The 70,477-nt window shown below is 54.2% G+C and overlaps 2 protein-coding genes across 2 annotated transcripts; both read right to left on the bottom strand.

Moving 5' to 3' along the window:
* Positions 1 to 20,485: 20,485 nt before the first annotated feature.
* Positions 20,486 to 28,294, bottom strand: MATN1 (matrilin 1; the record flags this gene model as incomplete). The annotated part of the gene is made up of 8 exons (XM_081224953.1): positions 20,486 to 20,540; positions 21,178 to 21,253; positions 22,128 to 22,280; positions 22,847 to 23,263; positions 23,723 to 23,848; positions 24,806 to 25,028; positions 26,137 to 26,483; positions 28,204 to 28,294. 8 exons carry the CDS (start codon positions 28,292 to 28,294, stop codon positions 20,486 to 20,488), a joined length of 1,488 nt encoding a protein of 495 aa, XP_081081079.1.
* An 11,052-nt stretch (positions 28,295 to 39,346) lies between these two features.
* Positions 39,347 to 66,499, bottom strand: LAPTM5 (lysosomal protein transmembrane 5). Its single transcript, XM_081218535.1, has 8 exons — positions 66,328 to 66,499; positions 51,018 to 51,111; positions 50,260 to 50,336; positions 48,532 to 48,663; positions 47,343 to 47,465; positions 46,064 to 46,159; positions 42,045 to 42,137; positions 39,347 to 40,754 (listed from the first exon to the last, which is right to left on the bottom strand). The coding sequence occupies exons 1-8, from the start codon at positions 66,412 to 66,414 to the stop codon at positions 40,665 to 40,667; spliced, it is 792 nt and encodes a 263-aa protein (XP_081074661.1). The 5' UTR covers positions 66,415 to 66,499; the 3' UTR covers positions 39,347 to 40,664.
* Between the last annotated feature and the right edge of the window lie 3,978 nt (positions 66,500 to 70,477).

Here is a 70,477-nt window from a genome sequence, read left to right as displayed (position 1 = left end):
AGAACAGAATTTCCCTCCACCTTCCTCTGCTGAGTCTCTTTCATTCCCTCCCTGGGGACGAACCACCTTAAATTCATTGTCATGTTGACACAGACACCCCAAAGGCCCCCAAACCCATGCCCCCTCCCTGGACTTCCCCTCCCCCTTTTCCCTCTCTACTCCCTCCCCAAGGGAAAGGCAGCCCCTGGGGTCCCAGAACAAGACCTGCTGTGTGTCCCTGGGGAAGTCACTTGCCCTTTCTGAGCTTCAGTTTCCCCATCGGTGAAGTGAGGGGCTTGGACAGGGGAAGAGAATTCACCTTGATGAGCCCTCATGTGCGCTGGGCTCTGACCTTCCACCTTCCCCAGAGCCCTGGGCACCAGGACAGCTGGTGCACTGTCATGAGCCCTGATGCAGAGACTCCACTTTCGCTCCTCCCCTCCCCCTGCCTGACATCAGGAGTCACTGAGCAGAACAACCATCCTCCACATCACCTGCATGGCTGCTCTAGGACCTGCTGTGGCTCCCGCTGTCGGCTGCCTCAGGCCAACATGCCTCCGTACTCTTTACCACCCACCATCCCTCCCATCTTTCCCCCGCCAAGAAACTCCAAGCAAAGCAGGTCTTCACGGTGCACCCAACACCCTAACGTCATCCCCGCCCTACCAAGGCTTTTCTCCAGCTGTATCCGCATTCCTCTCCTCCCTCTGAGAAACTCCTATGCATTCTTCAAAGCCCAGACTTCATCTCTTTGGTGAAGCCCTTCTCAGGCAGACTAATCGCTCCTTCAACTCTGCCCCAGAGCAGCTGGTAGAGAAAATAACACGTGCTCACCCGTCACCTGTGTCATCTCGCTTAATCCTCACCCCCACCCTGTGAGGCAGGATCATTATTATCGCTGCTGTACAGATGAGGAAACTGAGCTCAGAGAGGTGTGCAACTTGCCTGAGGCCACACAGCCAAGAAGGAGTGGCGTCCCCACCTCTCCGCTTTGGGTGATTAACGGTATCCCAGGTTGTCTCCCCAACTAGGTGGTGAGCGACTCAAGCGAGAATCATCCTGAGTCCTCCCTCTGTCCCCAGAACCTGAGAACGCAGGGCCTGGCTGGGTCGATGAAGGTTTGCTCAGTGAACACATCTGCCCCTGGATTCCCGCCTCCCAGCTGTGCCCTGTGGCGCCCCTCCCCCAACGCCCTTCCCAGTCCGTATGCAGCCAGTGCTCTGCGGTCCCCAGAGCCGGCTCTTCAGGGAGGCCTGGGGTTCCCCAAGAAACCCCTGAGCCTCTCTCCCCAGCTGCTTCTTTGGAGGTTGGCCCCCGATGAGGTTCACGTTCCCAGGGGCCCAGGACCTGCCTCTCTCGGACCCTCCTCAGAGCCCAGGCATCACAGGAAATGCTCAACACTCAGCTGGACGGAACATGGGTCAGTGACAAGTCCCACCACTCATGTCTGGGTCCCAGTTCCCCCAGTGCACACGTCACCGTGTCCCTCCTCCACGGGGCCAGGGAAAGAGCCGGGACCCCGGGGTCATCCAGGCCTGGGCTCTCACCCCCTCCTGCCACTGGTGAGCCGCGTGACCTGGGACCAGTCAGCTCACCCCTCAGAGCCCAGACTCCCCTGCAGAAAAGTGGGAGCAGCAGTGCCCCCGGTGGACAGTGCGAGGGCTAATGGGGTTCAGCATGTGCCCCGCCCCGCACACAGTAGGCCCCACCCCCGTCCCCTGCAAAGGCAGCAAACTGTAAGTTGCATCCAGTTCAGAGCTTCAGAATGAATCCTTTATCCAGCAGCCTCTGAACTCCCCCAGCCCCGCCCCTCCCTCCCAGGTCCCAGCCCAGCTTCCAGCCCACCTCAGCCCTGCTGCTCTGAACATAATTTGTGTGTTATTTGTTCCATCCATTACATAGAATAAATCTTTCAGGATGTTTAAATTCCAATCTTTAAAAAAAAAATTCTTCCCACACCCAAAGAGGAATGGCTGTGTTTGGCAAAGGTCACACATAAAACCCATGATACAGGACAGGAAGAGGAAGCCAGGACTCGATCAGGGAGCAGGTGCCATTCATTAGGGAAATCGCAGCTCTCCTTCCAAGGAGCACGCGCTCTTCTAGGGCTGCAAACCCAGAGAGAAGGCATTTTTCTCCCCGAAGCCTCAGAAATGAGCGATGTGGGAGCTCCAAGCTGGGCGGCTGCTACAGCAATACCGTGAGCTCTGGGTGTTGAGCGCCTGCTTCCCTGGGCCCCGAGCCCCGCACAGCCCGGAGTGTTATCCCCGCTGCACGGTGGGGGCCACGGACACTGAGAGGAAGGGACTCGCCCAGGATGGCGCAGGGCACTAAGAGTGGGGCTGGGATTGGAACCCAGGTCTGCTGGCTCTCGGGTCCCTGCTCCTCTCTGGATTCTCTGCTCCCTGGGAACGCGGGAGGATCGCGATGGGAAGGTGAGCAGAGAAGTCAGCCCAGTCCAGGCGGACGCCCACCAGGCTTTGGATTCAACCCACTCCTCTGGTCATTTGAATATACTGGCATGCAGGGCTCAGAGGGCTCAAATGTGGGCAATAAAATCGATTAGTGCAACCAACCAGTGGGCACTTAGCTGAAGGATACCCTTAACCAAGGTAAAAAGTGGAATTGGTTTTGGAAATGATCCATCTCTTCGCCTCCTGGGTCAACAGAGCCGACCCTGAACTGGGCTCTGCCCCCAACCATCAGCCTCCAAGTCTGGGAGGGGGACACTCGAGGGAAAAGGACTCTAGTTTTCTGCAATAAAGAGTCTGCTAGGTTGTGTTCTTACACCAAAATGCACCTCAACAAAACGAGTAACAGGATGGATGACAGGCCGCGGTTCTCTGCAAACACATTACAGGCAGAACTGTCTCCTGGCCTAGAGCTTGTGGGTGCTCAGACAACCCTCACCAGTGGTGAAGGGACTCCTGGGACAGAGGGGTGACAGGTGGTCTGGTCCACATCACACAGAAGCCCTCCAGATAGGCTGCTCTGACCAACCCTCCAGGGTCTGCCATTAATGGATCACTCTATCCCCAAGTGACAGGATGGAGGAGGAAACAGGGTGGGGATCTGAGGCTATGAGAACCAGATGGAGTCATGCCCTAGGTCCTTACAAGTCTCAGCACCTTTAAGTGACATGGAAGTGATCACAGGTTTTCTACCAGCCCCAAGGCCAGAGTCCCTTCTTGGGCCCCAACAGTCCACCCACCAGCTGGAGAAAGGCTGGACAGCAGGATTCAGCATGCCAGGATGCACGAATGAATCAATGCACTGAGAAGACGAACAAGTGAACTGAAGCCTGAATGAATGGATGAATGGGGTGAGTGGGTGAGAGACAGAATGAACGCCTGCATTGAACATACGAGTGTGGGTTACTGGATGGCAGGAAGTAAGCCTGCCTGAGTGACCCAGGCTAGGATCCTACTGGATATATTCCCATTATTCTTTCCTCAGAGGACAGAAAGCTGAGGCACAGAGAGGTTAGGAGCTTGCCCCAGGTCACACAGCTAGTGTGGGGCAGAGCTGGGGCTCCAACTAGGCAGTCTAGCCACACTTCCAGCTCTGCTTTGGGCCCGTATCATGGCCAAGGCTCATCAGCAGGACTGGACCTTCCCATCACACCCCACCCCACCCCACCCCCAGTCAACACTCAAAACAAACTAATGATATCCAGCTCCCACACTCAGAATGATGTTTGGTTTTACCATCAAATCACTCTTCTTGCTGTTGCCTGGGATTTGGCGGGGAGCAGGTCTTGTCTTTTCGATGATAGTTTCCAGTGGCTTTTAGCTTGCTCAACTTTCCGCCTCTGCAGAGCTGGAGGGCTAGGATGAGGACTTGCAGGTGGGGATGGCTTGCTCTCACCCGGGCAGGACACCAAAGGAAGGGGTGAGTGTCATTGCCAGTTGTCATGGCCTACACCTTCCAGAGCCCCAGTGCCCTCAAAAGTCATTATTTTTAGCCAGGAGATAGTTCCGTTTGTGTCTTAGTGTCTATGTTACTGGTTCAGCCCATTCAGTGTTTTGAGGTGAATGGAGGAAGGCCAGGAGTAGGGCCATGGAGAGAGAGCTGAGTGACTCACATGGGGACAGATTTAGGCTCAGCATCAGCAGCCAAATCTGCTCAACAGTGAGACAATTTGCCCAGTCAGGTGATGAGCTCCCCATCCCTAGAACTGTTCAAGTTATTACAGCAAAGAGAGAGCTTCCTATACTGCAAGAGGGAGTTGGACTAAAGTTATTTCCTGTGCTAATATCCTGGTTCCAAAATTTCTATTTCAACCCTGTTTCTCTGAATGCTTTTATGTTATTCCAAGTCTTTTGTAGAGATTCCTAAATCCTCAGATTCTGCGGGCCTATGAGTCTGTGAATGCATCTGTGCTCCTATAATTCTAGGATTCTATACAAAGACAAGATGCTCAGATCTTGCAGTTTAAAGATTCCATAAAATGCATCTTTGTGAAAGACGTTCTAATCCCAAGATTCTGTGCATCTCAGATGCTCTGAATGGTACAAGCATATTCCAGAATGCTCCAGCTACATGAGGGAAGTGAAGGTTCGAAGACCCTGGGCTTCTCACATTTCAGTGTCTTTAGGAGATTATTCAGTGGTTTCTCTCCAGGGACCTCTCAGCATTGAAAAGTGGAGTCACTGGGTGTTCCCATTCCATTCGCTTCCTTCTCTCATCCTCACCTGGCTCACCCCATTCTTCTCTTCAAGTATCCAGAGCCCTCAGAGTGGAATGAAACATTCCAGAAGTCCTCACCCTCACGTCCTCCCCACCTCCACCTGAGCCTGGGTAACCTGCCAGCAGAGACAGACCTCTCCCTTGGTCCTTGACACTAATCCATAAACTGCTTCTTTGTTTGTTTGTTTGTTCGTTTAAAGGCCCACACATATGTAGGAGTAGTTTGGGTTTTTTTTAATGTGGACCATTTTAAAGTCTTTATTGAATTCGCTACAATGTTGCTTCTGCTTTACATTTTGGTTTTTGGACCTGGAGGCATGTGGGATCTTAGCTCCCCGACCGGGAATCGAACCCACACGCCCTGCATTGGAAGGCACCAGGAATCGAACCCGCACCCCCTGCACTGGAAGGCGAAGTCTTAACCACTGGACCACCAGGGAAGTCCCATCACAAACTGCTTCTTTGGATTCTCCCACATACACTTCCCCTGGGGACCACCCCCCAGCTTGGAGCACCAGGGCTGGGATACCCCTCGCCCCACCCCAGCTCCCAGACCTGGGCGCAAGTGTGTGCTGCACCCCTGCTGCCCTGTGGTTGGGACCTTCTCGGTGAGGGTTGTCACCTGTGATAACCCAGGTAAGGTCACCACAGGGATCCTGCACACACCCCCACATCTTGGGTGGGTTTAATAGATAACAAAAACCATTAGAAAAATCTTTGGGCAGATGTGGTCCCAGACGAACACCTCAGAGATTTTTTTCCTCTAGTGATAATTATGACAATAGTAAGGAAGCAGCCTTTGGAGGCCAAGCAGAATTTTTCCGGTGAGTTTCACTCAAAATAAACACCTTAGGGAGCAAGAAGCCAGGAGCCCACTTTCATTTCTGCTCTGTTTGTGTTTCCTGGTCCTCTCGGCCTGCTCCACGGAGCTCATCTCCTGTGTTCAGTTTAACCTGGGAGCTCTCAGTGGGCTCTGGGCACCGGCTGTCCTGCCGGGTTCACTCTGGCTTGTCTGGAAGGAACTGGATCCCAGGGAGGGAGACATGGGAGACAGGCAAGGAGGGGCCGGAATTCTGGAGGTTGGGTCCACAGTCGGTCCTCCAGGATGTCCCAGGGCGGCCCCCTCCCACCCACCCCAACCTCAGCAGGCAGGTGGGTGTCCTGGGCACCTGCATCAGAGAGGGAACCTGGAGCCCAGAGCCCAGCAGACTTGGCCGTGGAAGAGAGAATCGTGGAAGAGGTGGCTGGGGTCAAATCTACCGCAGCCTGAGCGCAGAGGCCTGCACGTGAGGGAGGGGGAGTCCCTCGGGGCCAGGCGGCGAGGGCACCCACCAGCCTGCTCTCTGTAGTCCAGACGGCAGGAGCATCTGTGGCAGCTGCTGCCCGGGTCCCTCTGGTCAGATGTGAAGAGAGGGGAGTCTGCACCCACCCCAGGCCAAGGCAGGACAGGCCTTTGGCTCAAGGACAAGAGACCGGGCTGCCTCCATGTGGAGAGATGCTGTGAGGCCAGAGCATCAGGGTACAGATCAGAACCGCGCAGCCTCATTACCCTCTGGCCTGTTTCCCACCTCACAGGGCTGAGGTGGCGGCCACAGTAACCACACAGACAGCTGGGGTGACACAGGCAGCTGGGGACTGGGACGAGGGGAGAGAACCCAGGGCCTGGGGGCCTGAGGGAGGGGCTGGCCTGGGAGAGAAGGGGGGGCAGAGGGGGGTTGTGTTCGTGACCCCCACCCCTCACCTGTGACGGGCATTTCACTCTATCTGTCTTCTGTAATCACTCACAACAGCCCTGGGAGCCTCTGTTATTAGCTCCATTTATCAGATGAGAAAACTGAGTGTCCATGATGATATGACATGCCCAAGTCACCAGCCATTCAGTGACAGGGCCAGAATTCCCACCCAGGCCTGTCTGGCTCCAAAGCAGGTGGTTTCCCTTGTGCCCCAATCAATGCAGACATGAAATAACCAACACTGACAGGTTCCATCAGGCACAGGCATCAGGCCCGCAGGTGTAAGCTCCAGGAAGGGACCTGGACTGAGAGTGGGGAAACTGAAGCTCAAACCGTGGCCCGTTCACTTCTTAGATGAGGGTGTGTTTGCTTTTGGCCTCTCTCAGCCTAAGTTTCCTCATCTGTAAAATGGGAGTGACAACCCTACCTATGGTGATAGCAGGAGGATTAGAATGAGACCTGTGTGCCTGGCACACAGTGGGCCATCAATAAACATGAGCTGAAGCAAGATCTGAGGCTGGGCTCTGAGCTGTCTGCTGGCTCCTTTCCTGGAGCTCTCTGGCTCCTAACTCTTTGTGAATCCATCCATCTGTCTGTCCATTCATTCATCCATCCATCCACCCATCCACCCATCCATCCATCCACCCATCCACCCATCCATCCATCCACCCATCCATCTATCCACCCATCCATCCACCCATCCACCCATCCATCCATCCACCCATCCACCCATCCATCCACCCATCCACCCATCCATCCATCCACCCATCCACCCATCCACCCATCCACTCATCCATCCACCCATCCACCCACCCATCCATCCACCCATCCACCCACCCATCCATCTATCCACTCATCCATCCACCCATCCACCCATCCATCCAACCAGTTGTTCTCTTGCTGATTTACAGCATGAACCTAGAACTGCTTTGTGCAGGAGGGAGACACTATGAGGGATAAGACTGTCACTGATGCCTGAAGGCCCTTCCAGCCCAGTGAGAATGACCATAGGTAGAGGTCTGGTGGAGTCCCGAGGGAGCACTGGGGAGGGAGCACTCTCCCTGGGGGAGCCAGGGAGGATTGCAGGAGGGAGGGGCGAAGTCATCACCAGCCTCAGCAGAGGAGGAAGGGCATTCTGGGCAGAGGCACGGCATGCGCAGAGGAAAGGAGGAACAGAAGAGCCTGGCTTATGTGAGGAAGAGCTCACGGCGGCTAGATCCCAGGTCCAGCACCCGGGGGGTGTGTCATGGGGGAGCAGGGAGAAGACACAGCCTTCAAGGAGGCAGGGCCAGACTCAGAGAAGACTTGAATTCCAGGCCAAGAAGGTTGAACTTGAGCCCACAAGCAGTCAGGAGCCACTGAAGGTTCTTGAGCTGGGGCATGGCAGGAAAATTCACATATTAGAAAGCACCTTCCAGCAGCAGGACAGGAGTGAGGGGACCAGGTGGGAGGCTGGTGCATCTCCTGGGCCCAGTACTTTAGGGCCCTCCTCTCGCAGAGGGTTTCCTGGCACACAGGGACCACAGGTTGGATGACTCGGGTGCAAATAGCAGGGCAGATGGGCTGAGCAGTGGTTCAGGGTCAGTTCAACCCAGAGCCCAGCGCATGACCCAATCCACAAACGCACAGCTCACACAGCCCCACAAGGTCCAAGGGACTCCTGGAGTCAGCGCAGCACCTCCCCCAGTTCCCACCCCCCACAAGGGCCTCATCACCAAGGGGACTGTCTCAGCCCCTCCCCCTCTCCTGTCCTTCTCAGCAAGTGAGCTCACTCCTCTGCCCAGAGAAACCCTGAGCCTCAAAACAGAAACTCCCTGGCTTTCCTGACACCAAACATACAAAGCCCCCGGCACCCACACAGCCCTCCTCTTCCTCCTCCTGGAGATGGAGATTGTCCCCTCCCTCTGTCTGGGCTCAGACGTGCTCTGTCAGGCCCCTCCCACCCACCTCCTCAATCTGTCCAGGGGAAGAGGGAGGGGCAGCTTTAATCTCTTTGTCTATCTGTCTGTCTGTCTGTCTATCTATCTATATTTATTTCTCTCTAGCTCTATCGTCCCCTTCCCTCACACCTGATTCATATTCGGTTATATCCAGGTCTCTCTCTCCTTATAACAAACAGCAAACCAACCTGAACCCCATGTCCCTGCCAGCTGTGTCCCTCTTTCCCCTCACAACCTAAATTCCTGAACCAGTCGTCCACACTGGTTGTCTCCCCCCCACACTCCTGTGCCCACCACAGACCCCATGAGGCCCCTGTGACACTGCTCTGTTGAGGCCACTTTGACCTCCATGCTGGTTCAGCCAGTAGCCACCTCCAGCCTGCAGCCACCACCACGTGACTGGCTTCTTCCCACCCTCAGCCCTGTCCATAACCACACAGTGGCCAGAGGGACCTTCGGACTCAAATCTGCTTGGGTCCCTCCCCTGCTCACACCCTACATAGCAAGTGCCATGCTCAGGATAACATCCCAACTCCCTGGCATAGCTCTGCTGCCCCTACCACCATTTACTGGATGGATGGATGGGTGGATGGGTGGACAGATGGATGGATGGATGGATGGATGAGTGTGGTGGACAGATGACTGGATGGCTGGATGGATAGATGGATGGGAATGGCTGGATAGGTGGATGGTAGATGAATGGATGGATAGAGGATACATGGATGGAGGATGGATAGAGGCTGGATGGATGATGGATGGTGGATACATGAGCGTGTCAAGGACAACACATCTAATACTCAGAGCTGGTTCAGAACCCCCCAGATTGCACCAAACTGTCCTTGAGTGACCAGCAGATCTTCACCCAGTGAGAAGACAAAATCTCACACAGGATGAAGCCATACTGTTCCGGGAACTTCACCTGCCTTTTTTGTTGCTCCTCGCAGCCACACCCCTATGAGGTGGGTCTCTTGATCTCAGTCTACAATCAAGGATATGGTGGCTCCAAGTGGCTGCATCTGGTGGGTGGCCAAACTACCCAGCCGGCCCGGCCCCGAGCTGTGAATGTGAGGAGGGCGCCCCTGGGGCTGCTCGCATGAGGCTGTGCTGAAGATTGGATGACAGCTCTTGTCCTGGCTGAGAGCCACCGGGTCACCTCACCCAGAAAGAGCTCCTGATGCTAACGGTGACACTAATACTACTAATAATACCACCATCCGTTGCCGCCGCATCTCCGGGCCAGCCCTCCCCCCGCTTCATCTGCTTCAACCCCCGCCACTGACCCGCGAGCTGCTACTGCTCATCCCACGTTGCAGAGGAGGAAACTGAGGCTCACAAGGTGCAGTGAGCTGCCCAGGGTCCCCCGTCCCACCACCGGCAGAGCCAGGCTGGACCCCAGGGATCTCGCTCAGGCTCGTGGGCCTCCTCAGTGCCTCCCGAGCTCCAGGAGCTTCTCTGACCCTCCCGTGCATTCGCCGCCTCCCCCCTCCACCTGCCTGATATTGATTTGGATTCAAGTCAATTTAAATTGACTTGAAATGACCTCCCTTCTTCAATTCGCCTCACCCTGAGCAATAACATCCATGAAGTCAAGGGTTTAATGCATTAATTGCGTGTGAGTATTTTTTCTGATTCCCATTAAAATAAATACATGACTGGTAAAATATAAAATACTAATGTTTGTCCATGCAGCACCCGCAGTCACCGCTCAGACCCCCACTCCCTGGGAGACCCCGGGGCTGCTGCTGGAGAGGCCGGGAGGAGGGGGAGAAGGTGGCATCTGGGCAGTGGATGTGGCCTGGCCACTCCCAGCCCAGCCCGGCCCAGGGCAGCAGCCATTTCTTTCTCCTGGGGAGGCCCCACCCTCATCTGCCGCCCCAGGCTGGGTCTTGGAAAGGGAAACACCGTGGCAGCTGGACGGGGCCCACTGACCACAGGCCCCATGAGAGAGGATCCTGGGGAAAGGGACCAAAAGGCCATGATGGCTCCAATGGGATGTCTATGCGGGTGCTCACCACATCCGCTCCCCCCAGGCTCGGGACAGAATTCCTGGCTCTGCACCAAACACAGGAGGCAGGCTGGGAGGGATTGCTGTCCGTGGGCCAAGGGCTCCTGCCAGGAATGAAAGCAGGAAACTGCAAGGGAAAATTTGATACCAATCCTTCCCCAGTGTGGCCACATGCCCAAGCAGCAGCTGTGCCAACCAGGGGGCGGCGGGAGAAGGAAGGCGGCAGGCAGAGAGGCCTCCAGGTGGGAGTGGAGGCTGCGAGACCAGGCAAGGAGTCTGTTCCAGTCCAAACTGAAGAGGGGACGTGGCCAAAATGGTTGGGGTCCAGAGGCGGAAACACTGGGGCCAGGACCCCAAACTATGCAGGGGTTTTCTCCTGGAGGAAGGAAGCTTCAGGGACCATGGCGGGCAGACAGGCCTGGGTTCAAGTCCCAGAGCCTCTACTTGCCTCTGCAAGTCCCTTCTGCTCTCTGAGCCTCATTTACCCAACCTGTACAATGGCGATAATCTTGTCGCCCAAAGCGGTTGTGAGGAATAAACGAGCTTAGCACTCTTAGGACAAGGCTTAGCCCATAGTAAGGACAGATATATGTTAGCTATTCATAGAGTTATATTTCTAATTACTATTTACAGTTATACTGTAAGTGTATTATTGTATAATAATATATGTACTTATATGTTATATCTATATTACTTGCATGGTCATATTATTTATTTTAATTTAAATGTCATCATGTGTTATATATAAGTATTAAGTATATGTAAGTATCATATAAGTATAGAGATATACTCTATACACTGTAATATACCGTAAATCGCTGTTTATAAATTATTTTTTATTACCACTACAAGGCTAGGGGGACCAAGGGAGCAGATATGTTCTGAGTGGCTCGGATGCCTTCATTGCTTCCCACATTCATTCAATACGCACACTTATCAAGGCCCTGGGAAGCAGAGTTGAGCTCATTCTGGGGCTTGACTGAGCAGAGTCACACCTGCTCCGGTGGGTACCTTGGAAGCCGTTAGGGTGCTGGGGTTCTAAGTTCAGGTCCCAGGGATGATGTCCCTCCTGCGGGCCTGGTGCGGCCCCAGGTGTCATCCATGAAATGAGACTCAGGGCCGTGGAGGACGTGCCACAGTCACGCAGAGCCTAAGTGTGGAGCCTCACACCCAGGTCCGGGCACAGGCAGGGTGGCCACCCTCTAGGCCGTCCCCTGCAGACCCCACGGGCCCCGTCACTGAGTAGGGCAGCCGCTCACACTTTACAAGGAGGGGGGCAGACAGAAAGGAGCCACTTCAGGCCCCGGGACCTGAGGGGGACATGAGAGGGGACGTGTCCTGACCTGTTAGCAGGTTTTCTATGAGGGAGGAAAGGACCGTTCTTGATGTGAGGAGGTGCAGCTCCTCCGTGAAGCCCTGGGGGAGACCTGTGACTGAGACGGGGCTCCTGGACCCAAACCCTGATGAAGATGCAGCTTCTGTCTTGAGCCCCTCAGGCCCCTCGCCCCGTGTTTAGCACTCACACACTGTCTCCTTTCGGTCTCCATGCCCCAGCTAGGTGGGAATTGTTCTCCCCATTTCCTAGATGAGCAAACTGAGACCCAGGGGGGCAGTCCCGTGCCCGAAGCAACACAGCACGTCGGGGACAGCTCTGGGACTCACACCAGCTCCTTGGATTGTGAGGTGTCTTGGGGCCCCCAGTCACCTCTACTCCAGGGTCTCTAATACGCACCCCCTTGCCCCCAGGCTGCAGTTATTTTTGGCTTGAAGACACTTAGATCCTGATTTTGGGACAGAAGACTTGACCGTTGCCCAAAGGAACAAGAGAGGGTAGGGGAACAGGAAGATGCCTGCTGGGGGCGCTCCTACTTAGCTCCTACCCTTCCCCAGCAATCAGGTCTGAGCTGCCACCCCTAGTCCAGCAAAGGCCCTGGACAGGTCCTGGGAGACCAGAGGTGCCTCCAGCCCAGACCCTTCTCAGGGCAAGTGATAGGAGTGGGAAGATAACAACCACCTATGAGCAGACTTACACCCACAGTCTGCCCTGGAGAGTGGCCGCTAACCTCCTTGGGAGTCTCTGTGTACAGGAGAGAGGGGCAGTTTAAAGGGATTAGATTAGGTGCTACTGAGTGTGGCAAGTGATGGAACTAGCCCAGCTCACAGTAAGGATTGCTGAACCCCCTACCCCAGCCAGTCTGGCTACCCCATTCCTGGGCTGATGGTGCCATCTTGTGGCCAGATACTGCCATAGCAGCCCCAGGTCTGCGATTTCAGCCCCACTACAATCACTTAACTCCAAGGTCCCAGACAATTCTTGAGATCTTGAGATCTTCTTGCCCAGTGTCAGGGGTCCATTTCACAAGTGGGGAAACTAGGTCACCCACGTAGCAGCAAAGGCTGAGTAGGAATAGTAGGAAATTTGTTGTCCAACAAGTCTGAGCAACGAGCAGACCATACAGCAGCTAGAACTGAGTTTTATCTTGGAGAAAATAGGGAGCCAGAGAAGGTTCTTGAGTGGGAGTGTAACCTGATTAGATGTGCACTGTAGGACCATCACTCTGGTATCAGGATGCAGAATGGACCGAAGACAAGGCAGGAAAGCCAGTTAACCTGCAGTGTGGAGAAAGGACTAGAACCCCCTTTCATACTAGTGAGCCTGAACCTCAGAGAGGGAAGGTCCTGGAAAAAGCCCTAACTTTGGAGCTGGAGATTCCAGAGTTCAAATCCCAGCCCTGCCACTTACCGTCTGGGTAATGCTTTATATCTAGCAACCTTGATTTCCCCCTTCGTGAAAAAAAAAAAGAAGTATTGATATTAAAAAGATCACTAAGAAGTTTGAATTAGAAATTGTGTGTATGTTATCATACCAAGCACCCAGTGGATGATCCGAAAAAGGTAACTCAGTGGGTGAACTAAATCTGATGTTGACCCCAAACATGCAAAGGCTGCCATGCCCCCGTGGGCGGAGCTGTGCCCTCCCCAGGTCAACATACCCTGAGGGTGGCCAAGCCCCCTCCCCTCCCCCTCTCCCCCCACCCCACCACGCAGCAGCTCTGAGAGGAGGGAGCCTCACTCCAGTAGCAGGAGGCCTCTGAGCATCTCCTGCCTCCTCCTGTATTAACTGCAATTGCATCTGGAACAGATGGGGTGCTGGGACTTCCCCACCCCCTGCCATATTTCACAGTGCATTGGTTCAGGAGAAAATCATGTAATTAAAAGAGGAGAAATGCAAAACAAACCCCTTAGCGGACTTTGCCATCTTCCCTCCGTTGTAAATCCGTTAATAAACTGCAATTACAAAGACAAACCCCTTTATTGAAACCTGGTAACCAATTCACTTAGGGGCCAAGAGACTCCCATTATCCTTCAAGACCTGAGGAAAGAAAGAAAGAAAAAAAATCCTAATTAGTTTAGTCCTGTTTATCTATACAAAAATTAAAAAAACAAAAATATCGGTTACAAAGTAACTTGCCGTCTGCCAAAAGACTGCAGCTGCCCTGGGGAGATGCAGTTTTCCTTCTTTCAGGGACTTGTTTATAACCTTCTGTTAATCAAACTTAAAGCAGAGAGAGACGGGGAAATCACATGGAAAGGGGGACCGGCACGGGGACGTGGAGTAGCTGTGGGCAGAATTGAGATAAGCTAGCAGTAGGAGTTTGGGTTTGAAAGATCCCAGGATGCCAGCCCCTGCCTTCCTTGGAGACTGACGCGTGGTCCCTTAAGAGCTCATCTAACAACCCCTCCCCCTAAAGAGCCACTGATCAGTCTTCTCAGACCTAGAGAATCCCCATCACCCAGTGATAGGCAGAGCCCCCAAGCCTGGCCAGTCACAGCCTTTCATCCCCCTGGCCACAGTGATTGTTCAAGGATGAGCACAGGACCCAATCAGAGCCAAGGGGACTGAATTACGGGGATGTCCACACCCTTAGAGTTGACAGGGTGTCAGCGTGGAGCTGTGGGGCCTTCTGGAGGAGAGGACCAGCCTGGGTCTGAGGCCGTCATGGTGGAACCAGAGATAAGAGTGGAGAGAGACGGAGGCCTGAGCCCAGCGCCGTCCCCCAGCACCTTCCGTCACCAGATCCCATTAACTCCCTTCTCAGGCTTAAGCTGCTTGGTGTGGAGTTTCTGTCACTTGCAACCGGGAGCCCTAACTCACCCCATTCTGACCCACGGTGCCTGTGGTCCGGTCTTCGGGTGGTTGATCACGCTGTTTCTCCCACCAGCTGTGTCTTATTCTCCCTCCTGGCATGGAATCCCTCAGGCAGGAGTGCTAGAAACAGGAAGCAGCCCTCCCCACCCACCACCCCCTGCAGAAATGCCTGTGTCCTGGGCCCACACACCGCTCGGTTTGTTGCTTTCATGGAAAACCCTAAGATTCAGCCCCAGAGACCCCGGATCACCAACCCACCTCAGCTCAGCCTGGACTGGGGCCTGACCAGGCAGGAGGCCCAACTGCAGCCTCAGGCCCACCTGTTCTAGCCTCTGAGCTGTGGCCTCCCCCAGCCTTCACTCTGTGGCCCTTCCCTGGCACTGGGCTCTGTGCAGTCTCCGTGGTCACCACCTTCTCCAACCCCAGCCTGCCTGGGGGAGGCCCTTACTCCCTACCTGACCCCCACCAGTCCCCACCTTTGGGGTCCAACTCTGCCCCCTCTGCTCTCCGAGGTCCAGCCTCAGGCTCTTCCAAGACCAGGTCCACCCTCTGCCAGAATGAGAGCCTGCAGAGTGCCTGGGGGTGGGGGAGGGGAGAGAGAGGCCACTAGGGTCTGCTGAGCACCTACTGCGTGCCCTCGGCTTGACATCCATAATCACAGCAGCAGAGCTAAGTACGGGCTGTTATTGAGAAAGCCCTCAGCATCAGATAACTGAGGAATCAGCTCTTCCACTGACTCGGACAAGTCCCATCACATGGAACATGCATCACACTAATGCTGCCTCCTAGGGTCATTGGATGGCTTCATCGGGGCCCTCAGTGCCACCCTCAGGAGTAGTTTCTCAACTCTCCTTGCAGGTAAGGGTTTGAACCAGCCCGGGTCTCACTGCCTCACCCTGACAGGCGGGTCAGCTGCCTGCACCTGACCCAGCAGGGTCAGCCTCAAGGTCACAGCCCCTGCTCGGGGGTGTGACATGGATGTCTGGTCCCTGCCTATCCCAGCTGAGGCCTCTTCACAGCCTGCCTTACACTCCATCCAAGGGTTTATGGAAGAAACATGCGTCTTATCGCTAATTGGGAAATCTGGTCCTTTCACCTCCTTACTTAAAACCCTCCCACAGCTTCACACCACACCGCAGATGAAGCCCCTGCCCAATCTGGTCTTGGACCTCCTTGCTGCTCCTGGCTGCTCCCTGCCACATAGAGCTGCATGCAGACCCTCGGAGGACCGCGTGCATTCCTGCCTCAGGGCCTTTGCACGTGCTGCCTCCTCCACTTGACGTGCTCTTCTCCACCACCCCCTCCCTTCACCTTCCTCTTAAACCAGCTTCAGATCCATGCTTAGGTCCACCTTCCAGGATGCCTCCCTACCTCTGCATGGCTTGATTACTGTCTGTTACAAGCCCCTGCGGCACACCCTTGATCAAACAAACTTTCGCATATTGGGATTTGGGGAAGTCGTTCCGGCTTATCAAATATTGTACATCTGCTTTAATTATTAAAGAAAGGGGCACGTTGACCAGAAGTAAAGGATGTCCATATGAAAAGTAAAGATCAAATGCCCCTCTTCCTGGGACCCCAGTGCCAGTCCTCCTTCGACGTTAAGACTCCTTTCCCAGATGCCAAGGCCACGCTGACTCGCTGTGGACGTGCAGGTCTGTTTTTTTGAAACCTTGAAGGAATGTATCTCCGACTTGTTGAATGTCCTTTGTTCTAATAAGACATAAAACTGTGCTGAAAATCATGCTTCTCCAGAGCAGTTCCACAGAGTAATCTGAGAGGCTGTCTTCTGGGCTATAGTCCTCAGTTTGGCTCAAATAAAACTCTTTTCTACTCTTATTATGGATTGTTTATGGATTTTTTTTGTCGACACCCAAATTCCTCCGTCCTGTTATCACAGCCGAGCCGTCACTGCAACTTTCTATCCAATGTCTGTCTGCCCCACCAGGCCGTAAGCATTTTGTCCCTGGTGCCTGGTGTATGTTTTGGCCTTTGGTGATGCTTAATAAACGTGGAAGGAAGGAAAGAAGATAGGGAAGGAGGGAGGAATCAGAGCAGAACTGTCCCTGGAGCCTCACAGCCTGACTCACGGCTCCCTTCCCCGCCCCCAGCCACGTGCCCCTTTCAAGCTCCCTCCCTCCAGCTCCCTGCAGATCCCCCTCTGCTGTCTCCCCCAGGGAGCCCCGTGGGGCTGGCCACACTCGTGCCAAGCCCTCTGTCTGTCTAGGTGATGACCACTGCGAGGAGGGTGCCGTTGCCCTTTTACTGCTGAGGAAGCTGAGGTCAGAGGGTGAAGGAGTTTGTTCAAGGCAGGGGGGGCCGTAAGGGGCTCAGACCAGGGCTGTGCGGCTCCGAAGACAAGGCTGCTCACCTCTCTGCCATCACCTCCCTGTGGGAGATTCCCCGGAAACTCGAGGCCCGGTGCTCGGTCTCTGCCAGGCCAGACAGGTGCCCCCGGGCACTTGGCTACCTTTGTTTCTTTGACTTCATCAAAGACGTGTCGACAGCTTTTGACCTTTGAGGGCACACCACACTGTTTTGGAGATTTCTCCTCATGTACTCCTTGTTTCTGGATCGTCTCTCCATCTAACAGATGAAGAACTAAGGCCAGCAGGGAGGTGGGATGACGTTCCCAGGCTCACACAGAAAGAAATACGTGAGGCTGGAATGTGAGCCCATGAACACAGGGACCTCGGTCTATTTGGTTCTCTCCTCTATCTCTAGTGCCCAGAAGAGGGCCTGGCATTGGTGCGGTACAAACGTTTGCCATGTGACCATGTGATGGAGCTGGCTACTGTCCCCTGAAGTCTGCAGGCTTGTATACCCTTCCCGCCTTGCCTCCTGAGCCCTGGCACTCGGGCTGGCGCTGCTCGAAGCACAGGGAAGGCTGTCCTCATCTTGGCCTCCTGGAGGGGCCAGGGGATGGGCACCTGTTACCAGGACACAGGGCGGCTGAGCTCCCTGCTGAGGAGCAGAAGGCTTACAGGGGGCTGTGGTACACCCTCTGGGGTGGCCTCCCAGCAGGTAACGGGTGCCCCAGGTGGTACAGCCACTGGACGCCAGGTGGCTGCAGTATCTCGAGGGACACCAGTACCAGACGGGAGCGAAGGAGGTGTTGAGGAACTGACAGGTGTGGGTGTCTCCCTGAGGCCAGGAAACCATCCCCCAGATGGCAGCGGTGATGCCAGCTCCACTCTGGACACAAAGTGTGGGTGAGCGCCGTGCTGAGTGCTTCCCATTCGCTCCTCGGTCACCCCCTGCAGCCCCCGCCTTGGGGCAGGGCCAGTAGTTCTTTTCCAGGCATGCAGCCTGCGGGACTCAGGTGAAAGGCCCTGCCAAGTTACCAGGCAGCTGAGGAGCTAGAAGCCAGGATGATCCAGCCACTTCCCAGAATTGAAAGCTGAGAACCAGGACACCAAGCCCACACATGGGTGGGGGAAAATACAGGTGAGGGGACAGCCAAGTCAGTGCTTTGCATTGCCTGAAACAGAAACTGACTTGACCGTGTTTAACGCTGTTGAGGTTTCCTGGGTGTCTCATGCATGGCCAGGCAGGCAGTGTAGCCAAGCCCAGGGGGACCAGAGAATGACCCCAGGTGGTAGATTAAAAATGGCCACAAATTCCTTGTCACTCTCCCCTCATGGAGGAGAGGTGAAGTTTATCTCCCACCCCTTGAATCTGAGCTGGGCTATAACTGCTTTGACCAACAAAATATGGTGAAAGATATGCAGTGCCAATGTGGGGCCTCAGAAGCTTCCGGAAGCCCTGAGCTGCCATGTAAGAAGTCCAGTTCCCCTGCTGGAGACCCCCGCATGGAGATAGTAAGGCCCTGAGACTACACGGAGAGAGAGACAGAGACGGAGACAAAGTCAGTCTGGCTAGTGTCTTCACCAAGGCAGCAATCATGTGAGCAGGACACACTCCAGCCTGGTTGGGACCCAGACCACTGCAGCCCCAGCCAACACCAGGCAGAGCAGAAGAACCACCTGACTGAGCCTGGTCAACCACAGAATCGCACAATAACAGGTGGTTGTTTCAAGCCACTAAGTTTTGGGGTGGTTTGTTACACAGCAATGTCACTGAAACAGCCTTGGACTAGAAAGCCATCAGCACATCGGGAAGGTGAGAGAGACCTCCGAGCTCCAGCACCATCAGCCAGGTACCTAGGGTCCTCAGGTCCAAATTCCCAGAAGAGAGACACTGATTGGCCCAACTTGGGTCATGTGACCCCCTTTAACCAATCAGCTGAGTCCAGGAGGCAGGGTTACCCTGCATCCACATGGCCCTGATACCCCTCTCCCATGGAGGGGTAGGGTGGGGTAGGGGGCCAGTAGTGGGGATAATCTCAGAAGACAGGAAGTGTGGGCTGAGCAATTGCCACAGGGGCTGTGACAAGGTGCCTCTTTGGACAGCAGAAAAACCCCTCATCCAGGGCCTGGCACAGAGAAAGGGCTGGGTGAAAGCTGTGCATGGTTGTGTGACTTTTCCGCTGCTCTTATGAGGTTGTGCTGTTTTACCGACTCCCAGGTTGGCTCCTGGGTGTTGCTGGTGGTGTTATTCTAACTCCTTGAACTGCCTCTAAGGAAGATCTTTCAGGAGGGTTTGAGCTTCTTATAAAAGCCTTTTACGTGCTCTCAAGTGGGAATCTAGTTCTTACGCTAAAAATGCTCCATTAAACCAGAATGGGTTCCAAAAATCAGCCAAGCTCCCCCTCTGGGAGGCGCGGGATTGAGACTCCAGAGGGGCCTGGGACAGGGTCAGGGGGACATGGGGGTCAAAGACTTTCTTTGCGCTGTCCCTGAGGCAGAGGCTGCAGCTGTCTGTGTTGGGGGTGGGACCGAGGCTGCTGACGCACCAGGACGCAATGGAGGAGACTCCAAGGGGGTGAGGGGCGGGGCAGGGGGCAATGGGCCAGCCCAGGCTCCTCACCAACCCCACCGTGCATGCACACACGCACTCACCCCAGGGGTCCTGGTACAATCCAAACCGTCTCTCTTTTCCTCCAGCTGGGTTGAGGGTGACAGGGCACCCTGCTCAACTGAAGTCCCTTAAGAAATGGGAGAGTATCTGTCCCATAGGCCACCATCTCCCCACCACCTGACACAGGGCACGCGCTCTGTGTTTGCTCTTTGCATGAATAAATGAATGAATGAATGGTGGATGGCCCTATCGGGCGCCTTTTTCTTTTGATGTCTCACAGTCCTGGCTTCAAGCCCTGTCTCTCCAACTGACTCACTGCCAAGCAAGTCATCTTATCACTCAGGAACTCAGCTTTCCCATCTGTAAAATGGGGACGACTCAAAGTCTGTTCTGGGTAAGGTTGCTGGGAGGATGAAATGAGACCTCATCAAGGAATTTGGAACTGAAAAGGCAGAACAAACGTGAGCCAGGTTGGGAGCAGTGGCCCTCATCCCTGTTACCACCACTGTTGCCATCCTGCGACCATCCCCGTCACCCACCACCCTCACGGTCCTTCTTCCTGCTCCCCAAATAACCACACTGCCACTGGCCCCATTCAGTGCTTAAGTTAAGTCACATTTAATGGTGTTTTGAAGGGGAATAGAGAAATCAGAAAAGAGATTACAGCACTCTCAGTCAAGAAAGGGTGAACTAAAAAATATGGGAATATATTAAGCTTTTGATTAAAAAAATGCAAACGCAGTTCCTCCCACACTCACCCCTGTGTTCTCACTCATGCTCTCAGATACACACCCAGCCTCAGGCGCGCGCGCACACACACACACACACACTCACACACACTCCCAAACATGCACACGCTCCCTGCACACACACTCAAACACGCACTCCCCCCAGGCTCGCAGGGTGGGAGAGGGAGAGACCCGGTGCCGCCCCAGGGCCCCACCCTTCCCAAGCCCCCCTCACTGAAATGGCAAAGCTAGACTAAACTCAGGCTCTAGGGGACACACACTGGGCTCTGTGAGCTGCACTGGGGGCAGGGAGATGGAGAGGTCATGGGGGACAGGTAGCCTTAGACGATTCTGTTCTCCAGGATGGCCAGCCGCTTACTCACAGCTTCCAGTGGACTGGGAGTTAAGGAGATGTGCAGGTTGGCCAGAGCAGGGCAGTGACGGGGTGGCACCTGCACGCAGGGGCCCCCTTCCAGGACTTTCTCTCACTTACCCCTCATAGCGTGTGTTCCCCCCAATGTCAAAACTTATCCATTCACAGCCCTCAGAATGGTGCTTTCCAAAATCAAGCAAGCAGTTACAGTGAGCCCGGAAAGCCCAGCCCTGTCCAGTTGCAGGTTTAGGCCTGCTGGGTCTCCACCTAGTCCTGCCTGAGCCAGGGGAGCTGTGAGGGGTCCAGCCCCATCTGAGTATAGTCTGGTGGGTAGTCATGTCACCGAGAGCTTGAGCAATGGAAGTCCGTGGGCACCATGTTTTCCTGAGCGTGTCCAGGACTCTGTGTGTGTCCAATCTAGAGCTTGGTTCCTGCCTTTGCTATGGCAGGGTCAGTATCAAAGCCGGGGCCAGCCTACCTGGCCAGGATCCAGCCCGTCTTCAGCAGGAGGCAGGCAAGAAGGAGCCTGCCCCGATCACACCACAAAAGGGGCACGGCTTTCTCCTCTCCCCACAGGGCCCTCCCCTCCCCTCCCCTCCCCTCCCCACCGCCCCTCCCCCTCCCCCTCCCTGCAGCAGCCTCTGCGAAAGGATATGCTTCCTGGTCAGGGCCTGCAGCAGCCCCTCCACTTTGGTCTGGAATTTCACGATGGACTCGCAGGCACACAGGTCTTCCTCTGGGGTGGACAGAAAGTAGGGAAAGAGAAAGAGGATGGTGAGCGGTTGCCTGCCAGAAAGGCAGGTGGTCACTGCCCAGGGCCAGGACTAGGGTGTCTTGGGGGAGTGTGGGGCCTAGGAGATGCGAGAAGGCAGAGAGACACGTGAAATTCTTAAGACAGAGCTCCTAGGAATGATGGAGGGGGCGACCCCTGAATGTCTTCCTGCTCCCTCAAAGCCCTGATAAAGAACTCCAATATTAGCACGCCCACGCTGGTCAGCTACTATGCATAGGACACTGTCATCAGGGGCCTCTAGGTCATCTTGGTGACCCCTCACCCCGATTCTTTGGGGTTGAAGTCATTAATCCCATTTTACAAATGAAGAACTTGAGAAGGAAAACAACTTGCCCCGTGGCCAACAGCTAGTTAGTGTGAGAACAAACATGCAAACCCAGGCGTGTCTGGCTCTGGAATCCATACTCTTTACCACTGGGAACTAGCTGGCAAGGTCACCAGGGAGGATCACGGGAGGAAGCATGGTTCAAATCCTGGCTCCTCCAGTTATTAAGTGGTTCCACCCCTCTGACCTTGGTTTTCCTATCTGTAAAATGGAGATAACAATATTCCTACCAAATAGGATTAAATGATTCATATTTGGAGAGCACTGAGAAGAGTGCCACATGTGTAAGAGCATTCAATATACAGTTGCTGGTTGTTAAAGTCTGACTGACCAGGCTTCCTCCTGATTCTGCCAACTCATGGTGCCACCCCAGCTCCCATTTTCCCCACCCACATCCAGTCCAGGATGGTTACACACACACACACACACACACACACCCCTCCCAGAGCCCCACCTGCTCCTCCCATCAACACAACTTCTGGCCTCACTCACCCACGCAGATCTTCTTCTGCAACTTCTTGCCAATCTGGTTGATGGTCTTGAAGTCAGCCGTGTAGAAATAGTGTTCTGCCACGGGCTCCGAGGCAATTTCCCTCAGCTCATCCTCCACAGCGTTGCCCACACCCACAGCAAACATCTTAAAGCCTGCCAAGAGGAACAAGATGAGCAGCAGTGGCCATGTGGACAGGCAGCCATAGCTGAGCCTCCCAGGGAATCCCCAGGCAATCAACAGCAGACACCTCCTGGTGGCAGATGCTGGAATTGCAGGTATAATAATTGAGGAAATCAACATTTGCTGAGCTTTTACCATATATCAGACTTGTATTGACTGTACTGGGAACTTTGCAATCTCATGTAATCCTCATAACCATCCATCTGGTGGTTATTATTATTCTCATTTAATAGATGATAAAACTCAGGCTTGTCCCAAAGTGGGGTTGCCTGCCAACAGTTGGTATGTTCTTGGGAACATACCAAGAAAAGTTCTAAGCCCCACCTACCAAAGGACCATCAAGCTAGCCACTTACTTTTCTGGGACCTCAGTTTTCTCATTAGTATAAAAAAGAGCTGGACAAACACCAATCCCTCCTCATTCACACTGAATCTGGGTTTAGGGCACTCATAAGAACAAACATAAGATAAACTATAGTTGAGCTGTTCCATGTGTACCCCTGGCCACTGGTGGTGTTCAGGGTCCAGACAGCACCTACCAAGGTCCTTGGCTTTCTTGGCAGCATCATTAATGTAGTCCTGGCTCCGACCATCAGTGAAGACAATGCCCACCTTCTGGGCACCAGGCCTGGCCCCACTGGACACACTGAAGGAATTGTCGATGAGGTACTTGAGGGCAGCCCCGGTCATGGTTCCCTTCTCCATGTAGGACATGTTTCTCACGGCTGCCTTGATGTCCTTCTTGGTGTGGAAGCGGCCCAGCGGGAACTCCTGGCGCACAGAGCTTGAGTACTGCACCAGCCCCACTTGGGCCAGCTTGTCTGACACATCCAGCGTGTCCACAATCTGGTTGATGAACTTCTTCACCAGCTCAAAGTTCTCTGGCCGCACGCTCTTGGATCCATCAATGAGGAAAACCAGGTCAGTAGCCGAACTGCCACCTCCACCGCTGCAGACTGGGGAGGGTAGGAAGGCAAGGGAGTGATGCCTAAGTTCATATTCATCACAGCCACTGGCTGGGCATGCACCACACCCAAGATCTGTACGGAGGATCATCCCGTTTGGTCCTCAAAACTTCCTCTGTGGAGCCTAAGTTCCTGGCCCCCATTTTACAGCATTGAAACCCGAAGCTATAAAAGCTCTTAAATCACACAGCTCAGAAGTAGTGGCACCAAGATGTGAACTCAAGACTATGTAACTCCTCCCACCATATTAAACCTACCACCCACTGTGACAGAAAGAGGGACAGCAGTGAGAAGAGAACTTCTGCCGACACCAAACTCTAGAAGGCATCTATTGCAGATTGGTTCAGAGGCCAAGTACAGAGAGGCTCAAGTGGGCTTCCTGGGGAGGGGCCGAGGCCTGGTCCCCTGCCCGCCTCCTTCCCCAGGCCTGCCTGTGTCCGGCCCACTGACCATTGCACGTCTTGCCATCACTGTTCAAGGTGAAGCCCTCGCGGCAGGCGCAGGTGTAGGAGCCCGGGGAGCTGAGGCACACCTGCTCGCAGTCATGGTCGCCTGTGGCGCACAGGTCTGACACCACTGTGGGGACAAGAGGAGACTCAGAGTCCCATCGTCACAGGGCCTCGGACATCTCGGCAAGGATGGCCCCTCAACACGCTCAGGGAAACTGAGGCCCCCCACTGGATGGGGTCCCAGACCCTCAGCCTAGGGCCAGAATCACTGCAGCAGTGCTGACATCCCCGGAGAAGGTGATATTGCTGATAATAAACTAAAACTTCCCGCTAAAAATGTATAGGCCAAAGAGGCAGGGCCTTTAATCCCCTTTGTTCACTCTTGTATTCCAAGTGTCTAGAACAACACATGCAGCAGTGAACACAGCACATAGAAGATGCTCAACAAATATTTGTTAGATACCACGTATTGAGCATTGTACTGTGCATGGAATTCTCACAGTCAGATTCATGCTCTTCCTAGGCCCGCCCCGTGCCAAAGACCCACCTCTCGTCTGCAAAAGACTCTGAACTTTCTCCTGCCCAATGCCCAGGCCCCTCAGACCCTTCCACATCGCAGAAGACTCTGGCACCCCAATACCCCACACCCCCCACACCCCCACACCCCCACACCCCCTCTACCCCCGCCCCCACACACACACACGCTCCCCACCCCCGGACCCCCGTCCAAATAGCACAGGTTTTTTAGGCCCTCCCCTTACTGGCTTCTGGCCCCTCCTTGGTCCCTGCCAGTATTCCACCACGAAAAGGACTTCTTTTTGGTATCGCCTTTCCCCAACTCCCTTAACCCCAGGCAAGGGCCAGCCCCCAGATCAGGCGGCTCTGAGCCCTGGCCCCGCCCCCGATGTTGGCTCTGTCTCAGTCCCTGCCCCGGTATAGGGCACCTCCAGACCAGGCCCCGCCCCCACGCTGCCGCTCTCAGCCGCGCCCCTTTTCTGGCCCCACCCAGACACCTGTACCCGCCCCCCCCCACCTCACTCCCCCAGCACCACTCCCAGCCTGGTCTATCCCCCGCCCCGCGCACAGCAGAAGGCCTCCTGGAACTTCTTGGACAGCTTCTCGATGACGCTGTAGCTCTCCACGTAGTCGACGTGCTCGTCCTGCGGCTCGCTGGCGATCTGCTGCAGCGTGGCCTTGTCCACGCGGCCTACGCCGATGGCGAACAGCTCGATGCCACTGGCCCGGGCCCGCGCAGACACGTCCCGCACGCTGTCCTGGGGCCTCCCGTCCGTCACCACGATGACCACCTGCGGTACACACGCGGGGCGTGTGTGAGGACCCGGCCTCCCTCCCCGCGCTGGGTGGGCCGCTTGGCCCTCCAGTAAGCCCTCAGGATGGGTGACATAAGAGGAGGTTGACCCAGAAGGGCGGAGTGGCTAGCCCAGGTCACACAGCTCGTGGGCAGCAGGTGGATCTGGCCCCTCACCAACACCAGGGTTTGGGCCTAGGGAAGAGAACCTGGATAGCGGAGGAGGCAACAGGTTTCCTCTGACTGAGAGACGAGGCTGAGCTGTTCTCTCATCATGGCCTCTGGGTGTCTCCTCCCTCGGGCATGACCGCCGGAGGGTAGAGCCTCCTCTCCCCTGTCAAACGAGGGCCTCTGACAGCCGGGCCAAACCTGCGCTCAACACTGTACAGTTCTACCCTTTGGCCACCAGAGGGAGGCAGAGGCTACGGAATGGCAGTTTTTCCTCCGGTCTGGACATTTTCTCCCGTATGCCCTGGGAAGGAGGCTGTTCCCACATTGATGCCTAAGGAATGAAGGAAGATGCTGCCTTTTCTCCCTCCATTCCCCAAGATACTACCTGCCCTTTCCTAAGAGGAAAACACTCTTCCCCTCCCCCAAGGCTCCTGTGTGCTGTACCCCAGAAAGGGCAACAGGAGGGGACCCTGGTGCTGAGCCTGGCCCTCATCACCCCCTGCCTGAGCCTGCCCTGAAGTTGGGGCCTCACAGCTCTGCTGGAGTCTGAGACTCGGCATCCAGCCCCCTTAGCTGCTTTTCTCCTTCTGACCTAGGTCTGCTTCTGATTCCTGAGTCCCCACCCCTGGCCCAGATGCCCAATCCCTTGGGTTGGGTCTTGGTGATCTGACAGGCCTGGGTTAGAAATGCAGCTCCATGAGTCACAGCTCACCTTCCTGAGCCCCTGTTCTTTCATCTGGATAAAGGGGGTGTGGTGAGGCCCCCATGAGACGATTCATGGTAAGAAGCCCGGAAGGGGCAGCGTTATTTTTAATATCATTACTCTGGGGCCCCTGGGGAGCAGCCTTGCACAGTCTCTTCCCCTTCAGAGGCCTAGGCTCCTGGCATTGAAAACCTTCACTGTCACCTGCTGCCACGTTCCCGTGAGTCCCCACCTTGCTGATGTCCGGCGAGCTGGGGCGACCGCCCTCAGCATCGCTTAAGGCCTTGGTGATGGCAAACTGGATGGCCAGGCCCGTCATGGTGCCCGTGGACAGCGGCTGGATGCGGCGCACGGCCTGCAGCAGCATGGCCTTGGAACCGTGGGCCCGCAGCGGGAACTCCTGCTTCACGGAGCTGGCGTAGTTGACCACGCCCACGCGGGTGGCATTGGGCCCCACGTCCAGTGACTCGATGACCTGGGACAGGAACACCTTCACCTTCTCAAACTCCACTGGCCGCACGCTGCGTGAGCTGTCGATGACGAACACCAGGTCTATGGGCCGGGTCCGGCAGAGGTGCCCTGGGAGGCGGTAAAGGTCAGGAGGATGGACCAGAGACACTCAAGACAAAGGATCGGAGCACCAACAGCTACTTAGGTCTGGACCTGAGGCCTCAGGCAGAGTAGACCAGACGTGAACCAGGCTGGCTGGGTCCTATCATCAGCCTGGGGACACTGGAGCAAGCAACTTGCCAGAGGTTGCTCAGCCCATGGGAAAGACAGAGGCTCAAATGGCACCCTCACCTCTCTGAGCCTCAGTTTCCTTTCTGTACAATGAGCAGGTGGTCCCTTCCTTACAGGATCCTTTGAGGACAAGCAAAAGGGCACGTAGGGTGCCAGCACAGGGCTGGGCACGCAGGGTGTTCAGGGGGCAGCAAAGGAGAAGACAGCCTTCATGTCTCAGGTTTCAGCCTAGAGTGGCTACCGCCAACAAGGGGCAGCTCTTTCCCCTGGCTGGGCAGGAGGGCCCTGAGGGTGGGCCCTTGGGTGGGCACAGCCTTGAAGGCCAACGCAGCACCTGTCAACATGGCCTCTTTCATCTGAGCATTAAAGCAAATCAGCAAAGTGGACCCAGTTTGTGTCAATCTGCCAGCTGGTGTCCAAGAGCAGGAAAAAAGGCCGGAGTTCCTAGTGGCCACCTTGGCAGCCTGACCAAGTGGGCCCCCAAGACACACCCCCAAGGAGCGATGTCTTCCCAGACAGCCTGGGTGGCAGCGCCATGTGCTGGGTGGTACACAGAGCCCGAGGGAGGTAGACAGGCTTCCGAAGCCCAGCTCAGCCACTCTGCGGCCCTGGGCAGATCATTGCACCTTTGAAGCTTCACTTTTCTCATCTGTCTGGAGGGAGGAATAGGCCTAATGCCTGATGTTATCACTGGCCTGGACCTGCAGCCTGGTGGGACTTAGTACAAAGGCCAGCCCCCTCCATCCCACACTGAGTCTGAGCCGCTCCCAAACAGGGATGCAGGAAGAAGAATCAGGAAAGGCAAGGTGTGCGGGACTGTCCCAGCCCCCAGCCACAGTTCCCTAGGCCCGGGCATCAGAGGTCCTCAAGGGACCTCAGAAATCACCTTGCAGCTGGCTCCCCAGTCTCCACTAGCTGAGGCTACAAATGGGTAAACTGAGGCCCAGAGAGGGTGAGGGAACTGGCAGTGGATCAGGAGCCCAGAGGCTGAGGCTTTGTCGCTCTGTGGTCTTAGACGGGTCCTCTCCTCTCTGGCCTCTTTTTCCCCATCTGTACAGGAGGAGTTGGGCATTCTAGGATTCTGTGTCCAAGGCTGAAACTCAGAGGGGTACAGCTCATGGGGAGGCCAATCAGGAATCTGCTGGAAGGGCTGGTGGAAGGGGGAACCCCTTCTTGGCCACCCCCAACGTCTGCACTCATTGGAGAGCTGTGAGCTCAGCCCTGGGCCTGGTGCAGCCCCAGATGTCAGCAGGCTCTCTGGGTAGCGTCTGCCCTCGGTGACCCAGAAGACCGAGGGCCCTGCAGTTTGCGTGGTCCCTGAGGAGAGCCTGGGAGCTGCAAAGCCCAGAGAGAGGCTCAGAGAACCCCACTCATGTCCCTGGAAAGAACAGACAGGGTCACCTTGCCCTAGCCCTTGTGACTTGTCACCATCTCTGTCTGCTCCTGGGTCAGCCCGCAAGCCACCCCTGCCTCCCTTCCCCTGTCCCCATCCTGGATCCCACTTAGCCTCTGTCTGTCTCGGTGCCCGGTGTCCCCCACCTCACATGGACCCCCTCACCTCTGGACGGGGGCGCAAGGCCAGGTACGCATGGGACCTGCAGCAGCAGCAGGCCGCAGAGCACGAGGCAGGGGCCACAGAGTACCCTCATGGTTCTGGCAGCGCAGGCAGTATCGGCACGGTGGTGGGGACCAGTGGGGGCCAGGTCTTATCAAGCTCGCTGCCTGCCCAGACGGCCCCCCACTGACGTGGGGCGGCCCACTTCGGGGGGGCGGGGCCGGGCTGAATGGAGGTGTGTGTGCCAGGGAGGGAAGGAGCCGCCCGGCCTGGGCTCCAGAGGCCCCTCTGACCACAAGGGCTCCTTTGCCTGCAGGAGCTGCAGCTGGAATCCAGGAAATCTCAGGTGGGTGGAGGGTGGCTCCTCCAGGGCCCAGAGCCTGCGCTGGCCCGAAGTTGCCACTCCAAGCCCAGGGAGACCTGAGTCCAACGGCCTCGCTCCCCAGCACTGCCCGCGCCCTCATCCCGCAGCGACGCTTTTCTTGCCCCTACCGTTCCAACCCCAGTCTCCCCATCGCCATGCGCTGCCTCTCCACACACGCCCTGCTCTCCAGCCGCGCCTGGATTCTGAGCTCTCCTCAAGCCTCTGTATACGCAGGACCATCTACCCATAATGCCCTTTCCTCCCGATCACTCTCTGCCTAACCATCTTGCAAGGTCCTATCGGGGCGAACATGTACCCGAGCCCCTAGTATGTGAGGGGCAGTAGGGAAGATGATTGAAAGCTCAGACTTAGGAGCCAGGTGACCTGGCTTGGCTTTGTACTGCCTGTGTGACTATAGGCAGGTTACTTCACCTCTCTGTGCCTCAGATTCCTCATCTGGAAACTGGGTTCATATAAGTCTGCTCTTCCAATCAACGCTGGAGGGGTTGATTGGAAGAGCAGACTTATAAGAACCATCTCACTGAATTCTCTTGACAACACTGTGAGGCAACCGATATTATTACTGCCACTTCCCAGGTGAGGAACTGAGAAACAGTTTTGAGGTAACTTGTCTAAAGTGCAGCTCAGTGTCAGTGCCAGGAAAGGGCCCCAAAGCGGTATTCTCAGCCACCCTGCTTGCACGGGCAAAGCTTAGTGGAGGGGCCTTCTCCATGCCCACCTCTCCCCTAGCTCCCCTGGGGTTAGGACCCCCTCCCTGTGCTTCTGTGCCTTGACCATTTCATCCATGAGTGGGTAAGTGTCTGATTGATTCAGCTCTGTGTCTGGGACTAGCCCAGGGTCTGCACAGAGGAGGCAAAAATAAGGCTTGTAAGTAAAGGAGTATAATCAGGAAGGGTCCCCACCATTGCATCTGGGTCCAGTAGTTGATGGGATAGAGCAGAGAGAGCATGGGCTTGGCCATCTGAGAGAACCACGTTCAAATTCATTTCTGCTGCTCACCAGCTGGGTGACCTGGAGCTGGTGACTTAGCCTCTCTGAGCCTCAGCTTGTTGCCATACAAGATGATAAGGGAATGGTAGCTCTTGGCTTGCCTGCCTCACTGGAACCATGTGAGGAGTCGATGAGGGATGGAAGTGGAGATTGGGAGCTGAAAGATTATCATCTTTTGGGGGGTATAATCGCTAATACTTAAGGCCTGTGACTTCACTCTGTATAAATTATACCTCAATAAAAGGAAGGGTACAGTTGCTTTTTAAAAAGTGATTGCCGGGCACAGCTGATCCAACAAATATTGTCACAATCTTCAGAGGTGATGATGATAACAATCCCTTCCACGTGTGACACGGCACAGTCACTCGCTCTATCACTCTGTCTCCTTTGTTCCCCCAACAAACCGGTGAGGTCAGCAGATCCAACTATATTGGCCCATTTGTCAGATGAGGAAACTGAGGCCCAGAGGGGTTCGTGACTTGCCTGAAGCCACCCAGCCTGTTTAGGGGCAGAGCCAAGCTTAGAAATCAGGTCTCATTCCCCTTTGCCCCTATTTAGAGAACAAGGAAGTTAAAAGCATTTCCCTCTGACTTTTCCCATTTTCGTTTCATTTTTTCACAATTCACAGCCCTCCCCAGTTCCAAAAATCAGTTGACATGGATTTCTTTTCTCCTCTGCAACTTGAAAGTCTAATTCTCTTCTCCAGAGATGCCTCAGGGTGTGGTCATTGTGACCCTTATCACTTCCCCAAATTGTGTTATGAATGTGGTGTCTGGCCCCCACCCCCACCCTTGCCCCAGAGGATGTCAGCTCCCTCCCAGCAGGGGGCTTGTCTGTCTCATCACCAGTAAACCCCCCAGACCCAGCTTGGTGCCTATCACAGGGTATCTGGTGAGCAAATAAAGAAATGAATTAAAAGAAGGAAGTAATGATGAACTGGGTCCGTTTCCATGTTAACCATCAAAGGTCAGGCTGGGGTAGGTGATGGTGACCAATGATGAGAGAGGCACAGTGCCCGCCCCCCACTCCCCTGCTGAAGGTGGACGAGCAGAACGTGAGCTGGAGTCTCCTAGCCCACCACCCTTCTCCCCAGTGGACAGAGCTGTGTCCGGAGCTCAGGGTACAAAGCCCTCTTGGCCGGGGCAGCAGCTGGGCCCGTGAAACAGCTCTTTCAGCTCTGTCTCTGAATGGCAGGTCTATGGGCTCCTCAGAGGAACAGAAGCGCCTTTTCTGTGTCACTTCGCTCATTAACAGAGCCACAGAAACATGCTACAGGTAAGTTTTCAGGAACAGAGATGGGTTCCCTCCAAAGGGGCAGCTTTAACATTCCATAGTGGGAGTGGGGGCTTGGTGGGGAGGAGACCTGGAAGTTGAGTATATACATTGAGGAAAGAAAATAAATATTTGTGTTTTTAGAATGTGAAACATTTTACCCCAGGAATCAAGATCAGGAACAGTGTGTCCGGTATTAGCCAAGGAGAAAAACCGCGTTGAGGGGCCTTCACCAAGGCTGCTCCCGAGACAGACAGGCAGCCGTGAAGGGCTCCCCCTGTTCCCTCTCCTTGTTTTCACACACCTCGGGTTTCCAGAAACTTAAAGACTTTAGTGTTTTATCCAAGAGAGAGCGTTTGTGATCCATTGAGAGGCCCCTGGGCACAGTGTGGGTCAGGAGAAAGCACACAGGACTCCCCCTCCTATGCCCCAAGCTCAGTTCATTTCCTGAAGAGCAAACCTGGGTACCTCTCGATGCAGCGCAGTCCAGGCCTGCCTGTCCCCTCATCCTTCCAAACCATCATCACCGTTTGCTGGATCCACATATACCTTTACTATTTTTTAAATTAATCTTTCTAACATTAAACCAACTCACTTTTGGACAAAAATTTCTCCTCTCTCTTATTTGAAACAACAGCCATGAAATCACTGGTTTGATGTACCGATTACATACTTATTCCAATATGCCTTTGAATAAATTGAAAACTAATTAAACTTAACTTTTTCTTCCACATATCACCGAAATTATCTTGCTTTCTGTCAGTGGTGCTCATGCCAGACATGGAGGAATCCTATGAAGTGAAAAAGTTTTGGAATCAGACAGAGCTGGGTTTGAGCCCTTGTTCCGTCACCTGCCAGCTGTGTTGACATCAGGTGAATCCCCTCACTATTGTGCTCTTCAGTTCTATGTCTATAAAGTGGGGATCTCAATGCCCATGTCAGAGGATGGTGGAGGACGAAAGGTATGGAGTGCCGCATCCATGCTTACTGCTTTCACAATGCCTTCTTGTATTAATCAGCAGAGAATAGGCCAAGTTACAGCAACAAGCAAGCCCTCGGATCACAATGGCTCGACACGAGGGTCTGTTTCTCTCCCGTGACACAGCCCAGCGCTAGACAGGCCCTCGCCAAAGCTGCCTCTACCTTGGTAGCCCATCATTTCCATATATTTTGTCTCCAGACACACAGACAAGAGACAGAAAAAAGGAGCACACATCACCTGACTCCACCTGGGGATGGAATGACTCCAGGGGTGGGATGTGGGTGTTTAGGGAGCAGGACATGCTCTATCACGCTTCCCAAGGAAAAACAGTTTCTGTTGGCCTTATATCACCTCTAGATAAAAATTCAAATTTAGCTGGACATTTAAGGTCCTACAAAATCTGTTTCTTGACACCTTTTCCAGGCCGTTGCCAGTCTCTCTCCCTCCCCCCACCATCCCCCTCTCTCCTCTGGCACAGAATGAGTCACTCCCTCCTCAGTCTTCTCTCACTGCACATTTTCATTGGCTTTTATCCCTTCTCTGCCTCACTTCCCCTCCCACTGTACTTCCTGGGACCACCTCCCAAATAAACAATCTGTACCCAAGTCCACGTCTCAGGATCTGCTTTGGGGAGAACTTAAGCTAAGTGAAGGTAAAGCTTTGGGGTCCAAGATGAGGATGCCTTTGGGGCCGTCCTGGGGGTTGGGAAGAACAGGACCCCAACAGGTGGGGAAGGGGAGGACCAGGAAGGGAGGCACCCCTACAGGACCCCCAAGGGCAGCTAGGATCTGCAGGGCACTAAGCAGAATCCTCACTCAAATGCATCTGCAAGTCACTCTCTGTTTTATACTTCCTTCAGTTACCCGCAAACAGTCGATAGTTTGGTTAAGGTGGTTCAAAAGAAAATGCAGATTCCCAGGATCCTTCCCAGACCCAGTGAATCTGTATTTCTAAGGTGCTTCTGATGTAACTAAACCACCGATCTCACCCAACCTCCCATATGAAACATAAAGTCTCTCTCTGGAAAGCTATTGTCCAGCCTATGGTGTTCGGCCCCTTGGACAGGGAGCTTGGTGTTCCCCAAAGTATTTTCCATCCGGCTCTGAGAGTGAGCCAGTCTCCCGGTATACCATGCTCAGCGACCTGAAGATCATGGCCACACCCCCACTAAGTTGATTCTTCCCTAATGAAAACGTCCTCACATCCTACAACCATCCTTTACAACACATGGATTTCAGCCCATTACCAGTGTGGTGCCAGCTCCCAGTGGCATTTCAATTTGTCTCTCCCCCTCCTAAAAATGTGAGCTCTGAATTTAATATAATGCTCTGGCTCGCAGAACAGAATATATTTTCTCTCCCAATTTCTAAGGTACCTAACTTCCCTTTGTGTTGCCTGAAATCCCTGCTGTTGTCCCCTCAGCCTCAAAACAGAGCCTCTGGAGACCTGAGAAGACCACTTGAGGTTGTGTAAACAATGGTTGGCTTACCTGTTTCATCTTTCAAAACTCTGGGTCTACACTGACCAAGACTTCAGACGTGCAGGATTGTCGGTGCTGCCGTCACTTAGACGTTGAAGGACGAAAAATAAAACTTCCTCCAAATCGGGAAGGGGTGCTACATTCTTTTTCCATTGCTACGTAACAAATGACCACAAACTTAGCAGCTTAAACACAGCACAAATATAGCCCCTCATGGTTCCTGAAGGTCAGAAGTCTGGGTTCTCTGCTCAGTGCCTCGCAAGGCTGAAATCAAGCTGTAATCGAGGCTGGGCCTTGTTCTTTTCTGGAGCTGAGGATCCTCTTTCAAGCTCACATGGTGGTTGGAAGAATTCATTTCCTTGCGGTTGTCAGACTGAACTCCCTCCCCACCTCCGCTCGCAGGCCGTTACCCAGGGACCACTCAGCAGCCAGGGGTCACCCGACAGTCCTCGTCATGTGCTCTCCCCCAAGACCTCTCACGTGTCACATCTCTCCCATGCCAAACCTCCTCTTCCTGAAGAGCCCAGTCCCTTTCAAGGGATCAACTGATCAGGTCCGTTTCACCCAGAATAATCTCCCTTTCTCAAAGTCAAGTTACCAGCTAACATAACCCAATCCCAGGAGTGACTGTCCCATCAGAGTCCCAGGCTCTGTCCACACTCGAGGGGAGAGAACTAGACAAGGTCATAGGTCGTTGGAGGCTTCTTAGAATTCTGCCCACCTGGTGGTATATATGGGCATAGAACAAGGGGAGGGAGGGAAGAGGACAGGGGATTGACAAGGAAATACAACATTTTTATAATACAAGTGAATCTACAAGACAGAAACAGACTCACAATCATAGAAAACAAACTTATAAGAAAGCATAAGAAAACAAACTTATGACCAAAGAGGAAAGGGAGGGGGCGGGGGGAGGGATTAGGAGTCTGAGATTAAAAGATACACACGACTATATATAAAATAGATAAACAACAATGATTTACCGTGTAACACAGGGAATATTAACACAATATTGTAAATCAACTCTACTTAAAAAAAAAATCTGATTCAAAAATGGACAGAGGAAGTAAATACACATTTTTTCTAAGAAGACATCCAAATGGCCCACAGATACATGAAAAGATGCTCAACATCACTATCAGAGAAATGCAAATCAAACCACAAGACATCTCCTCACACTTGTTAAAAGGGCCATCATTAAAAAGACAAGGTAGGGCTTCCCTGGTGGCGCAGTGGTTGAGAGTCCACCTGCCGACGCAGGGGACAAGGCTTCGTGCCCTGGTCCGGGAAGATCCCACATGCCACGGAGCGGCTGGGCCCGTGAGCCATGGCCACTGAGCCTGCACGTCCGGAGTCTGTGCTCCGCAACGGGAGAGGCCACAACAGTGAGAGGCCCGCGTACCGCAAAAAAAAAAAAAAAAAAACTGGATCTCAAAAAGAAAGAAAGAAATACGGCATTTTTCAGTTCAGGAAAAGTTGCTTCAGGGTCAGTGTGGGGAGGACTAGGCGCTAATTACACCGAAACTACGCCTGGTGCTTACTGAGTCTGCAGGTCCTTCCCCCTGCGGTGCCTTCAGCGATGGACGGTGCTGGGGCAGCACCCTGTGGAGTCTGACCACCTGAGAGAAAGGTCTGGCCCTGTTCTCACTCGCAGAGTGACCATGGGCCACCGAGGGATGTTACAGTGTCAAGGCTGTTCCACCCACAGCCCCCATAAGGACGCCCAAAGCCAGGAACATCTAGATCTTTCCTTCCCACACTCCCCCTACGACAACTGCCGTCACCTCTCATGGCAGAGGGGCTGGGAAGGTGCACGGTGATGTCCCTGGCAGGTCCCTGTTCCTCCCACTGTCCCACCTGAAGCCCCTTAGAACACCTTGGCTTTTCCCCAAACCCTCTGACAGGAACTCAGCTCCACCTACGTGTAAAATTTCAGCAACTTGGCCCTGGCAAGGTCAAGGCTGAAAGAACTGTGGGGTTATAAGCTGTGAGTTATCAGAGGGGAGGCTCCCAGGCTGGAGTCACCCTCTGACCTGTGGTCGCGTCTCCAGGCCTTTGCCAAGGTTGCCTCCCTGCCTGGACTGTCCCCCCAGCACGGGGAGCAGAGGAAGCTGCAAGGTCAGTGTCCTGCTTAACCACCTGGGCCGGGGAGACAGCAGCAAAACTGTTTACCAGATGGACTCTGTTTGTTTAAGGCTGCGGCTCCCTTATGCTGGCCACTCCCTGCCAAGCCCACTGCCTACTGAAACGCCCCTGTGGCTAATGAGGCCCGCTTCCTCCGGGAGTCCCAGGGGAGAGGTTGGAATGTGAGCGCCAGCTCCCAGACAGCCCAGCCAGGTGGGCAGTGGGAGCCCATCCAGGTGGGCAGTGGGAGGGGCCTGTGGCCACAGAGACCCACAGGAGCAGCTTCTCACACCCAGCGCAGGTGTTCTCACACCCCCCGGGCCCAGCTTCCTTTAACCTAGAACTTAAAACTTGAGTCTTTAAGAATTAAAACTATTTCATTGCAAATTGGAGATTTCATTGCCTGATTGGACATGAATCCCTGGTCTCCCCAAAGTCAGCAGAGACCTCACAAAATGGAGAACTTGTCCGTAAATCCAGGACAAGGCTTCTTCATCCGCCATGTGGGTATACTCATCCCCACTACCCGTGGGCTGTTGCAGTGTAGCTGCGCTGTCCTTCAGATTTATGGCCCCTTCAGGCCACAGCCTCTGTGTATGTGAACCATTCTCTCTCATGGGCCGTCAGACCTCACACATGCTGTCTTGGTCTCAGTCCCTACAAGCAGTCAGGCGGGCTGGAAGACAGAGGCTGGACAGGGCAAGGAGACGTGCACTTTCACGTGAGGGCACGTCCTGGGAGGCCATGGGCCAGTATCACGTCCTGCTGATGGGTTAACGCCTCCGTGAACCCAACCACTTGGTGACCCTCCATCCACATGACATCCCACCCATGTGTCCACAGACGGCACTCACATCTCAACCTCCCTCCTTCCTCACTCTCCTGACTCCAGACCTACAGACACAGCTGCCTCCTGAGTAACTCCAATCATGTGGTCCCCAGGGTAGCTCAAATGCAAGCTCAGTGCATCTTCTTTTGTCCCCCGTCCTATATCCTCAGCTCAGAGCTGGGACCACCATCCCAAAGACTCTCCAAACCTGGGCACCAGTCTCGTGAACCTCCTCTTCCTCACTTCTGCCCTGCAGACCCTGCTTCCCAAATTCCTTGTGAATCTACCCAGCCCCATGGCCACTGCCTGAGTTTGTGCCCCCAACATACCTCACCTGGACCACTTCCCCCGTCACCTTCTGTCCGGGTCCTGCACCCACAACGGATGCCTCCTCTACCGCAAGCAACGTAGGGCTCTAGAGCCAGGGCTGTGCTCGGTGCCGGGACATTCCATGATGATTATGCCTCAGTCCCCATCTTCAAGGGGCTCTTCAAGTTTTGGAATCATGTCATCACTCTGCTCACCCTGCAAGGTGCCTGAGGTGGGCCAGGAAGGAGCAGAGGGAGAAGCTCGGGCTCCGTCAGACCTGTCGGAGTCAAAGCCCAGCTCTGCCCCTTAACCAATGGGGACACTGAGCAAGTGGCTTGCCCGCCCTGAGCCCCAGGAATCATCCTTGCATGGCACCTGCGTGTGGGGCAGGTGGGAGAGTCACAGAGATGACACACTGAAGTGCCCACTCAGTGACTGTTCCTGCTACCATCACAGCCTTGAGAAACTGGGGTGCACCCTCCCGCTCAGCTACAAGGGCTTGATTTTGTCGACTCTCCTTCCCTCCAAGAGACAGCCTGTCCGGGCGGCGCTCACCTGCCTGGCCTGCACGAATTCCCTCTTTCCTAGGGCCAGCTCCTTTCCAGGCGTCTGGTTCAAACAGGCCCTCTCAGTGGGTCCAACCAGCCCAGTCAAAGGACCCCTACATGGGGCTTCCCTGGTGGCGCAGTGGTTGAGAGTCCGCCTGCCGATGCAGGGGATGTGGGTTCGTGCCCCGGTCCGGGAGGATCCCACATGCCGCGGAGCGGCTGGGCCCGTGAGCCATGGCCGCTGAGCCTGCGCGTCCGGAGCCTGTGCTCCGCGGCGGGAGGGGCCGCAGCGGTGAGAGGCCCGTGTACCACAAAAAAAATAAAAATTAAAAAAAAAGGACCCCTGCATGAGCCTCAAATGGGGCATTGATAGGGCCGCAGTGAGGGCTGCCCAGCGATGGTGGGCTGCCTTGGCTTGGCCCGGGCCACGTGACTTCCCCAAACACAGCTATTTCCTGTTCCTCGGGCCAGCCCCCACCCAGCCGCCTGGCCACAGGGCACAATTCCACTATACACCTCAGCCCGTTCTTTGGCTTCGAGCCAGGGTTGGGGTGGGAATGAGGATGGGGGTATCACCTCAGCTGGTCTTCAGGACACACGGCCATGGCCCCTTGGCATCCATGGCCCCTTGGCATCTTCTTGATGAGGATGCAAGGCTGGAGGAAAGGCTAGTCCCCTCTTCCTGTGACCTCTGCCCCCAATCCCCATTTGATGGGGGCTTCTGGGGGGGGCCTCTTCATATGGATCTTCACAAGAAGCAAGAACTCACACAGACTGTGGCCCCAGCCCTTTTAGCCTCCACTTAAAGTAGAATGAAAAGGCACTTAGTCTAACCCCTGACTGCTGTGTGGCCTCAGGAAAATCACTTGATGTCTCTGGGCCTCAATTACCTCATGTGTGAAAGGGAGGTCGCCGTCCATCTCTATTAGAGCCTCACTTTATCAGTTGTTTGGGGATCTGATAAAGAGCAGATAAAACCCATGAAGAAATCTGCTGTCCCCAAGAAAAGCTGACAACTCCAGAAGGTTGACAATTCCTCTCAAATCCGCTTCTCTCCTTCTCCACAGGAGGACTTCACCAGCCTTCTTATGGGTCCCTGACTTTGGTCTCTTCCTTTCTAAAGCCCAAGCCCGATCCTGTAACTCCCCTGCCCAAAAACCCTCAAAGACTCCCCCTGTCCCAGGATGAGCCCACGCTCCTGGACACAGCATTCAAGGCTCTGTTAGGTCTCATTTGGTACTGGGGATGGAGCCCAACTCAGACTGCCTCATGCTCTCTGCCAGCTTCACTCTCAGGCAGCTCAGCCCGGGAGGAAGAAGGCAAGAGGTGGAGAAAGAGAGAAAGAGATGACTGAAGAATTTGATTCCTGGGTCCAACCACGCCTGACCAGATTCCCTGGATTTTTCATTTATGTGAGCCAAGAAACATCACGACCACCCTTTTGTTGTTGTCGTCATTGTTTTCAATAAACTTGGTTCACTAAGGTTCCTGTTACTTGCAAGCATCTCCTTCCTGTAAATGCCCTTCTTGGTTGAAGTTAGCCAGGGTGGGCTTGCAGCCAAAGAACCCTGATGTACACAAAGGCTCTTTGTGATCCAGGCCCCCAGACCCTGGCAGCCTCCTCTCCCTCCACTCCCCACTTGCAGCCACACTAGGCTACCTCTCCAGCTCTTCTCCCCACCTCCACAAGGCTTCCCACATCCTGCCACTTCAGCCCAAAGCATCCTCCCCCAGTTTGCTCACTGCCGCCCCTTCATCCTTCAAACTCACCTCGGTGAAACCTCCTCCAAGAAGCCTCCTCTGGCTGTCCTAGGTCCCTCAGACTTTCCCCATGACGGTGTTATAATCATTACAGGCTATCATAATCATTTACATATCTGTCTTCCCCTTCCCCAGATGGGGGGTAACTGGAGGCTAGTCTGACCTATTGTGGTCACCCCAGTGCCCAGTGTAGGACCTGGCTCCAGGTGGGTGCTGTCCAGGTGAATGGAGTCCATGCCTTATCAGGGAGACATCAGGGTGCTTAGAGGGTCCATGATTTGTGATCAGAAACAGTGCCAGGTCATGACACTCTCTAGCTGGACATGGCCTCTGAGAGTTTCTGGACTGAATGAACTGTCACATGTGTGTGTGTGTGTGTGTGTGTGTGTGCGTGTGTGTTGGGATGATGGAGGTTGTGTTCCCAGCCCTGGCCATACACCATATTTTAGGAACCACATCAGCCAGAGAGAAGCGTGTTGCTGCTTTATTGAAACTTCTTCCCCGTCACACAAAGCAATGACACAGTGGTGTGGTGGGGAACCCCTTGCACAGCCCTCTCCCTCTGCACCCCCCTTGCAGACCCCAGAGAACCCGCCTCTGTGGCCTTATCTCCGCCTTTGCGTCAGCGACCTCGGGAATCCCAACCCCCAGGGAAGCAGGCAAAAGAGGGGGTGCAGGGACCAAAACCTTCCCTGTGGCCCCACCAACATGAACCCCCCAGGCGGGGACTGTGCCCACAAAGGGTTTGCCTGTTTTGACTGAACTAACCTGCGGATTTAGTCCAACAAATGGGTTTGCCTGATTTCAGCACTGAATTTCTGCTTGACCACAAGCGTCGGGCAGAACTGGGTGGCCTACAACCTAGCTGGCAACGGATGGGCTGTGGGACAGCCTGACAGCTTATTACTAGAAATGACCGCGGATGAGGAGACCCGTTTCCCAGGACCCACTGCCATGTGACCAGACTGGCTGCGTGTGACTGGTTGTTGAGGATGACAACTCTTTAGCAAAACTATTGTGCGTTTGTAGAGACTGATGATTGAAACAACAGTTATTTCTGGGACTAGCCCTTGAATGACAGTTTGGCAACTGTCTGACTGAATTTTCGTGTGAATTAACAATTATTCAGGACGCACAAGTACTGAATTGACCGCAGGGGGCAGCCGGTTATTGGACTAGATTGAACTGAATGGTTTGGGGGGCTAATGTGATTTTTTTATTATTGGATTTTATCACTATTCTAAGTTAACTGAGGGTTGGCTGACTTAATAATTGTTTAAGGAACTATTGGAAGAAAACGGATGTATGTATTTGGTGGGGAGGACTAACTGATGATTACTTGACTAAATTGCTCTGTGAATTGACAACTATTTGCAAACTGACACAATGGACCCTTTTATTTGACCACATGGTTTTCACTGAAATGACAAGTGTGTTTGTGATTTGTCAGCCACTTGGTAAAACTGGTCAAGTTGAGAGTTATTTAACCAAACTCACTGACTTTAGAAAGACCAATCATTTAAACCAACGTCAGAGCTGATCAAAAGAAGCTGAGTGCTGTTGGACTGAACTTTTGAGACCCAATCATTCAGCCTAAAGGGGTTAACCCAGTTGTGAGCATCTCCCAGGCCCCGCAGGAAAAGCAGGCCAGCGAGCGGGACACAAGCGGATTGTCCTGAAGTCAGCCAGGTGGTTCACCCAGGCCACAGGGGCCACCTAAGCAAAGAAGCAGATTGCGAGGTAGCTCCGCCCCTCCCAGCACCAGGGCTGGGGCCTGGTGAATGTCACGCCTCTGAGTATGGGGGTGGTGCTGGGCCCCCCTCCGGAATCTTGTATGGCAGAGACACGGCTTCCTCATAGGATGGCAGGACCACCTGGGAGAAACAGAGAGATGAGGGCTGAGAATTGACCAGATGGGTCCACTACCCCAACCTGGGGTTAAGGGGCTCCAGCCCCCACCCCTGGCAAAATGATGTTGATGATGATGATGACTAGCATGCCTTGGGTACTTACTATGTGCTAGGCATGGCATGCACAGGACAGGTGCGGTTTCTGTTCCTGTAATGGACAGACTTGCCTCTGCCTGTTCCGCATCAAGCCCCCTAGTTTTGATAACAACACACTGTTTTCCCTGGGAAAACATTCTCAGTCCATGTGCTTTCAAAAGAATTGATCAGCCCTCTGATCTGGCGGAATGGACATGAGACCTCGTGTCTCATGGGGTGGTCACTCAGAGTAGAATCTCATCCTCCTGTCAATCGTCACTGGTTTGGCGATAGGCTTGTAACCCAAGCTGGACCAATCAGACATGCTTCTGGGATGTCTTTCTTACTGCTGGGGTTGCTGAGAGGGTGGGATGACAGCCTAGGGATTTCGGCAACTATTTTGCTACCATGAGGAAAGGGCTGCCTTTCATCCTGAAAATAAGATCATGTCTGGACATCAGGCCTCAGCCATGCCTGAGCCAGACCTACATTGGACTTTCAAGTTCTATAAGCTAATAAATTCATTTTATTTTTTACATAAGTGAGGGAGAGTTGGGTTTCTGACACTTGCAACCCAAAAAATTCTTGACTAATACAATCCTCATTTTACAGTTGAGGAAAGTGAGCCTCCAGTAATTTAAACCAGCTGCACTTTTCCCATCATTTTTCCAATCAGCTGCTTCTAAGTGCACTTAATCCCCCTGCCTGGAAGGCCCCTTCCCCTTTCCCAGCTAACTTGTACCCGCTGACAGTCTAAGACTTGGTCAAGTGCTACCTCCTCCAGGAAGCCTTCCCTGACACCCCAGGTGAAGCCAGGTGCCTCCTCTGTGCTCCCATTGCCCCTGTGCTTCACACCGAGTTGTAATTGGATCTCTGTGTCTAGATTCACTCTGGACTATACTCTCCTCCAGGACAGGGTGGCATCTTAGTTTTCTCTGAATCCGAAGGGTTGGATATGAGTCCAGGAAAGAGTAAGAAGCAGAAAATGTTTAATGCATGAATGAATGAATAGAATCCTGGACAATCAGAGTGGAAAGAGATCTTCCCATTTCTTCTGGTCCAACCCTCATCTTACGAGTGGAGAAACTGAGGCCTAGCAAGGCAGAGAGACCTGCCCTAAATGATACAGTGAGTGGCAGAGCTAGGACTTGACCGCCCCCCCACCCCCAGCAGGCTCACCTTCTGCAGCATCTTGGAGCTGCTCCTCTCCTCGGCCGAGTTCATGTACTTCATGAATCTGTAGCATCTCCACACACACTTGAACATGTAGACCTGGAAAAAAGGCCCAGGTCAGGCTGTGCTTTGTGACCCTTCTTCTCAACACCCCAGCAGGCCTAGGACAGATGCTGGGCGCTTCCTGGAGATCCCCAGCTTACCCTGAAAGGTCAGAGCCCTCTTCTGGTTGGACGGGGCCTCACCTGCCCGTCTCAGGTGTTCCAGGTGTTTCCCTTTCACTGCCCCACAGACTCATCACAGAAAGGAGCTTTTTAGAGGCTTCTGCACCACCCTCCAGCCTCCCTGGCAATAATCCTGCAGATCCTGCTTCTCCGCCCCTGAGGACTCGAAGCTTACCATCTCCTGAGGTGGCCCCGCCCATCCTGGGACAGAGCTGACAGTGGGAAAGTTTTGTCTTCAAAACTGCTTACGGGGGCTTCCCTGGTGGCGCAGTGGTTGAAAGTCTGCCTGACGATGCAGGGGACATGGGTTCGAGCCCTGGTCTGGGAAGATCCCACATGCCGCGGAGCCACTGGGCCCGTGAGCCACAATTACTGAGCCTGCACATCTGGAGCCTGTGCTCCGCAACAAGAGAGGCTGCAATAGTGAGAGGCCTGCGCACGGCGATGAAGAGTGGCCCCCACTCGCCGCAAGTGGAGAAAGCCCTCGCACAGAAAACGAAGACCTAACACAGCCATAAATAAATTAAAATTTAAAAAAAAAAAAAAAAAAAAAAAAAAACTGCTTACGATATGTTGTGTTTGTTTTTTTTTTTTTTTTTTTTTTTTTTTGCGGTACGCGGGCCTCTCACTGTTGTGGCCTCTCCCTTTGCGGAGCACAGGCTCCGGACGCGCAGGCTCAATGGCCACGGCTCACGGGCCCAGCCGCTCCGCGGCATGTGGGATCTTCCCGGACCGGGGCACGAACCCGTGTCCCCTGCATCGGCAGGCGGACTCTCAACCACTGCGCCACCACGGAAGCCCGATATGTTGTTTTTTTTAAGCAGATTATCCAACAGTGTATGCAGTAGTATCCCATGTTTATAAGTGCAGAAAAATCATATGTATGGATGTATATATCTGTCAGATAATGTGAGCAACGGCTTTCTCTTAGCAATTGATGTAGGAATTGGGGAGAAGCGTTCCAGGGTGGGGAGTGAAGTCCCCAGGGGTGTGTTCAAGGAACAATAGCCAATAAGTCTCACTCTGCCCCCAAAGGAAGGAGAGCAGGTCTTGGCATCGAGAAGGTCCCTTGTTTTATGGAGCCCCATGATGGGGACTTAAAAGGAGCAGAAATAAATAAAATGAATTATGAAAGAATGAAGTACGAAGGGCCAGGGCAAAGCAAGTAAGTGAAGGGTAGCCAGTGAGGCAGGGTTGGGAGTCGGGGTACAGAGAGAACTCCCACTGCATGAAGATAAAGAACAGGAGAGGGGTGGGGAGGGACGGAGGTGAGGGGTGGGGATGGACGGAGGTGAGGGGTGGGGAGGGACGGAGGTGTGGGGTGGGGAGGGAAGGAGGTGAGGGGTGGGGAGGGAAGGAGGTGTGCGGTGGGGAGGGACGGAGGTGAGGGGTGGGGAGGGACGGAGGTGTGGGGTGGGGAGGGACGGAGGTGAGGGGTGGGGAGGGACGGAGGTGAGGGGTGGGGAGGGACGGAGGTGTGCGGTGGAGATGGACGGAGGTGTGCGGTGGGGAGGGACAGAGGTGTGGGGTGGGGAGGGACGGAGGTGTGCGGTGGAGAGGGACGGAGGTGTGCGGTGGGGAGGGACGGAGGTGTGGGGTGGGGAGGGACGGAGGTGAGGGGTGGGGAGGGAAGGAGGTGTGCGGTGGGGAGGGACGGAGGTGTGCGGTGGGGAGGGACGGAGGTGAGCGGTGGGGAGGGAAGGAGGTGTGGGGTGGGGAGGGACGGAGGTGAGGGGTGGGGAGGGACGGAGGTGAGGGGTGGGGAGGGACGGAGGTGTGGGGTGGGGAGGGAAGGAGGTGTGGGGTGGGGAGGGACGGAGGTGTGGGGTGGGGATGGACGGAGGTGTGCGGTGGGGAGGGACGGAGGTGTGGGGTGGGGAGGGAAGGAGGTGTGGGGTGGGGATGGACGGAGGTGTGGGGTGGGGAGGGACGGGGGTGTGCGGTGGGGAGGGACGGGGGTGTGCGGTGGGGAGGGACGGAGGTGTGGGGTGGGGAGGGACGGAGGTGTGGGGTGGGGAGGGACGGAGGTGTGGGGTGGGGAGGGACGGAGGTGAGGGGTGGGGAGGGACGGAGGTGAGGGGTGGGGATGGACGGAGGTGAGGGGTGGGGAGGGACGGAGGTGTGTGGTGGGGAGGGACGGAGGTGTGGGGTGGGGATGGACGGAGGTGTGCGGTGGAAATGGACAGAGGTGTGCGGTGGGGTTTGGGCAGTTTCTCTCTAGCAGGGTATATGACGTAAACCTCCACGTTGTTCCCCCCCGAGCCTTCAGGAATATTCTCACTGTGCATCACTAATGCGCTTGTGCTAGGTCAGTCCTTTGAGGAAAGGTTAAAAGGAGCGAAGTTGTTTCCAGCTTGGCACTGGATGAGAGCAGAGACTGCTCAGGGCCTGGGATGTAAGGAGGCAGTGATGTCTGGCTACACCACCCACATAAAAAGAGGGGGAGGAAATGCACCCAGATATCAGAGGTGCTGCTCTCCGAGTGGCGGTGGTTGGTGGGCTGATCGTCTTCTTTCTGCTCATCTGTAGTTTCTAAATTTCTACAGGGATCATATGTTACTTTCACAATCAGAAAAGAACACTTTTAAAAGCCCTTCCTTTTCTTGAGTCGACATCAGCCTCCCTGTGGCTTCCGGCCACAGGGCCCCATTGTGGCCTCTAGAATCCCCATGAGAGTCCTTTGGGTACTTGGAGGCTGCGATCAGGTCCCCCTTGAGTCATTTCTTTCCCAAGCTGAACTGCCCTGGTTTCCTTGACTCCCGAAGACAGCAGCGTTTTCTTGCCTCTTCACCCTCCTGTTGTGCTGCTTTTTTTTTTTAATATAAATTTATTTATTTATTTATTTTTGGCTGCATTGGGTCTTCATTGCTGCACACGGGCTTTTCTCTAGTTACGTCGAGAGGGGGCTACTCTTCATTGCAGTGCGCGGGCTTCTCATTGTGGTGGCTTCTCTTGTTGCGGAGCACAGGCTCTAGGCACGTGGGCTTCAGTAGCTGTGGCACGTGGGCTCAGTAGTTGTGGCTCACGGGCTCCAGAGCGCAGGCTCAGTGGTTGTGGCACACGGGCTTAGTTGCTCCGCGGCATGTGGGACCTTCCCGGACCAGGTATCGAACCCATGTCCCCTGCATTGGCAGGCGGATTCTTAACTACTGTGCCACCAGGGAAGTCCTGTTGTGCTGCTATTAATGCACTCCTGTCTGTCCCATGTCTCCAAGAACTGGGACCTGAAACAGGACTCTATCCTCTGAGCCTGACTACCCCTGAGAAGAATAAAACCAATCCCCTCCATCCTTCTCATCACCAAACCTCTAGTAATATGACCTCAGGGCCCATCTACACTTTGGTGCCTGAATCACGTAAAGCTGTTAACATGGGCAAAGCAAGACTTAGGGTGTCCCTTTCACAGGTGAGACCCAAGACCCAGAGAGAAGTGACTTGAAAACCAACCACACAGCTAGTGAGGGGAGAGCTGGGATTCAGACCCAGGACTTCCTGAATCTAATTCCAGACAAAATAGCTCCTCCTTCCCCTGGATCAGGTCTCTCTGAGTCACACATTAAGTCCCCGACCCCTGAACACAGGTGGGTCTTCACAGATCCACTTGCTCTAAAGGGGGCGTCCCTGAGGAGCCCATGTGTGGGCACAGGGGCTGGTGTGGGGAGGGCTAGAGTTAGGAGCCAAAAGCAGGGGGGACAGTGTTGGAAGACACACTTCCCTGCCTCTTAACAGTCTGGCATCAGTGGGCCCGGGGCAGCTCAGCCTCTCCACCCCTCCCTGAGCCGTGGGGCAGGGGCCACTCACCTTCAGGATGAGGACAGTGATGAAGGCGATGGAGAAGATGACCATCATCTTGATGAACTGGCTGTGAGCCATGCCTTCCTGGCTGGGGAGGTAATTCTGCAACAGATTTGGGGGCCACATCAGTGTCTCTGGCCATAAGGAACACTAACAGTACCGACACATCGAGGAATAAAAGCCAGCTCTCCAAGCACACAGGAACATGCTGTGCCACAGCCATTATCTTGGCCCAACCCTTCAAGGGCCCTAGGAGGCCAGTACCACCTACCATCAGCCTCATCTGACAGGTGGGCAAACCCAGGGAGACAGATGCAGCTGATGCCTGTCCAAGTGACCCTTATCTGGCTGGTGCCCCATCCCCCAGCTGGTGGTGGGCCACACCCGTGTCCTTCTCTGGAGGATAGTCTTGGTTGACGGAACCACCTAATCCTGAAATACCTGGGAGGTATGCCTCGTCCCCTAGGGGCACCTCACAAGCAGGACTGGTTGATGGAAGGTTCCTGCTCTGGTGGGACAACTGCTGTGGCATTTGCAAACATGTGCACACATCCTCTGACACTCCTCCCTCGAGTGTGGGCTAGACCTAAAGGCTCACTTCTCACAAATAATAGGATGTCGCAGAGGTGAGTGTGACCTCCAAGACCACAGGGCCGTTTCCTCCTTGCTCTCTCTCGGATACCCACCAGGGGGAAACCGGAAGCCATGACATGAGGATGCTCAAGCAGCCTTATCAAAGGCGCACACGGTGGGGAACCGAGGCAAAGATCCCACAGCCACGCCAGTAAGCCAGCTTGGGAGTGGATCCTTCAGACCTAGTCAAGCCCTTGGCGTCCACAGCCCCAGCCCCATCTCAGGTGCAACCTCAAGAGAGACCCTGAGTCTGAACAACCCAGCTAAGCCACTCCCAAATTCCTGATCCTCAGAAACTATGTGAGGTAACAACTGTTTATTGTTTTAAATCACTATGTTTGGGGATCATTTGTTAGACAGCAATGAAAACACTAATACCATTTCTGCGCTACAGTTCATATTCCAGGGCACCCTCTGGGATCCAGCAGTGCTACTTCTAAAGCCACATGTGTGCCTGGTTTCTTCCTTTTGTCTAACTTGCTTCCCTCATTCCTTTCAAGTTTCTTCCTGAGAGCTGTCCTTCAGGAAATCACTTGCACAAGAATCCCTCTCCAAGCTCCACTTTTAGAGAACCCAGCCTAAGCACTGAGGCACAGAGAGGGAAAGCAACCACAGAGCCAGTGATAGGAGCAGACCCTCAGCCCAGACTCACCATGTGGTTCATGGACTTGAAGTTGAGATAGGTGGGCACTTCCATGTAGGAGCTGCAGAGAGTCAGGATGCTCAGGCAGAAATCCAAGAGCTGCAGGGTCATCAGTGGGACCTTGGAGGGGCCCTTTGGAGGAAGAAGACAGACCAGCAAGTCAGCCCCAACCCAGAGACCTGGGTACCACGGGGCACACAGTGGCCCCTCAGCTTGAGAGACTGTCAGCCAGAGACATTGACGACTCTCTGGTCCATGGTACCCAGAAAGAAATGGAGGTCCATTCTTCAGACGTTCACACCATGGGCTGGTACAAACCCAGGACTAGAACCAGGGTCTCCTGACTCCCAGCCCAGGGCCTTCTATAATGTAGCTTCCCAGCCTCTTCAAGGACCACAGTTAGGGGAAGTGTGAAAAGCAACTTTGGGGAACTGTGTCTGTGATTGGCACCAGGTGTTGCGGGCATTCCCACCAAGGATGCTTACCATCCTTACCTTCCTTTCTTCAACGTGGTTACAAAGGAGGGACAAAAGAGGGGCTGGGGAGGGAAACGGGGCATGTCCCTGTCCCTATGGTGTAAATGCACACGTGGTTGGCATTTTTTCCGTTCTTACCACATGCTGAGCACCCTGTGCACGCTTTCCTCATGTAATGCTCATAAGACATATTGATGACACATGATCTCAAGACACATTTTACAGGAAGAAATGTGGGGTGAGGGACTTCCCTGGTGGTGCAGTGGTTAAGAATCTGTCCGCCAATGCAGGGGACACGGGTTTGAGCCCTGGGCCGGGAAGATCCCACATGCTGCGGAGCAGCTAAGCCCGAGCGCCACAACTACTGAGCCTGTGCTCTAGAGCCCACGTGCCACAACTACTGAAGCCTGCATGCCTAGAGCTGGTGGTCCACAACAAGAGAAGCCACCGCAATGAGAAGCCCGCGCAATGCAATGAAGAGCAACCCCCCTTCGCCACAACTAGAGAAAGCCCGCGCACAGCAACAAAGACCCAACGCAGCCAAAAATAAATACATTAATTAATTTCTTTTTTTTAAAAAAAGAAGTGTGGGGTGACTTGGAGGAGCTCAGGGACTTGCTCAAGCTCACCAACTAGAAAGGGCCCTGGGGGCTCCCACGCTCACTGGCCTGGGCTCCTGCACCTCCCCCGCTGGCCGGCTGTGGGACATGGGACACACTCACCACCCAGCTGCTGCTCCGGGAGACGAACTTGTAGGCAGGCAGCTCGATGTAAGAGCCCAGCAGGGTGAGCAGGCACAGGAGGAAGTCCATGATTTGCAGGGACAGGAAAGGCAGCAGGTATTTCTCCCGGTTCTGAAAGGCAGGCCCAGCATGGTCAGGGGTCCCTTGCACAAGGCTCTTCCATGCAGCCTGATGGCTCCATGGGCCCCCTGGCCCACAGTTCCCTTCCGTCCCGGCAAACTCGGTGCTCTCCTGAATCACCTGCGGGGCTTGGCTGAGGTCACCTCATGGGGATCCACATGCCTTCCTCTGAGGGAGGCTCTGGGCGTGGGGAGAAGGTAAGGCCCAGGCCCTGAGGATGAGCAGTCTCGGCGTCCCAGGAGGTACCAGGGATAGTTCCCATCTACAGAGATAAGCACCTGGGGGCTCCAGGACCAGGGTCTGCCTCAACTTGCTCTTAAGAACCCAGTGGCGAAAGACTTTGTGTCCATTTGACAAATGAGAAGGGAAACAGAGAAGACTTCCTGGAAGTGGGGGCACCAGGGCTAGAGCTGGAAAGAAGCAGGAGGGAAGGGGAGAGTATTGGTGGCAGAAGGGCTGGCCTGAGCCAAGGCCCGGAGGAGGGAAATGTCTTGTGCTGCTTTAACAGTAGGTCTTGCCTCTGTGTAGGCCACCCCCGGGGATGTTCAGTCATAGTAAGAGACCCTGGGAGGCTGAGGCTGAAGTCCCTCTCCTTCAACTGAAAGCAAGTGACCACTATGACCAGTGTAAATGCGTAGGAACCCACAGTTGGGGACAAAAATCACAGAAAAGGTGGTTTCGTGGTTTCTCACGTGGTTGTCTAAAATCACTCAGGAGGCAGCTGAAACAGCCCAGACTGAAGCTCAGAGGCTTCAGGGATGACCTGATCCATTTTGTGTTTCTGCATGGACCACCGGGAACCAAGGTGAAATGACTCCCTGCGGTGTAGGGCTCCCGAGAGAGTAGCGTTAGCTAGGGAGTGAACACTGGCATTTCAGGCAAGGTGGAGACATTCCAAACTAGCCCCAAGTCACCACCCCATCCTGCTGGCCCTGGGAGGGCCAGTCCACCACTGTCTGTCCAGGAAGGATTCTCTTTCCGAGGTCTGGTCTCATGGCTATGTGGCAGGGGCCTGGCTTCCTGCCTTGCTGGGGGCCAAGGGACAGACAGGTTCCTCTCTGCAGGAGGCTGAGTCGCAGCCCGCCTCTCTCTCTCAACCGCTAGCTGGATGGCACTGAGCTGGACGCATCTACACTCTCCCCTCTTCTCCTCTCACTGATTTCAAAACCCACTGCTTTCTCCCCTCTACCTAGGCCTCAGAATGACCCTTCCTTTTTTCTCTACCAAATTCCCTGCCACCATTTGCAGTTCAAAAGGATGTGGGTTGCCAGCTAGTTCAGCCAAAGTGTCGATGATCAGCAGTGCCCATAGCCGGCTGTGCACACCCTCGTGCATGGAGGGTGTATTTTCACAGGGAACCGAGGCCTCCAACCTGAGGGACCTGGTGTGGAAAAGGGGGTTTCCAAAACGTCAGTGAAGCTCTCGAGGGTGCAGTTTGAATCTCCTCCAAATACCCACCTCCCACCTCTCAGCATCCAGTGCTGCCCACATAGTGGGTGTGAATAGGGTGGAGCCAGGAGGGCAGCTAGGCTTCCTTGCCAGCCCGCAGATCCTGGCCCCCCTTCCCCTCTCCGACCAGGCACTCACCTTGACCACGCCGATCAGCAGGCTCAGGCTGATGTTAAAAAGCATGGTGATGAGCAGGAAGCTGGAGATCAATTCCGCTGAAAGGCAAAGAGAGCAGTGAGGGGCCCGGAAGTGCCCCCAGGAACCCACACCTGGGGTTCCAAGGACCACACTTTGGGAACCACTGGTGTGGGCACTATGCCAGTGAACCAGAAAGCCCAGGCCCTACCCTCCTGCAGTTCTCAGTCTTCAGGGGCACACAGAACAGTTCAGGTAACACAGGACAGTATAACAGAGGGTGCAGGGTGGGAAGGAGGCATGGGGTCTGCTTTAACTGGGATGAGGTGGGGGAAGGCCTCTGAGGAGGTGGCCTGTGGGCAGAGTGACCAGGAGTCCAGATAGGGACCCCGAGACACAACCCAGCTTGGTGGGGTCAGCGCAGCTGGAGCATGGGGAGCGAGGGGGAGCGTGGATGGAGCTACGAGGCGTGGGAATGTGGCCAGAGAGAGCAGGGGCTGGAGCCCCCGTGAGGAGTTTCGATTTTATTCTGGGTGACAGGCTGCTATTGAGCGGGAGAGCCCGGCTGTCACCGTTCTAAGCTGATTAGGTTTGCAAAGCGCCATCTTATCTGCTCTCACACCTGGAGACTTCGGTGTGAACAAGTGGACTTTCTCCATTTGCAGACGTCAAAAAGGACAAGTGGCAGAGCCTCAACTCCACCCCTAGCCGGTGCCCATGCCCCTGCCACCCCACCCCACATCGGCTTCCCCTGGACCTACCGATCCTGAGGTAGCCTGTCTTCGAGAACCTGCAGGAGGCCTTGCCGTGGGCCACCTCCACTGAGTGCTCAATGAACAGCAATACACTCATGATCTGGGGGCAGAACAGAGCATTAGTGAGCCGGGGCCTGCACAGCTCCGCCACCAACCCCTCCCACCCCGACGGCATGCAGCCAGGGCCTGTGAGGAGGGGTGCTGGAGGAGATGGAACGCGGGTCAGTGGGGCACCCCAGGTAAAGCGTGGCCTGTACAGACAGACAGCTCAAGCTCGTCGTTCCTCCTCCTTCCCCTTCCTAGCTGTGTGAGCCTGGGCAAGTTACTTGACCTCTCTGTGCCTCAGTTTCCCCAGCTGTACAATGAGAATAATACTGACAGCTACCTAAGGAGGCAGATGGGAGGAGTAAATGAGAACATCCCAGGAGAGCACACGATACCTGTGACTCCTGAAGGTCAGGCTTGAGGAAGCGGGGGAGACTGAGGGCTCTCACCAGTGACTGGGCCCCTGCTCTGCACTCTCTTTTATAATGAAAACGCTGAGCATCATGGGATCTTAGTCACAGCATCGGAGCATCACAGAACTTCAAGTTCTTGGGATCATCCACACAGGCCTGGGAGCATCTGACCTGTGAATCCCAGCCCCCATGGCCCCTCAATCCCCATATGCAACATGGGGATAATAATAATACCTGTCTCATAAGGTTGTAGTGGGGCCAGATGGGATAATTCACTTAGAGTACCTGACAAATAGTAAGCGCTCAATCTGTGCTATTATTATCGTTATTATTCCCTCTAGACTATAGGTTCTAGGTAGGGAAGGACTGTGTCTCTCTTGTTCGCTGCTCTAGCTGTGGTAGATGAATGAACAGAAGGATGGGCGGAGGGATGGATGCATGAACGAATCAACCCTATTCCTTCAGGGGACCCTTGCTAAGAATGACAGAGAAGAGGCAAACCTGATGGGCATGAGTGTTGCCATGGTCCTGGCAATAACTGAAGTCCAGCCACAAAACTGCAGTTTGAAAGAACCTTGGAGGTCACCTTACCCCTGCCCTCCATCTTCTAATGCAAGAATACTGTGCCATGCAGCCTCTACTTAAATGCTTCCAACCACGGGGAACTCACAACCTTCTCTGTGTCCATGTCCTTACAGCAAGGCTTTCCCCCCAGCATACACACACACTTCTCCAGATGCCATCTGCCCACACTGCCAACAAGATGTCTCCTCCCTTGTAGTGGATGTCCTACCTCTATTAATATAGCCTAAGTTTACACTGGCTTTCTAGGCGGCCCTCCACTAGTAACTGACGCTCAGCTGACAAGCAACTAGACACCCACCATCTGTTTCCCCCTAGCTGATTGTGTGGGTTTTTTTAGCTCAGACATAGGTTTCAATTTGTCTTCCTACCATATTACATCCTGTTCAGGGGCAGAAAGGGACAGCAGAGAAGACTGATGAGGAGCTGGGCTCCAGAGTCAGTCAGAGATAGATTTGAATCCAGGTCATTATGTGACCTTGGGCAAGTCACTTTACCTCTCTGAATTCCCTCATCTGGAAACTGGCAATCACTGGATTTAATAAGGAACAAATTGCATCGTATTTGCAAAGCACTGAGCTTGGAGGCTGGCAGCGGGTGCTCAGCAAGTATAATCTGCTTTTGGCTGGTGTGCGCTTACGTGGGGCAGTCGAGCAGTACCGTGAGGAGAGTGTCAGGGGGCTGACAGTGAGCTTGCTCTAGCTGCCCCCTCTCCGTGGTGTGGGGTGAACCAGAAAGGCTTTGTTTCACCAGGAGAGTGGAAAACAGCTCAGAGCGGAAAGCAGACATGGAGGGGGCTGTGGCTGGTACCCACAGGAAACAGCTCGGAGAGAGAAATGCGGCTTCCTCATCCCCTAAAGCCTGGAGCTCCAGCCCCTCTTCTCCCAGTTTCCCTTGTAATGAGGGAGAGAGAAAAGGAGGCAGATGACGGTTCAGTCCAGGACAGAACGGGGCACCCTGAAAGAATGGGAGCTCTTGGGCTCCCTGGGGTGTGCCAGCAGAGCACACATGAGTCGCCGCAGCTGGGCTTAGAAGGGCACTAGCATTCATCAGCCGTGGCACAAGAAGGCTTTTGAAATCCCAAGAGTCCAGGATTGTCTGAGATCTAGATAGAAGCTCAGAATCAGACAACCCCAATGTCCAATCACTGGAAAGAGCCTCTACCCACTTACTTTATAAGTTCCTTCTGCTTGTTTTCTAAGCTCAGAGAGGTTAGGTGGCTTGCCCAAGGACACACAGTAAGTTGGGGACAAAGTGGAGACTGGAGTCCCAGTGTCCCAGTGCTGTCCTGATGCCTTCCCACACACCCCACTCCCCAAGTCACCTCAGAGCCCTGCTAGCCCCGACCCCAGAGGGCTCAGATATTTTGATCATGTGCCTATGTCAACAAAACCTTTTGCACACACTACTTTCTATTTCTTGATTTCCAAATTATATGCATGTGCTACGGTCTTGGTTTATAATGAACATCATAAAACACACTTACCAAAAATATCCAGAAATGAATAAAGAACATGATTGACAAATTTAGAAATTCTAATATTGTCCTTCTGAGGCCCCAGTGCTCACCTTGGGTATCACTCCGATTTGGAGACCAGTGCTAACACACCAACCACTCCCCAGACCCTTAATTCTGGCCCCAAACATCTCCCACAGCCCTGCCACCATGTCTGCAATCCTGCCATTAGCGTCCCAGCTGCCCCTCTTCAACCACGCCTCCTGAATATCCTGGGATCCCAGGAAGGGGAGGGAAGAGGAGGGACATTTGTACAGCCTGACTCCATGCCAGGTTTGCCACCCACACCATCCCAGTGATCCTCCCAAACCCAGCCAAGGGACTGTTCTTAATGCTCCCACCCCCATATCACAGGTGAGGAAAGCGAGGCTCAGAAAGGCCCAGTAATTTGTCCAAAGCCTCCCAGCTGATCATCTGTAGGGCCGCGATTCAAACCCAGGCCAGTGGGCCCTGGATCTGATTCTCTTCCCCCCTCCACTGTCCTCCCAGCATCTCCCGGCCTCCTGGCTCTGCCTGAGGCCTGCCCTCCTCGCCCACTCCCATGTGGGTGCCCAGCAGAGTCAGCAGGGCACCCACCTCCTCTTCCCTCTGCCATCTCCTCCACCTCCCACAGCTTGTGCAAGAAGCAGCAGCAGACACCAGAAGCATTTCTACTTTCGTAAAAACCACCTATGTTTAAAACCAGCCTCATCCTTTACCCCATTTCACCTTCTCAACCATCCTGTAGAGAGAGGGAGATAATTCTGTCCCCATTTGCCAGACGAGAACACTGAGGCTCACCGAAAGCAGGAACTAGCCCCAGGTCACAGAGCAGGGCAACCTCAGAGTCTGACTCAGACCCTCTCCTGGCCCCTAACCTTCAATGGAAGACACCAGTCCCTGATCCAGGAGAAAGATAGGCGTCTCAGCTCCCTAGGAGATGGGGTGGAGAGGAATTGACATTTCTTGTGCACCTACTGTGTGCTTGGACCTGTACACACAGACTTGCACCATCTCCCAAAACCCTGCAAGAGAGGCAACATTTTCCCCATGGTATAGACGAGGAATGGAGGCTCAGCAAGGAAAATTCACACGCCCTGTGTCACATGGCCTGGCTGGGATGCGAACCCTGTTGCCTGGGTTCCCAGGGTCCAGGCTCCACTCACTCAAGGCTGAGTGGTTGCTCTGGGGCCCAGCCCTCGTCTCACCAACCATCTGCCCACTCTCCCCTGGCAGCTGACCCCCATCCGTGGACACGCGCAGCTCAGAGGACAGCAGCTGGAACTTGAGGCCGCTCCCACTGCCTCATGGCTGTGTAACCCTGGCCAGGTCCTGGCTCCTCCCTGGCCTCAGTTTACCTCCTCCAGTCAACGTGGAGAGTCACCCCTATTCGCACTGGAATGATTGAACTCCTGCCACTCGCAGCACGTCACACCTAGGCTGCCCAGAGTCTCCCACCCCAGAGCTGCACCCCGCTCATCAGAAAGCCCTCACTGCTCCACCCAAGTCCCCAACCAAGCGCTGTTTGTAAGTCCAGAAAGTGCCTGGCTTACCTATAGCATAAGCTGGGAGAGGCCAGGAAACTCCAAGAGTCCAGATTTCCCAGGCCACCTGGCCCTCCCCTTCCCCTCACGCCCCTGGTTTCCACCTGGACACAGAGCTGCCCTCTCCCTGAGCTCTGGGGACCTGCCTGGGCCATGACTCATGCCCTCCTGCGACAGGAACGGGGCTTCTCTCCTCCCACAATGCTCAGGCAGACGGCATTCACGCACCCAACTTTTCCTCCATAATAGCATCTTCTCACTCACTGTACCTTAATTCCACATGGTGAGATCACGTGGTTAAGAGCCAGGATGCTGGAATCAAGTGGCCAGGGCCCCAACCCCAGCTCTGTGGCCTTGAGCAAACCACTAACCTCTATGATCCTCAGTCTCCTCATCTGGGAAATGGGGATAAGAACTGGACCTGCCTCATAGGGTTGCTATCAGGTCAAATGACGCGCCATCACCAAGCCTGGCATACAGCAAGTGCTCCATCAGTGCACACCGTTGGGCAGATATACACTTGCTCCCTCGTTTATTCATCCAGTAAACACTCTCTGAGCACATACTGTCTCCAGGCCCTGTCTGGGAAAACCACTGACCCTGACCTGCAGGTGTCACAGTCCCCAGGGGAGCCCAACAGGGGACCAGTGTGTTTAGAATCACGACACGGGACATGCAGGGGGCGCAGAGTCCCTGAAGAGGGAGTGATCACAGCTGTTTGGAAGGCTCAGGGAGGGTTTCACAAACAGGAAAAGCTTGACCATGGCTTTGAAGGATAAGTCAGAGTTTTCCAACAGAGAGGAGAGAAAAGCATTCCAGGCAGAGTGATCATGGTGTGTCAAGGCCCAGAGCCGGCAGTACAGACCCAGCGAAACTCGGGGGCAGGGAAGAGGCAGGGAAGGCCTCTTCCCTGAAGGAGGGGATGTCACTGGTGGGAAAGTGAAGCCCAGAGAGAGGCAGTAGCCAGCCCAAGGCCACACAGCGAACGTGTTGCAGAGTCAGAATCAGCCTCCGTCCTCCTGACGCCACACCAGGGCTCGGGCTGCATGACCGAATCAGTCCTGGCCACTCTCAGCACGCCCACTGCCACCTCCACCCTCCATTCCCCTTTCTCACCTCTTCCCTCGGCTTCTCCCCCGTTTCAGTTCTCATTTTCATCCCCTCCCCGTCTCTTCTTTCTCAATTACAAACACAACTTCCCTAAGCTGAGCAATGGAGGAAGTGGCTGGGAGGCCAGGAGAATTTCTACTTGTTTTCCTGGTGGCTCTGAGAAGCAACCAACAGCCTGAGCTGAAATAAAGGGGCCAGCAGTTGTAGGAGGAGAGGAAGAATCAGGGAGGGTGGCAGGATGGGAGCACTACTGAACATGGCCGTGGCCATAAAGGTGGTGATGCCGCCGCTGAACGGAATAGAGGTGAGGGTCAGGCGGGACTGCCCATGGTGACGGTGCTGGGAGGCGGGACTGGCTGTCCTGTGGCTGCACTGGGCATGCTGGTGACAGTTATGCTCCTCTGGGCAGTGATAATAGAGGTGGCGGTGGATGCTGCAGGGGTGGTGGTGATAGAGGTAACCACAGGGCTGCTGGGAAGTTGTAAGTAAATGCAATGGCCGTAAGGCCATGCTGTTGCTGCTGCTGTTGATGGCAGAGGTGATTGCATGTTATGATGGTGGGGACACCAGATCCCCTGGCTCTGGGGATCAAACACCAGTTCCCGGTCCAAGAACATGGGCCCACCCTCTCGGACCTCCTGGGGGGCTTAGGACCCACCCTCTCATAAGCAGGCAGGCAGAAACCCATCCTCTGAGCTTCTGAGGGGTAAAATTTACAGGGACCCCCAACGCTCAGTGAGCATCTACTATGTGCCAGCCGGTGCGTGGACACTTTCCTGTCTGTTAAGTCCACTTCTCCGCACAAGTCTGTGAGGTCAGGACTGTTTACCCACTTACATCCAAGGAGAACAGGGACTGTGGGTGCCTCGGCCGAAGCGGCACAAGGAGTCTGGGCTGGGCTTGTCCTCAACCCTCCCCAAGAGAGATAACGCCGTTTGCACAATGGGAAACCGGTCCCAAGTGCACAGCCCTTCCTGCCCCTCTCCCCTTCCAGGGCTGCTCCACCCTGACCCTACATCCTCCGGCTCTGGCGGCCTAAGAACTCAAGGGCTCCTGCACACTCAAGCTATTATTATTATCACTGTCCTCCTCCTCCTCTTCCTCATCATCATCATTGCCCCCACCCTGAAGCTCAGTCCCCTCTACCTCACCCACCCACCCTGTTTTCCCTGGGGGTCCCCTGGGGCTGTCTGGCGAGAGAATGGGAGCAAAGAACCAGATGTGTCAGTGTCAGGAGGAAGCTCCCCTGCCCCAACCCCACCCCACACTTCCTGTCACAGCTTATCGGGGGCCACTGCGTGGGGATCATTCCCCCGCCCCTGCAGCACTGTCTCCCCAGCCACCTCCCCAGCTGGCCCAGATAAACAGCATGATGCGCTCCCTCCCCCCAAAGCCAAGGCTCAGCTGCTGCCCCAGCCGGGCTGCCTTCACCTCCCTGCGAGCCTGGCTCCTCTGGAGGCTGTGGCTCTGCTGTCCTCCCTCCCATCCCCGGCCCCTCCTACTATTAATTGTCCCCCCCAACCCCGCCTGGCCCCTTTACTCCTCTGTGCCTCAGTTTCCTCATCTGTAGAACAGAAAGAAGGCTCCACCCGCTAGCAAAGCTGTAGTGAGGAAGGAGCACATGAGGTGACATATGTCTGCTACCAAAGATGATGATTCAGAAAGATCGAGTGACCAGCAGAAGCACTTGGTGTGGACTCCAAGCTACAGGTCCCCGTGGCCATTGTAATAGCCCACCCTGGAAACAACCCCAATGTCCTCCCCCAGCACAACAGGCCAAATACATTGTGATATATTCATGAAGTAAAATACTATACAGCAAGGGGGAAATGAGCTGGATACACGCGGCCACACGGAGGAAGGTCACAAATGCAATGTGGAGAGAAAGAAAGAGCCCATGTTGTGTAATCTCATCCCTGGATACTTCTAGAACTACGTGTGTTGGAAGAAGTCAGTGGGGGCCGCGTAGTGATGAGGTGGGGACACCAGGGGCCCTTGGGGGCTGGTCCCATCCTATTTCTCAATCTGGGTAGAGGTTACCTGGCTGTTCACTTTGAAAAAGGTCATCAAGACGTGCACTTATATAAATTATGCATCAATAAAAGGTTTGCAAAAGTCAAATAAAATCGAGATTGGTTGCCACCGGGTCAGACCCTGGGGATTACAAAGATGGATCAGGCTGGGCCAAGCCCTGGATGAGCCTCCGGGCCTCCAGGGCAGACATGACCCCCAGGACCCCAGCAGGTGGGGGTGGGAGCTGCCCTGGGATGGGGGGAAAACGCTGGGAGCTCGGGGTCCAGGAGTTGGGGCTCCAGGAAGGTTTCTGAGAGGCAGTGAGTCTTAAAAGAAGATTTCTTCCAAAGGTCAGTGGGAAGGGTGCTCCAGGCAGAGGAAACAGCAGGAGCGAAAGCAAAAGAGAGTGAGACGCGTTTAGGAAACTGCAAGAAGCTTCTCTTGGGGAACTGTGACTTGGGCTTACCATGTGCCAGGCACAGAGGAGGCCCCCAGGAAATGGTAGCTACTGGGTGGCTGGGCCAGTGGAGGGATGCAGGAGATGCTACTGGGACATGTGGTTTTACAGGGATGTGACTTTGGGGTCAGCAGGGGTGGGAGAAAGAGCACCCCGGGCGGAGGGGACAGCTTGTACAAAGGCCGGGAGCTGGCAGAGAACACAGTTCAGATGGCGCGTGCCAAGATTCATCACCCTGCAGGGTGGGAAGTGCCAGGACGGGAGCAGCTCACTCTGGCACCACGTCCAGGAAAGCCAGTGTGTCATCCTCTGAGCCCTGTGCCTTGCCTGTGCCCTGCGTGTGACAGCCCAGCAAGGCCCGTCCTCTGCTCTCTGCCCTTTGACCTTTCAGACCTGCCCCCATGAAAGAAGACAGGATGGCAAGCCTTCCCCTGAAGGAGCGGGCACTAGGGGCAAAATTTCTGGCCCAGTGAATCCCAGTGGCTTCTGCCATTCTTGGTAGTGGGGGTGGTGGTCATCCGTTATGGGCACCCATTTGGGAGCTCAGAGTCAGCCTCCAGGCTTGGTCCACACCCCCATCCTCCTCCACTTCTTGAGTATCTAGAGAAGTACCCTGTACCCCCCCAAACAATCCCCATAAAACATCAATTCCTTATTTACCTTCAGGGCAAAGGTCCCCACGTGACAGTAAATGTTACTATTACTGGAGCATTTAGGAGAGGCCAGGTCCTCTGAACACTGACACCCACTCTCGTTCATTCGTCCCCGCCTCAGCCTTAGGAGGCAACTTCAATTATCATTCCCATTTCCCCCCCCCCCGTTTTGCAGGTGCCATTGAGACTGCATCTTTGCATGCGGGCTCCGTGTTTCTAAGAACGAGGCTCCCCGGATATTACAGTTGAACCCCACCCCATTGCTGCCAAGAAGCCTGCCCCTCCCCCACCGCGGTCTGAAGCAGCAGCGGCGGAGCCTGGGCCCCCGAGCAGGACACCCGGGCTCTTGTTCTTTATCTACCCCGGGGCTGCAAAGTCGCTTGGCCTGTCCGAGCCTCCGTTTCCTCTTCTGTCAAATGGGGGCTCCAGGGGTAGCTACAATGTGTGGGGCACTCGTTGGGTGCTAGGTGTGTCTCCCACCTGGTTTCCTTTGAGCCTCTGACCTTGCAGGTCATAGTTATTGGCCCCCGGTTGACAGGGGAAGAAACTGAGGCTCGAGGAGGGGGAGGGACACGCTGGGCCTGCAGCAGGGCTGAGGGGTGGAAGGCGGGAGCCAGTGCCTCACTCTGTACAGCTCCCTGCTCAGCTTCCTGCCTCATTAGAGGTTCTGTGCACCCTCCCCTTCCCCCGGTGGGGTGCAGGTCCCCTGGGAGACCAATGCAGGCCTCATAGTGAGCTCAGAGCGAAGTCCTGGTTCCGGACCACTGCCCTGGGCTCAAAATAAAAGCCTCACTTCCTGGGAGGCTCTGGACTAGGGTGGTGACCAAGAACCTCAGCCCACCCAGGCTCTGCCTTCCAGCCACGGGGCCGGGTCTGATTGGGGCCCCAGCCCCTGCACCAGCCCCTGGACCCTCCCCCAGGTTGGTGCCTCTCCCAGCTATGGCCCTCTGACAGCAGTGGGTCCCTCTGACCAAGGTGATGCCCGATTTCTGGAACCACCATTCTCTACCCCCAATTCCCAGAAGCCCCTTATTTCCCTTCCCTTCCCTTCCCTTGGGCCTGAGAACCAGGAAGTGGGGAGGGGATAAGGCACAGCCTGGGGTCTGGCCTGTCCTAGCCCACCTCACACAGATGACTGGCCACCATCACTTGGCCCACCAGGCCTGGTGCAGGAAGAGACCAACTTTGCCCCCAGAAGGCCCTGCGTGTCACCCCGCATTGGCCCAGGGGGTCCAGTGGTCCTCTCGATGGCTCCAACACTTTATAAGCTAGAAGGCAGAGTGCACACCCCAGAGATGGGGAGCACAACTGAGTTCCCACAAGGGCCCCTTGGCCAGGGCATTGGGGAGGGGCCACGACTCCCACTCTACCCCGCATGGAGGCATCAGGCGTGAAGGCAGAGGTTCTAACAGACGACCTAACAGTTGGGACCTATTTTTAGGCCCCAAACAGATGATCTCTCAAAAGGGGAGTGGCCTCTGGTCACGTCCCACAGCCCACACTGGGCACTCGCCTGCCAGCCCTCCTCTCCAGTGGGGTCACATCAGCTCAATACCTCAAAACAGTCACCCTGAGACAGGGACCACTGGCCCCATTTAACAGAAGAGAAAATTGAGGCTCAGACAGCAAAGGCACCTGCCTGCTCAAAGTCATATCATGAGTGAGTGATAGAGACAGGTCTGTGATCTTTTCCATCCCAAAGTGGAGCAGAGAGAGAAGAGCTACTGGAATTCTGAGGAGGACAAGCAGGAGGGCTTCCTGGAGGAGGAGGCTTCCCATGAGCTGGACCATAAAGAAGAAATGAAGACTGGGTGACAGAAGGGTCTCTCAGAGAGACAGACAGACCACCCCTGGGCCGTGGGCCAGGTAAAGAATTCATCTGATCACTCGCTGGCTCATCCCACACACCTGGGTGCTGGTAGCTGAGGCCTGGAGCAAGACCTTCCCCCACCTCCCTGTGTGACCTGGAGCAAGCCAAGGATGCTCCTGGGCCTCTGTTCACTCATCTGTGAAATGAGAGAACTGGGTCAAACAGAGATCCATCCTTCTACCATGAAGCCTGAAAGAAGCCAGGCATTTGGTCCAGTCTTATCCCTGCTGACCTCTGTAGCCTCCCCCACCACACCTCACGACCATCCCACCCTCGACCCCAGCTCTATGAGCTTCTCCGTGCTTCCAGAGCATCACCTGGCCTTTCCTACCTCCCCGCCTTTGCTCTCTGCTCCCTCCACAAGCATATGCCCTTTTTCCTCCAACATTCCCAAGTGAAGTCCTGCTCATCCTTATCACTCCAGCCTCCTCCCAAAAGCCCTTGCTGAATCCCCAGTGTCCACCCCAGGGCTGGGCTAAGGCCTCTCATCTGTGCCCCCATAAGAGCCAGCACTGTCATCCATCAACGCCATTATCACAGTTTTTCCTTGGCGGGTTGGAATCCCTAGGGGGCAGAGGCCAGGAATGAGTCAGGCCCATGTGCTGGCCTGGGGCTGAGCACAGAAAAGAAAGACATGTTTGAGAGGCTCCTTTAAATAATGGAGGTTAAGTGCTTTTTTTTTTTTTTTTGCAGTACACGGGCCTCTCACTGTTGTGGCCTCTCTCGTTGCGGAGCACAGGCTCCGGACGCGCAGGCTCAGCGGCCATGGCTCACGGGCCCAGCCGCTCCGCGGCATGTGGGATCCTCCCGGACCGGGGCACAAACCCGTGTCCCCTGCATCGGCCGGCGGACTCTCAAACCACTGCACCACCAGTGAAGCCCTAAGTGCTTTATTATTAGCAGTGCCTCAGAGACGGAGCCTGTTGCCAGCACAACTGTAAGTCGAGTGGTCAGACCCCAGAGCACTGATAGAGAAAGTCACTTCACAGTAGAGAAACCTGACAAATGCGACCTCAGCCAGGTGATCAAGGTCAACACCAACAGTGATAAGACATGCAGAAGTACACACTCTTGATATGAAGTGCGGAGAAGGGCACTTTACCTCTGTGGTCTTCCTCCCGAAACACATTGCCCAAGTCTAACCATGAGACAAGCACCAGACAAGTCCCATTTGATGAATATTTGACAGAATACGTGACTAGTACCCTTCAAAGCTGTCAAGGTCATCAAAAACAAGGAAAATCTGAAAAACTATCACAGCCAAGAGAAATCTAAGGAGGCGTCATGACTATATATAACGTGGGATCCTGGAAGAGAAAAAGGACATTAGGGAAAAGCTGAAGAAATCTGTATAAAGCATGGACGGTAGTTAATAATAGTATATCGGGCTTCCCTGGTGGCGCAGTGGTTGAGAGTCCGCCTGCCGATGCAGGGGACACGGGTTCATGCCCCTGTCCGGGAGGATCCCACATGCCGCGGAGTGGCTGGGCCCGTGAGACATGGCCGCTGAGCCTGCGCGCCATGGCCGCTGAGCCTGCACGTCCGGAGCCTGTGCTCCGCAACGGGAGAGGCCACAACAGTGAGAGGCCCGCCTACCACAAAAAAAATAATAAGAATAATAATAGTATATCAATATTGACTCATCAATTGTGACAAATGTGCTATATTAATATAAGATGTTAACAATCACGGAACCCAGAGGTGGGGTATACAGGAACTCTGTACTATACAATTTTTCTGTAAATCCAAAAGTGTTCTCAAATAAAACGTTTATTTTAAAAAGTAATACATGTTCATTGCACCAAATACAGAGAATACAGAAAAGTAGCAAAAAATTAGAGCTTTCACAACCTACAGCCCAGAGACAAGCCATGGCCAGCATCAGTCTCATTTCCTCCTGGCCTTGTTTTGGTGTATCCTGTTGCTACAGGGTTGAAATCGCCACAGGTTTAAGCTTTTTATCAGACCAAATTTCTAATGGAATTCCAGGCACCTTGGAGAGGAGAGGTTAGGGAGGGAGATATTTCTAGGCAAAAGGGTCTTCTGGGTCCCTATCTCCCGCCATTAACTTGGGACAGACATGCTTCGGGTTGCCAGACAAACCAGAACCAAAGAGGCCAATTTACAAAAGTTCTCTGACTCCTCTATGTGTGCTAGTTGGAGTCAGAAAACGCTCACGAACCAGAGAATCCTCTACACAAACCCAGTGAAATGCTGAGGAAGGTCCTCCAGCCATTGGACACGGAGGTCCTCCAGTAATAACGCCCCGATGACTCAGTAAAGTGGGGCATTGTCTCAGGATGCCAAGAGCCCGATTTAACCCTCCCCAGAGGGGTCCAGTTCACGAATAGCTCTCCGTGTGCAGGGCCGTCGCCCATGACTGGCTCCAGACGACGACCAATCTGGGTGATCAACACATCTGGATGGCAGCTTCTCTTTTTCCATCCAGATGTTCGAGGCCCTGACAGCACACCTGCCACCCAACTGCCAGGCCACAGAGAAAGCCCCCAGGCCCTGCCCTTTCTGGGAAGGAGCAGAGGCCTCTTACAGAGGGAGCAGGAGGACGATCCTCAACCAGAATCAATCGAGGACCCCAGCCCAGAGAAGACCACCCGGCTTCCAGACTTTTCTTCTGTTCTCCTGCCTTCGGGTCTAGAACATCCCATGGCTCCCCATTACCCACAGTAAAGACAGTGGTTCTCAACTGGGAGTGATTTCACCCCCAGGAGACATTTGCAGTATCTGTAGATATTTTGGGTTATCACAGCTGGCGGTGTGCTACTGGCATCTTGTAGATAAAGGCCAGGGATGCTGCTAAACATCTTACAATGTACTGTTCAGTCCCCACAACAAAGAATTCTCCAGTCCCAAATATCAATAGTGCCCTATAGTGAAGGCCCAGCCTCCAGCCTGTCACTCCAAATCGCTCCCACCTCCTGCTCCCCAGCCTAAAGCCTCCAGGTTAATCTACGTAGGGTCCCCTGCACAAGCCACTGTCCTCAGCCTCCACACCTTTGCACACCTATCCCTCCCCCATCCATACTCCCCACAACGAAACTCTACACCTCGGCCAGTGACACCTCCTCCAAGAAGCCTTCCTTGATCACTTGCCCACACATTCTCCAGCTCTTTGGGCAGGAGCTGATGTCACTTAAGTGTGTAGAGGTGAGGACCTCGGACGGCATGATCAAAAAGAAACCGCAAGAGTCACAAAGCCCAGGGTTTGCAGGGCAGACTCAGGGCCCAGCAGACTGCAAATGGATTGACTTGGTCTGCACAGGGATTTCTTTTTTCCCTCAAATCAGTCATCAACATGGAAACAGCAGAAATTGTGACATAAAAGCCTTTGTTTCCTGTTTCTCCAAATGTCAAAAGAGCGGCTGCTGGGGCCCACATTCCTCCATGGCAACAATCAGCGGAAACAGAGAGCGGCCGGCCGCCAGAATAGACCCAGAACAGGCTCCCCAGGTCACTGCAAGGTCCATCTGCCCCACTACGCTCATTTACAGGAGCTGCCTGGCCCCTGGAGGCATTGGAGTTTGAGACCTCTGAGCTGGTCCATACCCTCTTGTCCATCATCTTATAAAGGAAAAACTGAGGCCCAAGGGAGCAGCTTGTCCAAGGTCACATAGCCAGTTAGTGGCAGAGCAGGGGTAGGGACGCAGGGGCCTGCATCCCACAGGGACACCCCTGCTTACTACACTGTGTTTCCAAGAATGTTGCACAATCTCAGAGCTTGAAGAGGCCCGAAGGACTTGGTCTGGGGACAGTCAAGTGCCATTCACTCCTCTCAGGAGCACTCTTGCGTTGGTAGAAGCTAGGCAGAGCAACATCTGAGCCCCGCCTAAAATCAGTGTTCTGGGGTCTGACTGCTTGACTTACAGGTGTGCTGGCAGCAGGCTCCGTGTCTGAGGCACTGCTAATAATAAAGCACTCAAATACCTGTCAAGCACTGCTCTGTGCCTTGTAGATATTTACTCCCTTGATCCTGAGAACAACCCTATCAGAGAAGTATTATTATCCTCATGTCCATTTTTTAGACTAGGAAACGGATATTCAGAGAGGTTAAGTAAGTGGCCTGAGGCTGCACAGCTAGGAAGTGATGAGGCCAGGATTTGCACACAGGAGTCTGGATCCAGAGGCTGTGCACCAAACACTGAAGAGCACCAGCCCTCCGAAGGCTGGGCTCTTGCCAACAGCCCTGCCTGCTCTGCGCGCAGCAGGAAGCAGATGCAGCCAGGTCTGAGCAGTTTACAGCAGCCCACCACAGTGTGCCAGATTTAGGCTAATTTTGAGGAAGCCCTTCCAGGCTCAATAAAGAACTGTTAACCACAGGCCCTGAGTCACCCTGGGAAGAAGGCCCCTGGGTCTGGGGGAGCTGGGTGTGGCTTGGAGCTGTGGGCTGGGGGGATAGTTCTGGACAGGGCAGAACAGAGACCCCAACCTTCAGCCACCAAGACAGAGGGGGAGCCTCTGGCCCCAGGGGCTGTGACTCACCCAGAGTCACTCTGAGTTAATAAGAGACAAGACTCCGTACCCGGCTGTGCACACCAGCCTCCAAAGGGGAAACTCTGGGCCCGTTCCTCCTCGGCTGGGCCCACAGGCGCTCAGGCCAGTCCAGGCACCCTGTTCGTATGTAAGCTAAGAGGGCACAGCCCCCTCCCTCCCCTCTGGAAGCACAAAGGGGAGATTCGCACTTCTCATCCCCTCCAGTGGCCCAGGCCCCATGCCTGTGACCTGACCCCATTTCCTGACAATGATCCCAGCTCACATTTCTCTCAAGATTCCTGGCTTCCAAAGCACTTTCACGTCTGCTGCTCCATTTGTACCTGGATGAACTTGTGGCTGCTAAAGGTCCCATTTCACAGAGGCAGAAACTGAGCCTCAGAGAGAATGTGAGGTACGTTTGCTTAGAAAAAGGACCCCGCCTCCCACTCCTGCCACTGCTGCAGGGTCCGCTCCCCCGCTTTGGACAGAGAGGGAGCCCAAGGCCCGGAGCAGAGAAGGAACTTGTCCAGGGTTCCAAGAGGAGAAGGTGAGCAACGGTCCTCCCGTTCGAGGGGTCTCCATAGATCAAGGCCGCCCTCACACGCACACACGCACACACAGTGTCCCGGGCCGCCTGCACACTCACCACATGGTAGATGGCCAGGGCAGTGGTGGCAATGCGAACGTTGAAGCAGCAGCAGGTCTGGCGGATGGCGGCCGCGCGGGGGGCCATGGTGTTGCCTCCCCTCCTCCAAGGCACTGACAGGGAAGGAGCCAGGAGCCTGAAACAGGGCAGAAAAGGGAAAGCTGCAGGCGCCCTCCTCACTTCCTTCCTGCCCCTCAGACAGGCAGGGGTAAGGGCGTCACAACTGGGGCGGGGCAGCTGGGAAGGGCCCCAGCTTTCCTCCGAGCACGGCAGCAGGCCCCTGCCACTCCCAGGAGGGGCTTCCCTTACACCGTCGGTACCTACCATTTGCCAGGCCTGGGGTTTAAGCAGTTTCACCCATGCCTTGCTTAGAGGATGCTCACCACCACCCTTGGAGGCAAGGACTGTTAGCAATCCCATTTCCAGATACAGACACAGAGGTCCAGAGAAGCCAAGGCATTCAGCCAAATCACACAGTAGTCAGTGCTGGTGGCAGGATTCAAACCCAGGTCTGTCCGGCTGCAAAAACAGCTATTGTCTAGTATTTCCTACATGTTCTGAGCATGGTCCTGAGTCCTCACCTTTAATCCTCTAACCACTCCTTTAATCCTCTCCTCAACCCTTTGAGGGAGATACTATTATTATCCCTACTTTACAAATGAAAAAACTGGGGCACAGAGAGGGGAAGTGATGTGTCCGAGGTTACACAGTTAGCCCGTGGAGGAGTGGGGATTTGAACTAAGGCTTGACTGGTTCTAGAAGCTGTCCCCTCGGAGCTGGTGTTCTCTTCACTCTACCCTGAGCCTCAGAGAGAAGCATGTCTTCCTGAACTCGGTCCAAACCAGGACAAGAATAATTACTAAACAAGTCCATCAACGTGCGTCAGGCCCTGGGCTAGGCTCTTCCCACAGCTGGGTCATTAATGCATCACAGCAATCTGGGAGACCTGCTGTCAAGCCCCGCTTTGTGAGCCTCAAGGCCCCCTGATGCTCCCAGGCAATCAGGGATTTCCCCGCCCCCCTCACTCCTGGGAAAAGTTGGAATTAATCTACCGTGACTATTAAGCAAGCTACACTGGGATCTATACTCCCTTCTCAGATGATAAATTATCCATCCATAGTGCAATAAAGGAAGGGACTATGAGGCATTTGCAGAATTCCTGTAAGAAGTCTGCTCTGTCCAGACACTGAGCTCACTATGTGAAGCTTCCAGTGGAGAACACAGCAGGACCTGCCGTGAAGTCCCACCCTCTTATGAGATCTCAGATTTAGGATTGGTCACTACAGCTGCCCATCATTTTTACACCAGGAGAGGTTATAAAAGGTCTCTTAGCTCCTCCCCCTTGGCAGGAGTTGCTCTATTGGACCTACAAAATTTGGCTGGAGGACTTGATCAAGCCTTTCTCTTTGCCAATGAGACCAAGGGGGGCTCTACAAGCTTGGGGCTCCTGGGTGACCCAGCCAATCCCTTCGCTACTTCATTTTCAGGCCTGTCTTTTCTTTGTTATAGGCGCTGCTGAGACCAGGCATCACAGAAAGGTGGTACAGTGTAGTGATTAACAGCTTGGCTCCAAGGCTCGTGCCTGGGTTCAAATCCTGGCACCTCCTAGCTGGGTAGCCAATGAAGCAAGAAAAGCCCTGTTTTGCCCAAGAGCAGCAAGGCCAGACTGGCTAGAGATGAGGACAGCAGAGGCCAGTAGAGCCCCGAGGCCAGGCTGAGGAGTCTGGATTTAATGGTGCTGGGAAGACATTTGAAAATTTAATACTGTAATAACTGATAGCCATTAAAAGTATTATGATTTGGTGAAACCAGAGCAGGTGTGGAGCCAATTCCCAGAGAGAGGGCCAAATGTACTAATGGAGAAGAGAGATCATTTTACATGGTAAAAGGATGAATACTTTTCATTTTTATGATGATAAATTCATTTTAATGTGCATTATAAAAATATATATAACTAGCCCATGAATTCTGTGATTTTCCATTTGGGGAGTAATATAAAGTCTCATTTTAAAACAGGTGCATTTAACGAAAAAAGCAGTAAGTCGATTTAAAGAAAACTATCAAGGCAGCCACAGCCCAGGAGGCAGGCAGATGTGGCAGACAGCCATGGAGGCGGTGTGGGCGTCGCCGGTTTGGGAATGCTGGCGCATGGGAAATCCCACCGTGGTGTGTGGCCTCAGGCCAGGCGCTTGATCTCTCTGAGCTGTTCTTTCCACATCCGCAAAATGGAGGCAGAAGCTCCACCTCAGTGAAGATGAAATGAGGTCACGTGCACACGCATCTTGTTTGTTTCCTCCCTTTCCGGCCCACCCTACTCCCCCATCTCAACCACATCCAGGCTTCTGGGAGGAGGCAGAGCTGGGATTTGAACTCTGATCTGTCTGATGCAGAGTCCTGGGGCACGCCTCCAGGAGGGGAGGGGCTCGTGACTGCAAGGGGCAGCCGCTTTGTGGGCAGGTGACATCCCCCAAGCACTGTCTCCCTCCCAGAAGCACCAGGGTTCTGAGGGATCTTCTGTTCCTCACTGGGTGGCCAGCCTCCAGCGCATGCTGGTCCCTGTGGGCTGGAAGCCTGATCCTCTTTATTTTCACCCCCTCTAACTTCCTAGGGAAAGGATAGCTGTTATCCCAAATGCTAGGTCCCTTGGCCGAGATCACCGTGGTAGGCAGAATAAAGGCCCTCCAGGGAACTCCCTGGCAGTCCAGTAGTTAGGAGTCTGAGCTTCCACTGCAGGGGGCACGGGTTCAATCCCTGGTCAGGGAACTAAGATCCCGCATGGCACATGGCGCTGCAAAAAAAAAAAAAAAAGGCCCTCCAAGTGTACCCACATCCTAATCCCCAGAATCAGCAAATATATGTTACCTTACAGGGCAAAGGGAATTTGCAGATATGATTAAGTTAGGGATCTTGAGATTATCTTGGATTATCCACATGGGCCCAATGTAATCAAAAGAGACCCCATTAGTGAAGGAGGGAGGTTGAAATGTCAGAGTCAGACAGAGACTGCAAGATGCTACACTGCTGGCTCTGAAGATGGAGGAAGGAGCCACAAGCCAAGGAATGCAGGCAGCTTCTAGGAGCTGGAAGAGGCAAGGGAACAGAGTGCCCCTATCCAGAAGGAATGCAACCCTACTGACACCTTGATCTTAGCCCAGTGACATCCGTTTCGGACTTCTGACCTCCAGAACTGTAAGATAATAAATGTGTGTGGTTTTAAGCCACTGCATTTATGCTAATTTGTTATAGCAGCAACAGGTAACTCATACAGCTACTCAGCAGAGCCCACAGTAGAACCTGGGAGACTCTGACCCTGGAGTCTCAGCACACTCCATGGAAGCCCCAGTCCCCAGCTTCACAAGTGCAGCTCTTGACCTCCTGCTGTGTGATCTTGGACAAGTCACGGACTTCTCTGAGCCTCAGTTTCCTCCTGCACAGTGTGGGGATAATGATAACACCCATCTCATCGTCTGTGAGGACTAAATAAGAAAATGCACATGCAGGTGGCAATGCTGTATATGCCCCTGACTCCTATTCTGCCCTTTTCCATTACAAATGACAAGTTTTGAGCTCCTCCAGACTAGTCTTTAAACTATCTCTGTTCACTGGTGGAAGCTTTGAAAACTTCAGGCCTTCCAAGCTACTCAAAATAAGGAGGATGAAATGTTCCACATCTCCACAGAGATGAAACTGCTTAGGAAACTGTCCTCCTAAATTCTACTTCTTTCAAAAGAGTCTTCTAAGACTCCCTGACTTCAGGGATGATTCCCATATCCTAGAAAGTCTTAATCCAGAAAAAGTCTATAATTCTGGCTGGTTGTCTTGCTTAATAATTTGCTGCCATGGTATATTAATATTTAACAGACACCTCTGTTTCCTCAAAGGCAGAATTACTTGTAAGTTTTCTTTGTGAAGCCAGAAGAACATCTTTTTAACTTCCCTCTTCACCCACATGCCTGGAGGTAAAAATAAAACCCATGACTCTATCAGGTTTCATATTTAAACCTGGGGAGGGACTTCCCTGGTGGTGCAATGGTTAAGAATCCACCTGCCAATGCAGGGGACACGGGTTCGAGCCCTGGTCCGTGATGATCCCACATGCCGCAGAGCAACTAAGCCTGCGAGCCACAACTACTGAGCCTGCACTCTATAG

The sequence above is a fragment of the Mesoplodon bidens genome (genome assembly GCF_964165515.1).
Source record: "Mesoplodon bidens genome assembly, chromosome: 2".
In the NCBI taxonomy this organism is placed as follows: domain Eukaryota; kingdom Metazoa; phylum Chordata; class Mammalia; order Artiodactyla; family Ziphiidae; genus Mesoplodon; species Mesoplodon bidens.
Note: the sequence above shows the minus strand (reverse complement) of the source record. Positions and strands in the feature narration are given on the sequence as shown.

Excerpts from the sequence above, each read along its gene's own strand:
- LAPTM5 (XM_081218535.1), bottom strand. The coding sequence starts at position 66,414 with ATGGCCCCCCGCGCGGCCGCCATCCGCCAGACCTGCTGCTGCTTCAAC. Across the intron at positions 50,337-51,017 it reads GACAGGCTACCTCAGGATCG|CGGAATTGATCTCCAGCTTC; the intron begins GTAGGTCCAGGG and ends TTTGCCTTTCAG. Across the intron at positions 40,755-42,044 it reads GCTCCAAGATGCTGCAGAAG|GTGGTCCTGCCATCCTATGA; the intron begins GTGAGCCTGCTG and ends TGTTTCTCCCAG.